Below are 72,089 nucleotides of genomic sequence, written 5' to 3'. Positions count from 1 at the left end.
TCTGGATGAGACGGCTGATGACCTGGATGAGATTCTCATCTCACTGACCATACACCGATCTATGTTGGATATTATCACCAATGTTCCATCAGAGCTTGGGTTTCAGGTTTCAGACATATTGCTGGATGTGGCCACTGCTGAAGCGTACTTGGAGGTATCAGAAGATATGAAAACAGTAAGAGAAGTAGGAAGACAGAAAAAAATTAAATCACCATTACGGTTTATAGATTTCGCACAGGTGTTAGGCAGATGTAGCCTCTCCTCAGGAAGGCATTTCTGGGAGGTAGAGTGGAACCAGATAGGAAGATGTGATTTTGGAATGTCCTATCCCAGTATAAGAAGGAAAGGAGATAGGTGTGGTATTGGACAGAATGATAAATCCTGGGGCATCGCTGCCGAGGAACTAGAATGCTTCTCAGTGATACATAACAATGTCAGTAAAACTTTAGATTTAGAGCCAATGTGTTCAACATTTGGAGTCTTCTTAGACTACGAGGCCGGGCGTCTGTCCTTCTATGAGATGTCTGACCGCATCAGACATGTACACACTTTCACCGCCTCCTTCACTGAACCCCTACATGCACTCTTCGGTGTTTATAATGGAGCTTCTCTCACAATAACAACCTGAGGATGCTGCAATCCTCACTCTTACTATACCAGGATATCCGTGTTAAGCTGGGTTCACACCACATTTAGTTAATACGGGGACCGGATCCTGCTGGGGCTGGAGTGAAAACTGGGCACTCCCGTACCTTAGCCCACATCTCATTTGGATGAGCTGACCAGAGTCAGATAGTGACTTTTGTCGGCTCATTTTTGCCCCGTATCCGGTTTTGTGACTGGACCTAAAACCGTGGTATACGGGATATACAGGGCAAAAATGAGCCGACCAGAGTCAGTATCTGACTCCGGTCTGCTCATTCAAATGAATGAGATGCAGGCTGGGGTACGAGAGCGTCCGGTTTTCACTCCCCCTAGCCGGATCTCGTCCCCGTATTGACAAACTGGTGTGAACGCACCCTTACATGGGTGAGGCCCATCAGGCTGTCGCATAGAGTCCCATGCAGCCCTGTTTGTCACCAGGTTAGATTTTTAGTTATTCTGTTGTCCCAGAAATAATCTGCTGTCAGAGCTGTGAAGCGCAGCTGAGCTCTGCTATAAAGAGTTGGAGGCTGCAAACAGCGAGCTGCGCAGCAATGTCCTATATCAGCAAACAGTAAGATTGTGTAGGATGAGGAGTCATAGTTGTTTGTTTTGGTTGTTTTTTTTTTTGTATTCCATTCTGTGTCAAACTTGGAATAGTGATACAAAAGAATAAAAAAATTCCTTGGCTAATGTTTTTTTTGTCACATTGTGTTCCTTTTCAATATCACAGTTTAAGGTTACTTTGAAAGGAGTCAGACGGCACTATCTTACAGTAAAACTTATTTGTGTAGCACAATAATGTCCATCTTGTAATCGGCTTTAACAACCACAGAATGTGTTTCGGACTACTGGTCCTTAGTCATGATCTGTTAGCATGTCATATGGGAGCCTAAAATTCAAGCTATCCCGTCCCCAGGACACATTCATTTTTGCATTTCCTTTTTTCCTTCCCACCTTTTAGATGGCATAACTCTTATTTTTCCATCTACAGACCTATATGATGGCTTGCTTTTTGCGTGACCAATTGTTCTTTGTAAGACATGTTACATTTTACCAAAAAATGTACGAATCAGATTAGAGTTTGTACCATGTTAGCCTAAGAAATCTAGGAGATAAGTGGAGTAGTGATTATACCTTTATTGGCTAACTGAGAGAATGTAAATTGCAAGCTTTCCAGACCTCTTAGGTCCCTTCATCAGATATGTTAACATGCCTGATGAAGGGACCTAAAAGGTCTGGAAAGTTTTAATCTATATTCTCTCAGTTAGCCAATAAATGTATCATCGCTATTCAACTCATCTTCCATAATATGTACGGTGAAACAAAAAAAATTTGTTTTTACTCAGTGCATTTTACGGTAAAAGTGGTGTATTCTCTTTGTTCTGTGGGTCAATACTAGAGATGAGCGAACTTACAGTAAATTCGATTCGTCACGAACTTCTCGGCTCGGCAGTTGATGACTTTTCCTGCATAAATAAGTTCAGCTTTCAGGTGCTCCCGTGGGCTGGAAAAGGTGGATACAGTCCTAGGAAAGAGTCCGCCCACCGGAGCACCTGAATGCTGAACTTATTTATGCAGGAAAAGTCATCAACTGCCAAGCTGAGAAGTTTGTGACGAATCGAATTTACTGTAAGTTCGCTCATCTCTAGTCAATACAATTAAAATAATACCCACGCTTGCATGCTTTACTATTGTTAGGACAAAATCAGTACACTTAATATTGCTGACTCCTATAACTTTCTTATTTTTCTGTAAACAAGGATGTATGAGGCTTATTTTATTATGTTGTGAACTGTAGTTTACTAGACAAAAGATGAGAAATTGAGAAAAAAGATCCTAGCATCTATCATGTACACAAGCCTTACCAAAGTATGCAGACCCCTACGTATGTTTTGCTTTAACTGAGCTTCCCCACTTTAGACTATTAACCCTCTGGGCTCATAAACATTATATTTGAATAATTCGGACATTTCTGCACGCGGTGCTACCAAATGTGTGTTTTAATTAGTAAAATGGGAAAAGGAGGTGTTTTCAATTTTTATTAGGGGGTGGGCCTATTTATATAAAAAAAAAAAAAAATTTTTTTTTAAATTTACACTATATAAGTCCCCATAGAGGACTTTATCACCTTAAGGACACAGCCCATTTTAACCTTAAGGACCAGGTCAATTTTATTTATGTGTGTTAGTTTTTTCGTCCCCACCTTCTAAAATGCACGACCAATTGTACTTTGTAACGACATCGCTCATTTTACCCTAAAATGTATGGTAATTTTTTGTGTAAAGAAATGTAAACAAAAGTGTTACGCCGAGCGCTCCGGGTCCCTGCTCCTCCCCGGAGCGCTCGTGGCGTTCCTCTCTCTGCAGCGCCCCGGTCAGACCCGCTGACCGGGAGCGCTGTACTGACACTGCCGGTGGGGATGCGATTCGCATAGCGGGACGCGCCTGCTCGCGAATCGCATCCCAAGTCTCTCACCTGTCCCGGTCCCCGGCTGTCTCTTCCTGGCGCGCGCGGCTCTGCTCCTTAGGGCGCGCGCGCCAGCTCTCTAAGATTTAAAGGGCCAGTGCACCAATGATTGGTGCCTGGCCCAATCAGTCTAATTAGCCTCCACTTGCTCCCTGTCTATTTAACCTCACTTCCCGTTCACTTCCTTGCCGGATCTTGTTGCCTTTGTGCCAGAGAAAGCGTTTACAGTGTTTGCCTTACCAGTGTACCTGACCTCTTGCTATTGCTATTGACTACGAACCTTGCTGCCTGCCCCGACCTTCTGCTACGTCTGACCTTGCCTCTGCCTAGTCCTTCTGTCCCACGCCTTCTCAGCAGTCAGCGAGGTTGAGCCGTTGCCGGTGGATACGACCTGGTTGCTACCACCGCAGCAAGACCATCCCGCTTTGCGGCAGGCTCTGGTGAATACCAGTAGCAACCTGGAACCGGTCCACCGACACGGTCCACGCCAATCCCTCGCTGACACAGAGGATCCACATCCAGCCTGCCGAATCCTAACAGTAGATCCGGCCATGGATCCCGCTGAGGTCCCGCTGCCAGTTGTCGCTGACCTTACCACGGTGGTCGCCCAGCAGTCTCAACAAATAGAGCAACTTGGACAACAGTTCGCCCAACAAGGACAGCAGCTGTCGCAGTTGACCGCCATGCTACAGCAACTTCTGCCACAGCTACAGCAGCAACCATCTCCTCCGCCAGCTCCTGCACCTCCTTCGCAGCGAGTGCCCGCTCCTGGCCTCCGCTTGTCCCTGCCGGACAAATTTAATGGGGACTCTAGACTTTGCCGTGGTTTCCTGTTACAATGTTCCCTACATTTGGAGATGTTGTCGGACCAATTTCCTACAGAATGGTCGAAGGTGGCTTTCGTGGTCAGTCTCCTGTCTGGGAAGGCCTTGTCATGGGCCACACCGCTCTGGGACCGCAATGATCCGGTCACTGTACAGTCCTTCTTCATTGAGGTTCGTAGTGTCTTCGAGGAACCAGCCCGAGCTTCTTCTGCCGAAACTGCCTTGCTGAACCTGGTCCAGGGAAATTCTTCTGTAGGCGAATACGCCATCCAATTTCGTACCCTCGCCTCAAAACTATCTTGGAACAACGAGGCCCTCTGCGCGACCTTTAAAAAAGGCCTATCCAGTAACATCAAAGATGTGCTGGCCGCACGAGAAATTCCTGCCAACCTGCATGAACTTATCCATTTGGCCACCCGCATTGACATGCGTTTTTCTGAAAGACACCAGGAGCTCCGCCAGGAAAAAGACCTTGATCTCTGGGCACCTCTCTCACAGTATCCTTTGCAATCTACCCCTGTGCCTCCCGCCGAGGAGGCTATGCAAGTGGATCGGTCTCGCCTGACCCATGAAGAGAGGACTCGCCGCAGAGATAAAAATTTATGTCTGTACTGTGCTAGTACCGAACATTTCTTGGTGGATTGCCCTATTCGTCTTCCATGTCTGGGAAACGCACGCACGCACCCAGCTCACGTGGGAGTGACGTCTCTTGGTCTGAAGTCTGCTTCTCCACGTCTCACTGTGCCCGTACGGATTTCTCCTTCTGCCAACTCCTCCTTCTCAGCTGTGGCCTTCTTGGACTCTGGTTCTGCGGGAAATTTCATTTTGGCCTCTTTTGTTAATAAGTTCAACATCCCTGGGACCCGTCTCGCCAAGCCGCTCTACATTTCCTCGGTCAACAGAGTGAAATTGGACTGCACTGTGCGTGACCGCACAGAACCCATGCTCATGAGCATTGGACTGCATCACGAAAAAATTTTACTTTTTGTTTTGCCCGACTGCACCTCTGAAGTCCTCCTTGGTCTGCCATGGCTCCAACGCCACTCTCCTACCCTTGATTGGACCACCGGGGAGATCAAGAGCTGGGGTGCTTCTTGCCACAAAAGATGCCTCACGTCTGCCCCCAGTCCCGTCTGTCAAACCTCAGTGTCTCCCCCTATACCTGGTCTCCCCAAGGCCTATCAGGACTATGCCGTGCCTCCTCATAGCCCCCGTCCTGGTAACACTCTGCCCTGTGCCAAGCTTCACCCTCTGCCCCCCTTTCCCATTCCTTCTGAACTGCCTGCCGTTGATGAGCATACCCGGGACTTCACTGTCCTCCAGAAGGAGACTCTACATTCGCTCCCAATGTCCTCGTCCCATGTGGAGCGAGATCCGGACAAAAAGAGGGGGAGACCTAAGGGGGGGGTACTGTTACGCCGAGCGCTCCGGGTCCCTGCTCCTCCCCGGAGCGCTCGCGGCGTTCCTCTCTCTGCAGCACCTCGGTCAGACCCGCTGACCGGGAGCGCTGCACTGACACTGCCGGTGGGGATGCGATTCGCATAGCGGGACGCGCCCGCTCGCGAATCACATCCCAAGTCTCTCACCTGTTCCGGTCCCCGGCTGTCTCGTCCTGGCGCGCGCGGCTCCGCTCCTTAGGGCGCGCGCGCGCCAGCTCTCTAAGTTTTAAAGGGCCAGTGCACCAATGATTGGTGCCTGGCCCAATCAGTCTAATTAGCCTCCACCTGCTCCCTGTCTATTTAACCTCACTTCCTTGCCGGATCTTGTTGCCTTTGTGCCAGAGAAAGCGTTTACAGTGTTTGCCTTACCAGTGTACCTGATCTCTTGCTATTGACTACGAACCTTGCTGCCTGCCCTGACCTTCTGCTACGTCTGACCTTGCCTCTGCCTAGTCCTTCTGTCCCACACCTTCTCAGCAGTCAGCGAGGTTGAGCCGTTGCCGGTGGATACGACCTGGTTGCTACCGCCGCAGCAAGACCATCCCGCTTTGCGGCAGGCTCTGGTGAATACCAGTAGCAACCTAGAACCGGTCCACTGACACGGTCCACGCCAATCCCTCGCCAATCCCTCGCTGACACAGAGGATCCACATCCTGCCGAATCCTAACAAAAAGTCCCAATTTAGCAAATTTGGGGGGGGGGTTGTTTTCACGCTGTACCCTTTACGGTAAAAAAAAAAAATTATGTTTTCTTTATTTTGTGGGTCAGAAATTTTGGATTATTATTTTTTTCTTTTTTTTTTTTTGCATTTACGCCGTTTACCGTACAGGATCATTAACATTATATTTTTATAGTTTGGACATTTGAGCATGCGGTGATACAAAAAAAGGGTCTTTTTGACTTTTTTTTTTCAGTATTTAAGTTTTGTAAATAAGAATAACAACCATCGCCAACGTGGCGAGATAAAAGAAACAGAGAGAACAGCACTCCCAAGACGTCTGAGACCCGCAGTAAGGCGATAATACGGAGGTATACCAAAAGGATCACCAATGTACAAAGAGGGCGACCCCGGAACCACAGATAGACAGCCAGATACACAAGCAGTCACATCTTGATATCAACATTCAGAAGGAAGATAGGTCTATAAGAGTCAGGGAGCACTGGGTCCTTCCCGGGTTTAGGAAGCACAACTATGAGTGCTTCCCTCATAGAGTCCGGAAGGGCATCAGCAACGGCTATGGAGTGAAACAATTTACAAAGAATAGGGGCCAGTCGCTCCTCATTCATCCTGTACCAATAACCTACCATCCCATCTAAACCCGGAGTCTTCCCACTAAGAAGATCCTTAATAGCCTGAGCCATCTCCTCTACTGTTAAGGGGGCATTCAGTGCCTCCACCTGAGCCCGACCAAGCAGGGGAGAGACAAGTCGTGCAAGAAGGAGATAATCTCCCCTTGACAAGGCGTAGAGGGGGCAACATATAAGGATGAGTAGAATTCCTTGAAAGCAGCATTTATCCCCTGAGGATCCGTCACTACCACCCCATCAATACCCATGATGCAAGGAATAGAGGCCGTCAGGCGTGAGGCCCTAGCTAAATATGCCAACAGTTTACCATTCTTAACCAGTTTACCAAATTCAAACAGGGCAGCCTCCCTATCCGCTAACTTCAATTGAACCCTATCTTTCTGGACAACTAACAAAGATCTCTGAGCCTTAGCCCATGCCCTTTCATTCTCAGAGGACGGATTCCTAACATACTCAGCCTCCAAGACCCCCACCTTCTGTAACAGTGCACTCTCCATGGCCGACCTAAGCCTCTGCTGACCGGCAACTCCCACTATGAAAGCACCTCTAATCGTAGCTTTGTATGCATCCCACTGCACTAATTGGTCAGGGTAATCAGTATTATGTTCCCAGTATTCAGTGTAAGCTACCCCTAAAGCCTCCCCAACTGCCTCAGCCTGTAGCCAGCCCGGATGCATGCGCCATATTCGGGAAGGGGGGGCGGTAGGGCTAAGGTGCAGAACTATGAATGTACATTTAAACTTTTTTTTTTTTTTTTTTTTTTTAAATCAACTGGTGCCAGAAAGTGAAATAGATTTGTAAATTATTTCTATTAAAAAATCTTAATCCTTCCAGTACTTATTAGCTGCTGAATACTACAGAGGAAATTATTTTTCTTTTTGGAACACAGAGCTCTCTGATGACATCATGACCACAGTGCTCTCTGCTGACATCTCTGTCCATTTTAAGAACTGCCCAGAGTAGGAGACAATCCCCATAGCAAACATATGCTGCTCTGGACAGTTCCTAAAATGGACAGAGATGTCAGCAGAGAGCACTGTGTTCCAAAAAGAAAAGAATTTTCTCTGTAGTATTCAGAAGCTAATAAGTACTGGAAGGATTAGGATTTTTTTATTGAAGTAATTTACAAATCTGTTTAACTTTCTAGCACCACGGAGTACCCCTTTAACTCCCACATCTACTGTAGTGTCCTAGGACCAATGGTTCTGCTACTATGCACAAAAAGTTGTATAAATGTGTATGAGGTACTGGTAGTTTATCGCACAGGTATTTTTGTGCATTGTGCTACATCATTGCATACACTTAAGTTTTTATAGTGTTAGGGCCATTTCACATGTGCGTATTTTTGCTGCAGATTTGCTGCTGCAGAATTTGCTGCCCATTGACTTTAATGGGTAGGAAAATCAGCTACAGTAAATCTGCTTCAGAAAATATGCACGTGTGAACGTACCCTAAAGGGTTAATATTTCAGCATTACTGTATACATGTGAATAATGCCAGCCAACTAATTCTTGCAGAATATGTCCCTAGTCCATCCTCCCTCTTCCAGAAAAAAGGGTGGACTTAAACCTGGCAATTTTAGTCTAGGCCTGGCTCTTGCCAGTACCACATGTGCCTTCTCAGCTTCTGCTAGGTATATGTACACCTAGTCACTGTTAGTCTACACTGTGAGGATAAAGTGCTCATGTTCTTCACCTCCAAGAAGGAGTTATTTGTTTTTGTCGGAGAGAAGAAGGCTGAACAAGGAACTCTCTACAATACACTAATCCCTTTGTTGGCCTCTGGTATTTGTATCATGTTGCAGACCAGAGTTGTGTGAGTAAAAAAAATACCGCCTAAATTACCATAGTAAGCCGACCTGTGAAGTTCCTCATCAATGGTTTCAGTAAGTGTGACTGTGAACATTTACACCTGTAGAAGTCATTACACGTTCACATGCTAAAATCACCTCAGTTTGCTAAATATACTAAGACTGCTAAAATGCAAGACTCAAGCTCCAACAACTGAAGGTTCCAAGCTGTACAAAAGTATCTGGATTGTATTGGATTTGCACAAGGAAGATTCAGTAAAGAGTTAAAGTGGTTTCACAGAATCCTGATGTCCAGAGGTCTCTTTCCTGGACTTTGCACAATGACGGGAACGGCTCAATTGATAAAAGATAGAGGAGTCACAGGGCACATGAAATTAGCTGCCATGTGACAAAAGTTGAAGGACTACTATTCCCCGTTAGTCTGCAGCATAACGTTCATCCCCCCCAGTACCAGAGCCCTGCAAAATGACCTCCATCAGGCTACAAATGTGCATGTGTCCACTCAAACGGTCAGAAATAGACTCCATGAGGGTGGTATGAGGGCCCGATGTCCACAGGTGGGGCTTGTTCTTACAGCCCAACACCGTGCAGGACATTTGGCATTTGCCAGAGAACACAAAGATTGGCAAATTCACCACTGGCGCCCTGTGCTCCTCACAGATGAAAGCAGGTTCCCACTGAGCACATGTGACAGATGAGTCTGGAGACGCCATGAAGAACATTCTGCTGCCTGCAACATCCTCCAGCATGACCGGTTCGGCGGTGGGTCAGTTATGGTCAGGTGTGGCATTTTTTTGGGTGGCGCACAGCTCTTAAGGGCTTGTTAGAGGTAGCCTGACTGCCATTAGGTACCGAGATGAGATCCTCAGACCCCTTGTGAGACCATATGCTGGTGCGGTTGGGTTCCTCCTAATACAAGACAATGCTAGACCTCATGTGGCTGGAGTGTGTCAGCAGTTCCTGCAAGAGGAAGGCATTGATGCTATGGACTGGCCGCCCGTTCCCCTGAATCCGATTGAGCACATCTGGGACGTCTCGCTCCATCAACCACAGACTGTCCAGGAGTTGGCAGATGCTTTAGTCCAGGTCTGGGAGGACATCCCTCAGGAGACCATCCTCCATCTCATCAGGAGCATGCCCAGGCGTTGTAGGGAGGTCATACGGGCACGTGGAGGCCACACACACTACTGAGCCTCATTGGGACTTGTATTAAAGACATTACATAAAGTTGGATCAGCCTGTAGTGGGGTTTTCCACTGTGATTTTGAGTGTGACTCCATATCCAGACCTCCATGGGTTCATACATTTCATTTCCATTGATAATTTTTGTGTGATTTTGTTGTCAGCGCATTCAACTATGTAAAGACGAAAGTATTTCATACGATTAGTTCATTCAGATCTAGGATGTGTTATCTTAGTGTTCCCTTTATTTTTTTGAGCAGTGCATTAATAGCAAACCTGGGAGCTCGCCAGCAGAACCTCACTGGTGTTGGTTGCGCAGTCTTAGAGGAGTTGGTGTCCACCAGGGGCCAGTAATGGCTTCCTACTGGTTCAGATGAGGCTGGATCCCAACCCCATCTATAGTCCTCATAGTCATGGCTACACATTATTACCCTTCATTCCCCCTGTAGGATCTGATAACAGCAGCATCACACCTTTGCCTCATGTATTGATCCTGAAAGCAAGACTGGAGCCAATGATCGAGTTATATTTAAATATTTTACATCTCTGTAATGTGAACCTTCATCTCCTGGTGATGGATATGTTCCGCTTGTCATGTGTCTCTGGTCAGTATTTTGAGTTTATACGACCATCCTGTTGGGTAAATGGATTAATTAACCTCTTAATATTAGTTGATATGTTAAAGCGTACCCGTCCAATCCAACAAAAAACATTTTTTTAAATATATCACTCAGTATCTAATCCTGACCATGTACGTCTAATTTTTATGTGTCTAGCACCTTTATTTATTTTTTCATTACACTTTTGATTTAGCTCACTAGTCTGAATTCCTCTCAAAGGGAGGGGGCGTGGCCTCACTGTGCAGATCTCCGCCCCCTCCCTCAGTATGCTGTCTGTTCACATCTCCCCTAGCATTAGCAAAACTACAACTCCCAGCATGTCCTCATTGACAGTAGCGGGACACAAGATGACAGTGGGAGGATTTTTCCTCCAGCTCTGAGCCCTGCGCTTACAGCTGTCAATCAAGGAAGTGTGTCCATGACATAAGTGATGACGCATGGACACAGCAGGACTAGTATGTGTCCAAGCAGGCAGGGGGGGGGGGGGGGGCAGTTGTTTGACCGGCTTTTTCACAATGAAATACTGAAAATTTTCTAATGAAAGCAATTGCAAAACCTATTGGTTATACATGCTTTACAACATATCAGAAGTTTTTGTATCTGACAGTGCCCATTTAAGACTCGTGTTATGACAAGCTGGGCCGGGTATTCACACACATCATAATTACTATAAACAGTATAGCCATGGTGTGAACCATCAGCAGAAACCGACCTGATTCTGAATGGTCGCTTGAGATTTTATCTCCCTGAATAACAAGATGGCGGCTCTCCAAGATTATAAAAGGGTTAATCTGACTTTACAGAATAAGCTGCCGACCCAGCACTCGCTTCTGACCTCGCTGCCCCATCTCCTATGACCTCATTGCATCCGTTCTCTTCTGACCTTACTTTACCTTCTCACCTTTGACCTCACTGTACCCCTTTTTTTTTTTATACCCTAACAGTCTGTCACCTATGACCTTCCCATTATGGCTTACGCCTTACCTATGACTTCACCATCCCCTATGACCTCACTTGTCATTTTTAGCTAAGACTTCACTTTACCCCCTGTGTCTCGCCTGTGACATCACTACCCCTTCATTGATACCCTAACAATCTCTCACCCATGACCTTCCTATTATGCCCTGCCTATGACCTCACTGTTTATTTTTAGCTAAGACCTCATTGTACACCTAAAACAAAGGAAAGTGCTCCATAGTGTGAAACCATATAAATATATGATGGGTGAACAGTAAGGGATATTGCTCACCCGCAATAGTTGCACTCAGCCAAGTACAACAATGGTGAAGACATGTGGAGACGTCATGGCTCAAATTTCCCAGCACACGGGTTCACACAGGGATACAGTGATGGTGCCCAGAACAATCTATGGAAGGGGCATGCCTGATGAAGTGGTCTTCACCACGAAACGCGTAGCATTGTGGGTAAAATAAACTGTTGCCTCTTACAATTTCGTGGCGCCTGATTTATCCTGTGGTTTACCTTGGAGGAATTTTGCACTCAATGTATACCGTCTCTCGCCTATGACATCACTGCGCCGTTCTCTCCTCGCTGTACTCCCATTTTTAAATGTTCTGTGACATTTGAGAAAGAAATAAAGGATGAGGCTAAATAACTAATGGAGGTTGTGAGACATTGGGAGGAGAATTGATGTCTGGACATATTATTGCCATGTTGGCCCCTTCCATAGATTGTTCTGTGCACCATCGCTGTGTCCCTGTGTGAACCCGTGTGCTGGGAAATTATTACTGATTTATCATGTGGGAGGAACCAGCTGAAATAAAAACTGCCCCTCCATACTGCTTTAATACATTGTGGAGAGACATCTGCAGAGCCTCCAGAGCTACAGTAAGTATGGCTGTCCGAGCATGCTGGGAATTGTAGTTTTGCAACACCTGGAGGCACCCTGGTTACGGAACACTTATAGAGTCATACTGTCCATGTTATATACCACAGCCACTATATTATATTGGAGATGTGGGCTAGTAATGATATTATTGTACATAGGGGCAGTATTATAGTAGTTATATTCTTGTATATAGGGGCAGTATTATAGTAGTCATATTCTTGTATATAGGAGCAGTATTATAGTAGCTATATTCTTGTATATAGGAGCAGTATTATAGTAGTTATATTCTTGTATATAGGAGCGGTATTATAGTAGTCATATTCTTGTATATAGGAGCAGTATTATAGTAGTTATATTCTTGTATATAGGAGCGGTATTATAGTAGTCATATTCTTGTATATAGGAGCAGTATTATAGTAGCTATATTCTTGTATATAGGAGCAGTATTATAGTAGTTATATTCTTGTATATAGGGGCAGTATTATAGTAGTTATATTCTTGTATATAGGAGGCAGTATTATAGTAGTTATATTCTTGTATATAGGAGCAGTATTATAGTAGTTATATTCTAGTATATAGGAGCAGTATTATAGTAGTTATATTCTAGTATATAGGAGCAGTATTATAGAAGGTATATTCATGTATATAGGAACAGTATTATAGTAGGTATATTCTTGTATATAGAGGGCAGTATTATAGTAGTTATATTCTTGTATATAGGAGGCAGTATTATAGTACTTATATTCTTGTATATAGGAGGCAGTATTATGATAGTTATATTCTTATATATATGAGCAGTATTATAGTAGTTATATTCTTGTATATAGGAGGCAGTATTATAGTAGTTATATTCCTGTATATAGGAGTAGTATTATAGTAGTTATATTCTTGTGTATAGGAGCAGTATTATAGTAGTTATATTCTTGTATATAGGAGCAGTACTATAGTAGTTATATTCTTGTATAGAGGAGGCAGTATTATAGTAGTTATATTCTTGTATATAGGAGCAGTATTATAATAGTTATATTCTTGTATATAGGGGCAGTATTATAGTAGTTATATTCTTGTATATAGGAGCAGTATCATAGTAGTTATATTCTTGTATATAGGAGGCAGTATTATAGTAGTTATATTCTTGTATATAGGAGCGGTATTATAGTAGTTATATTCTTTTATATCGGAGCAGTATTATAGTAGTTATATTCTTGTACATAGGAGCAGTATTATAGTAGTTATATTCTTGTACATAGGAGCAGTATTATAGTAGTTATATTTTAGTATATAGGAGGCAGTATTATAGCAGTTATATTATTGTATATAGGAACAGTATTATAGTTGTTATATTCTTGTATATAGAGGGCAGTATTATAGTAGTTATATTCTTGTGTATAGAAGCAGTATTATAGTAGTTATATTCTTGTATACAGAAGGCAGTATTATTTATATTCTTGTATATAGGAGCAGTATTATAGAAGTTATATTCTTGTACATAGGAGGCAGTATTATAGTAGGTATATTCTTGTACATAGGAGCGGTATTATAGTGGTTGTAATCTTTAAAGGGGTATTCCAGCTTTATAAATCTTATCCCCTATCATAAGAATAGGGGATAAGATGTATGATCGCAGGGGTCCCGCCACTGGGGACCCCCGCGATCTCTGTGCAGTCTCTGGCATTCTGTGGCGGGCGCTGCCTCCGAGACAGGGACATCATGGGAACATAGATCTTATCCCTTATCCTTTGGGTATAAAGCTGGAATACCCCTTTAAGTAGTAGTATTATAGTGGAGTAGTATTATAAAATAGTCTTGTACATAGAAGCGGTATATAATTAATTTATTCTTATATGTTTTTTAATATTTTTGCCCCCTATTTTAGGAAAGTTTAACTGATAATAATAGTTCTTTGCCTGAAATTGTAATCATTCTTGGATATGTGATTGTATGTGATTGTATAGGACACTTGCCATACAATGGACCTAAAGGCCTACCTCCAGAGGGTGAATTTGAGGCACTGTGCACCTTCTTCATTCTCATCATTACGAGAAATACACCGCCACCATGTACACTCTGTGCCCATAGAAAGTCTCAGCATGCATAGTGGAGAAAAAATAATCCTGGACTTTTCATGGATATACGAAAAAATTGTTGTAAGGCGACGAGGTGGTTTCTGTTATGAGAACAATGGTCTTTTCTTATGGGTGCTACAACAACTGGGCTACCACCCAAAAGTGCTTGCAGCCAGGGTGCTTGACCCAAAACTTGGCATTTATGGCCCACCATTTGACCATATATTAATGACAGTAGAACTAGAAGGAAGGATATGGCTTTGTGATGTCGGTTTTGGGGAAGGAATCATTGAGCCAATTCCCCTGGAGGATGGATGGGAAGAGGAGCAGGACAACAATGTGTTTCGTTTACGTGTAGAAGGAGATGAGTGGTACTTGGAGAGGAAGGAGGAGGAAGTCTGGAGAATTCTCTTCAAGTTCACCCTAGAGGAGTGGACACTTGATGACTTCCGGGAGATGTGTGAATATCACCAGACATCACCCTGCTCCTTTTTTTTCCAAAAATCCTTTTGTTCCCTACAGCTTCCATGTGCAAGACTGACGTACATTGGGCACCGGCTGATCAGCACCAAGTACACCAAGGGAGGAGGAAGTGTGAAAACCACTCAAGAACTCACAGAGGAGGAGATCCCTGGATTACTTAGAGATAAGTTTGGGATTGTCCTTAGTGGAAAACTCATACTGAAGGATGAAGATATGGTGATGCCAACTCTACCTCAATGATTGGTGACCTGTTGCTAAAAATGGCGGCACTTGACATCATACATTTCATATAGTAATCTTCTTACTGTATTTACCAAGGTGTCTTGTCATGGTCCTATTATTGAGCATGCATCATTTTTTTTCTGTTAAATAATAAAGATTAACTTAATTTGCATTCTTTTTGGCCTTTTTGGTTTGTGTGTGATAGCCTTCAGTAGCTTGAGTACTGCACTGAGTCTACATCAGAAATTCGAGGATATGTCCTGGGTTTTTCGACACACGAAAGCAATATCTTTCAACCAGAAAAATCCATCATTTGCAAATACCCTAGACAGATTTTTTACAAAAAACTTTCATTGTCCTGTTTGCACTTCTGTACAGTTCCCTAAAGTCCTGTAAAGTGTGAGATGCGGCCTTCATTGGTCAGACTTTTCTCTCCATTACATCCCTCCGATGATCAGATTGAGATTTGGGAATTTTGAAGGCGAAGTCATCACCTTGATCTTTTTTTAGTGTTCCTCATTCATGATCATTTTTTACTGTTGAAAGAGGTCACTTCCATTAGGGGGTTCTGCTGGCATCATAGAGGGGCATTTGGTGTAATATCCACTTGATGCCAGGACCCAAGGTTCTCAGCAGAACATTGCCCATTCCATGGCCCAGCCGGCTTGTCTTCTTTCTACAGTGCATCCTGGTGCCAACCCATCCCCAGGTAAGTGACGTACATGCATCCGACCGTCCATATAGAGATACACCTTAGAGGGGATATCCAGCAAAAATTAACTTATCCCCTATTCACAGGATAGGAGATAAGTAGCTGATCGTAGGGGGTCCGAGTGCTGGGACCCCCCATGATCATCATAATTAATATAAAATCTATAGGCCTTATGTGACCCGTCAGCAGAAACCTATATCTTTCTGAATGGAACAGAGATTTCACCTCCCTGAATAAAAATATACACAGAGGAGAGACGTCTGCAGAGCCTCCAGAGCTACAGTAAGTATGGCTGTCCGGGCATGCTGGGAATTGTAGTTTTGCAGCAGCTGGAGAGCCACAAATTGGGGATCACAGATGTAGGTTATCTGAGTATTACACGGACATATAATAGAGTCAGATTCCCTGTACTGTGTAATAGAAATATGTGTGTGGCCCTTTAATTGTAGAAAGCATTGGTGGCCTGTATAGAAGACTTGTCTACACTAAACTGACACGTCATATGGAGTCCACTATATTATATCAGAGATGTGGGCTAGTAATTATATTATAGTGCATAGGAGCAGTATTATAGTAGTTATATTCTTGTATATAGGAGCAGTATTATAGTAGTTATATTCTTGTATATAGGGGCAGTATTATAGTAGTTATATTCTTGTATATAGGAGCAGTATTATAGTAGTTATATTCTTGTATATAGGAGCAGTATTATAGTAGTTATATTCTTGTATATAGGAGCAGTATTATAGTAGTTATATTCTTGTATATAGGAGCAGTATTATAGTAGTTATATTCTTGTATATAGGAGCAGTATTATAGTAGTTATATTCTTGTACATAGGAACAGTATTATAGTAGTTATATTCTTATATATAGGAGGCAGTATTATAGTAGTTATATTCTTGTATATAGGAACAGTATTATAGTAGTTATATTCTTGTATATAGGAGGCAGTATTATAGTAGTTATATTCTTGTATATAGGAGCAGTATTATAGTAGTTATATTCTTGTATATAGGAGGCAGTATTATAGTAGTTATATTCTTGTATATAGGAGGCAGTATTATAGTAGTTATATTCTTGTATATAGGAGCAGTATTATAGTAGTTATATTCTTGTATATAGGAGGCAGTATTATAGTAGTTATATTCTTGTATATAGGAGCAGTATTATAGTAGTTATATTCTTGTATATAGGAGCAGTATTATAGTAGTTATATTCTTGTATATAGGAGGCAGTATTATAGTAGTTATATTCTTGTACATAGGAGCATTATTATAGTAGTTATATTCTTGTATATAGGAGCAGTATTATAGTAGTTATATTCTTGTATATAGGAGCAGTATTATAGTAGTTATATTCTTGTATATAGGGGGCAGTATTATAGAAGTTATATTCTTGTATATAGGAGGCAGTATTATAGTAGTTATATTCTTGTATATAGGGGCAGTGTTATAGTAGTTATGTTCTTGTATATAGGAGCTACATTATAATACATTTAGTGCTGACCTTCTGTTACTGGAGCTTTCTGCATTCCATTGCCATATTTTTTAATGATATTTACTAGAGATGAGCGAACTTACAGTAAATTCGATTCGTCACAAACTTCTCGGCTCGGCAGTTGATGACTTATCCTGCATAATTTGGTTCAGCTTTCAGGTGCTCCCGTGGGCTGGAAAAGGTGGATACAGTCCTAGGAGACTCTTTCCTAGGACTGCATCCACCTTTTCCAGCCCACCGGAGCACCTGAAAGCTGAACTAATTTACGCAGGATAAGTCATCAACTGCCGAGCCGAGAAGTTCGTGACGAATAGAATTTACTGTAAGTTCGCTCATCTCTAGTAAATATCATTAAAAAATATGGCAATGGAATGCAGAAAGCTCCAGTAACAGAATTTCAGCACTAAATGTATTATAACGTAGCTCCTATATACAAGAACATAACTACTATCATCTCTAATATTTACATGTCACTACAGTCATTTTTATGTTATGACTTGACCAATGCATTTATGCAAAGCATGGCTGGATGTTGACTACGCTTGCCTAAGATTTTGTAATTCTTGTACTCTTGAGAAAAAGTTAAATATTTTTTTTTCATTCCCAAAAAAAAAAAAAATGTAATAAAAAAATATTACCTTAATCTACAAATATAGTGTGCTGTGAATTTATACAAGAATCTGGAAATGAAATGTCCCCTTGCCAGGAAGGCACTCTTATAATCTCTAGGTGAGCGGCCCCATGTTGGTGCCCATTGCGGTGCCCTGACTTTGGAGGTAATATTTGTCCTGGAAGAGGAAAAGAAAGTTCTGAGTCAGAATAATTTCCAAAAGTGACAAAAAAAAAAAAACTTGGAAAAGTGGAAGATTTTAAGACCTTCCTAAGAACCTCTAGGTCATGTTTATGGTTAATAGATGAGCACAAACTACACACATCAAACAATGCTTAAATATCAGAATTGTGTAACTTTTATATGTAACTTGTAATTTTGTGTAAAATCCAAATCTTATCTTAAAGGAGTTATCCAGGAAAAAACTTTTTTTTTTTTTATATATATCAACTGGCTCCAGAAAGTTAAACAGATTTGTAAATTACTTCTATTAAAAAATCTTAATCCTTTCAGTACTTATGAGCTTCTGAAGTTGAGTTGTTGTTTTCTGTATAAGTGCTGTCTGATGACACGTGTCTCGGGAACCGCCCAGTTTAGAAGAGGTTTGCTATGGGGATTTTCTTCTAAACTGGGTGGTTCCCGAGACACGTGTCATCAGAGAGCACTTAGACAGAAAAGAACAACTCAACTTCAGAAGTCATAAGTACTGAAAGGATAAAGATTTTTTAATAGAAGTAATATACAAATCTGTTTAACTTTCTGGAGCCAGTTTATATATAAAAAAAAGTTTTTTCCTGGATAACCCCTTTAATATACAATCTGGCTGAACATGCTAATTTCCTCAGGACACTATCGAAAATCATGGCTGGTGGCCCAAACACTAAACGCCGCCCCGATACAATTGGATGCTCTGATAGGGGGCGCTGGAGAGACAAGTGGACTTGTGTTAAGCAATATAGTATGGAAGTAATAAGAAATCGCTGTGCCCCTGTGTAAACTCGTGTGTGTGATTGTAATTTATTGTTTGACTTAACGGACAATAAAGCTCTTTCAATAAACCCTGTGAACTCGTGTGGCGTGGCCAGGAAATTATTGTTGAGTCATCATGTAGGAGGGAAGAGCTGAAACAGCTGTGCCCCCTCCATACTGCTCCAATACACAGAGGAGAAACATCTGCAGAGCCCTCCAGAGCTACAGTAAGTACGGCTGTCCAGGCATGCTGGGAATTGTAGTTTTGAAGCAGCTGGAGAGCCACAGGTTGGGGATCACAGATGTAGATTATCTGAGTATTATAGTGTCATATTCCCTGTAATAGAAATATGTGTATGGCCCTTTAATTCTAGAAACCATTGGCGGTCAGAGATCACAGAGTTCACCCATGACGTCTATAAACCTATAGATCAGTGATCTTCAACCTGCGGACCTCCAGATGTTGCAAAAACTACAACTTCCAGCATGCCCGGACAGCCAACGGCTGTCCGGGCATGCTGGGAGTTGTAGTTTTGCAACATCTGGAGGTCCGCAGGTTGAAGACCACTGCTATAGATGATCTGTCGAAAAAACCATTATTGTGTGGACTTTCCCTTTCGGAGATGTAAGTTGACCCTGTTAACTTCCTACTTTATGCGTCTTGCGGGATCTTTTGCAGAGAGGCCTTTATTTATGTATGGGGCCCACATGTATCCCACCCCCCGCCGTACAGGCCCTGCTGTGTCCTGTTACACAAAAATAATAGAAAGAAGTAGAACTGGAAAACAGGGAGTGTCAGTGACTGCAGAGGGAATGTAACGTACGGAAGACGTGTAAACAGGAACATAAACTCACACATCTTATACAGTCATTCTGCAGTCACTATATTATATCTGAGATCTGGGATGGTAATTATAATATTGTATATAGGAGCAGTATTATAGTAGTTATATTCTTGTATATAGAAGGCAGTATTAAAGTAGTTATATTCTTGTATATAGGAGCAGCATTATAGTAGTTATATTCTTGTATATAGGAGCAGCATTATAGTAGTTATAGTCTTGTATATAGGAGCAGTATTATAGTAGTTCTATTCTTGTATATAGGAGCAGTATTATAGTAGTTATATTCTTGTACATAGGAGGCAGTATTATAGTAGTTATATTCTTGTATATAGGAGCAGTATTATAGTAGTTATATTCTTGTATATAGGGTGCAGTATTATAGTAGTTGTATTCTTGTATATAGGAGCAGTATTATAGTAGTTATATTCTTGTATATAGAAGGCAGTATTATAGTAGTTATATTCTTGTATATAGGAGCAGTATTATAGTAGTTATATTCTTGTATATAGGAGCAGTATTATAGTAGTTATATTCTTGTATATAGGAGCAGTATTATAGTAGTTATATTCTTGTATATAGGAGGCAGTATTATAGTAGTTATATTCTTGTATATAGGAGCAGTATTATAGTAGTTATATTCTTGTATATAGGGTGCAGTATTATAGTAGTTATATGACCAAAAAAGTAGAAAAATGAAGATACCGCACTCACCCACTGTATGTACTTGAAGATGTGGATTTATTCAGATCCTTAGAGATGGATCCATGAGGTGGAGGACATGGAGGGGGATGAACGCCAGGACTAGTTTCGCGCCGGACGGCGCTTCCTCTGACTGGGTTACCCAGTCAGAGGAAGCGCCGTCTGGCGCGAAACTAGTCCTGGCGTTCATCCCCCTCCATGTCCTCCACCTCATGGATCCATCTCTAAGGATCTGAATAAATCCACATCTTCAAGTACATACAGTGGGTGAGTGCGGTATCTTCATTTTTCAACTTTTTTGGTCATATTTATGGACTATCGTATTTATACCTGCACCCCCAGGGATTACTTATACCTGAAGCTCCAAGAGTATACCTCCACGAACCGTTCTTATATGGTTGTTACTTAGGGAGTCCAGTCACTGGTGCCACTCACCTCTCTTCACTCGGATTATAGTAGTTATATTCTTGTATATAGGAGCAGTATTATAGTAGTTATATTCTTGTATATAGGAGCAGTATTATAGTAGTTATATTCTTGTATATAGGAGCGGTATTATAGTAGTTGTATTGTATATAGGGTGCAGTATTATAGTAGTTATATTCTTGTATATAGGAGCAGTATTATAGTAGTTATATTGTATATAGGGTGCAGTATTATAGTAGTTATATTCTTGTATATAGGAGCAGTATTATAGTAGTTATATTCTTGTATATAGGAGCAGTATTATAGTAGTTATATTCTTGTATATAGGAGCAGTATTATAGTAGTTATATTCTTGTATATAGGAGAAGTATTATAGTAGTTATATTCTTGTATATAGGGTGCAGTATTATAGTAGTTATATTCTTGTACATAGGAGGCAGTATTATAGTAGTTATATTCTTGTATAGGAGCAGTATTATAGTAGTTATATTCTTGTATATAGGAGCAGTATTATAGTAGTTATATTCTTGTATATAGGAGCAGTATTATAGTAGTTATATTCTTGTATATAGGAGCAGTATTATAGTAGTTATATTCTTGTATATAGGAGCAGTATTATAGTAGTTATATTCTTGTATATAGGAGCAGTATTATAGTAGTTATATTCTTGTATATAGGAGCAGTATTATAGTAGTTATATTCTTGTATATAGGGTGCAGTATTATAGTAGTTATATTCTTGTATATAGGAGGCAGTATTATAGTAGTTATATTCTTGTATATAGGAGCAGTATTATAATAGTTATATTCTTGTATATAGGAGCAGTATTATAGTAGTTATATTCTTGTATATAGGAGGCAGTATTATAGTAGTTATATTCTTGTATATAGGAGCAGTATTATAGTTGTTATAGTCTTGTATATAGGAGCAGTATTATAGTAGTTATATTCTTGTATATAGGAGGAGTATTATAGTAGTTATATTCTTGTATATAGGAGGCAGTATTATAGTAGTTATATTCTTGTATATAGGAGCAGTATTATAGTAGTTATATTCTTGTATATAGGAGCAGTATTATAGTAGTTATATTCTTGTATATATGAGGCAGTATTATAGTAGTTATATTCTTGTATATAGGAGCAGTATTATAGTAGTTATATTCTTGTATATAGGAGCAGTATTATAGTAGTTATATTCTTGTATATAGGAGCGGTATTATAGTAGTTGTATTGTATATAGGGTGCAGTATTATAGTAGTTATATTCTTGTATATAGGAGCAGTATTATAGTAGTTATATTGTATATAGGGTGCAGTATTATAGTAGTTATATTCTTGTATATAGGAGCAGTATTATAGTAGTTATATTCTTGTATATAGGAGCAGTATTATAGTAGTTATATTCTTGTATATAGGAGCAGTATTATAGTAGTTATATTCTTGTATATAGGAGAAGTATTATAGTAGTTATATTCTTGTATATAGGGTGCAGTATTATAGTAGTTATATTCTTGTACATAGGAGGCAGTATTATAGTAGTTATATTCTTGTATAGGAGCAGTATTATAGTAGTTATATTCTTGTATATAGGAGCAGTATTATAGTAGTTATATTCTTGTATATAGGAGCAGTATTATAGTAGTTATATTATTGTATATAGGAGCAGTATTATAGTAGTTATATTCTTGTATATAGGAGCAGTATTATAGTAGTTATATTCTTGTATATAGGTGCAGTATTATAGTAGTTATATTCTTGTATATAGGAGCAGTATTATAGTAGTTATATTCTTGTATATAGGGTGCAGTATTATAGTAGTTATATTCTTGTACATAGGAGGCAGTATTATAGTAGTTATATTCTTGTATATAGGAGCAGTATTATAGTAGTTATATTCTTGTATATAGGAGGCAGTATTATAGTAGTTATATTCTTATATATAGGAGCAGTATTATAGTTGTTATAGTCTTGTATATAGGAGCAGTATTATAGTAGTTATATTCTTGTATATAGGAGGAGTATTATAGTAGTTATATTCTTGTATATAGGAGGCAGTATTATAGTAGTTATATTCTTGTATATAGGAGCAGTATTATAGTAGTTATATTCTTGTATATAGGAGCAGTATTATAGTAGTTATATTCTTGTATATATGAGGCAGTATTATAGTAGTTATATTCTTGTATATAGGAGCAGTATTATAGTAGTTATATTCTTGTATATAGGAGCAGTATTATAGTAGTTATATTCTTGTATATAGGAGCAGTATTATAGTAGTTATATTCTTGTATATAGGAGCAGTATTATAGTAGTTATATTCTTGTATATATGAGGCAGTATTATAGTAGTTATATTCTTGTATATAGGAGGCAGTATTATAGTAGTTATATTCTTGTATATAGGAGCAGTATTAGTAGTTATATTCTTGTATATAGGAGCAGTATTATAGTAGTTATATTCTTGTATATATGAGGCAGTATTATAGTAGTTATATTCTTGTATATAGAAGGCAGTATTATAGTGGTTATATTCTTGTATATAGGAGCAGTATTATAGTAGTTATATTCTTGTATATAGGAGACAGTATTATAGTAGTTATATTCTTGTATATAGGAGCAGTATTATAGTAATTATATTCTTGTATATAGGAGCAGTATTATAGTAGTTATATTCTTGTATATAGGAGCAGTATTATAGTAGTTATATTCTTGTATATAGGAGCAGTATTATAGTAGTTATATTCTTGTAAATAGGAGCAGTATTATGGTAAGTATATTCTTTTATGTTTTATAAGTTTTATTCATTCTCACTTTTGTATGTAGCAATGTTTTTTGGGCTGTTGATAATAGTTCTTGTGACTGAATTTGTAATAATTCTTGGATATGTAATTGTATAGGATACCTGTCATACAATGGACATAAAGGCCTACCTCCAGAGGGTGAATTTGACGCACTCTAAACCTCCTTCCCTCTCAGCATTGCGGGAATTACACCACCACCATGTACACTCTGTGCCCACGGAAAGTCTCAGCATGCACAGCGGGGAAAAAATTATCCTTGACGTTTTGTGGATATACGACAAAATAGTTGTAAGGCGACGAGGCGGTTTCTGTTATGAGAACAATGGTCTTTTCTTATGGGTGCTACAGCAACTGGGCTACCACCCAAAAATTCTTGCAGCCAGGGTGAAGGACCCAAAAACTGGCATTTATGGCTCACCATTTGACCATATGTTAATGACAGTAGAACTAGAAGGAAGGAGATGGCTTTGTGATGTCGGTTTTGGGGAAGGAATCATTGAGCCATTTCCCCTGGAGGACGGATGGGAAGAGGAGCAGGACAACAATGTGTTTCGGTTACGTGTAGAAGAAGATGAATGGTACTTGGAGAGAAAGGAGGAGGAAGCCTGGAGAAGTCTTTTCAGGTTCACCCTAGAGGAGAGGACATTTGACGACTTCCGGGAGATGTGTGAATATCACCAGACATCACCCTGCTCTTTCTTTGTCAAAACAACCTTTTGTTCCCTACAGCTCCCATGCGCCAGACTGACGTACATTGGGCACCGGCTGATCAGCACCAAGTACACCAAGGGAGGAGGAAGTGTGAAGACCACTCAGGAACTCACGGAGGAGGAGATCCCTGGATTACTTAGAGATAAATTTGGGATTGTCCTAAGTGGGAAACTAATACCGAAGGATTTGTGATCCCAAATCTACCTGAATGATTGGTGACCTGTCGCTAAATATGATGACATGTCATACATAATATTCTTACCATATTTACCAATGTGTTTTGTCATGGTCCTCTCTTTGACCATGCATAATTTTTTCTTTTCTGTTTTATAATAAAGATTAACTTCATTTGCATTATTTCTGGACTTTTTGTTTGTGCACAATAGCCTTTAGTGGTATAACTTGACGTTTTTGTGCAGATTTAACTTGAATTTGCGTCAGAAATTCGAGGGTATGTCCTGGGATTTTCTGGAGACATTCAATTTCCTGTTTTGCAAAATGGAAAGATATAACACCCGCGCTGAATAGATCCTGTCCAAGCTGCCTAGATACAACAGGTGGATCTCGACTAAGACCACCAAAAATGGAGCTGTATACAATATATATAAATGTGTATCAGAGCTCTAATAATATAAACTACAAATAGTAATAGAGGCTCACTTACTAAAATCCTGTTCTTGTCGCCCCTTAAAAATCCTGCAAAGCTGTAAGTCCGCGTCCTTGATAGTATGGAACTTGTCCTGTTGTACTTGCTTTTTGTAGCAGAGAAACACAAAGAAATAGATCAGCTTACCAAAGTCCATATGTGTCAAGCATCAGGCAATAGTTCCGGAGCACGGAAGCAGCGAGCCGCCACTCCCCATAGCACTGAGAAAGGAAATAGAAGAAAGGGTCCGGCTCCTGGGTAGAAGTGTCCAATAAAACTTAACCTTTAATGGCGCATATTAAAACATGGAGGTTCGCCACTGAGTGGCAAGTGACATGTCACTTTAAAAAAAGGGGTGAAAAGCTGACGCGTTTCGAGCAGTTGCTCTTAGTCATGGCCCTTTTTTTTAAAGTGACATGTCACTTGCCACTCAGTGGCGAACCTCCATGTTTTAATATGCGCCATTAAAGGTTAAGTTTTATTGGACACTTCTACCCAGGAGCCGGACCCTTTCTTCTATTTCCTTTCTCACTTGCTTTTTGTGCTTGGAGTAGTTTTCAGAAGTCCGTGGTTCCAGTCAGCCTATTAGCCGGGAGATCTGCCCCGGCCGTTGGCGTCTCACCGGCTTGCTGTACTGCATGTGGATTATGGAGTGCTGTGACCTAGCGCTGTGAGTGACGTCACTACTACAGGGAGAGCGCGAGGCCTCGCGCTCTCCCTGTAGTAGTGACGTCACTCGCAGCACTAGGTCAGAGCACTCAGTAATCCACCAACAGTACAGCAAGCCGGTGAGACGCCACCGGCCCGGCAGCTCTCCCGGCTAATAGACAGGAAATTGTATACAATTTCCTGTTTTGATTTTTTGAAAAACTTTAGTGAAAAGGAAAGAGAAATTCAGACAGGAGACTGGGCTTGTGCAGCTTGTCTACGAACCAGTGGAATAGAAGGAAACAGCTGAGTGAGCACTCATTTATATCCAGATTAGTAACCACAATAGAGGGTGACCGAGTGTGCCGCCTCATCTACCGGCTCATAGATGGTGGGGACACAGGACCTCTGTTCTTCTCATTGGAGGAGGTCAGACAGATGGGTGAATGGGAATAGGATAAAATATCAAACAATGCATTGATAAGACTGAAGCGATGTCGGAAATAAATCCTTTATTCTTATGAGGTTCCAGGTTCCAGGAACTTGTGGTCTACTGGAAGAAATGTGAACCTGCAGCATATGATTGAGGGAGAGAAGCCGAGTCCTGTAATATAAAGGTTTATGCCATTTAGAATAGGGAAAATATTGGGTAAATCTTGAAAGGACGCCCCCTACTGACTGTTCAGATTGTGAGGGTCGGGATCAGAGTTTTCTCTAATCCCTGCTGTTGCCCCAGATGTAAAATACTGTTGCCTTTTCTGTACATTTTGTTATGTGTATTGCACCCAAGCCATAAATGTATTGCAATTGTCACCACAGAAGGTTGAAGATTAATATAGGAGCAACAAGCACCCATATAATTCCACCTGCCTTTAAGGAGTACTGCAGTGTAAGACACTTATCTCCTTTCCGCAGTATAGGGGTAAAAAGTGTCTGTTCCCAGGGGGTACGAACGCTGGGACCCACCACAATCTCCTGTTCGGTGACCTGGCATTGCTGCGGCTGTGCACGGCTAATGCGTCTGTCGTCGACCTCACTGAGACAACAAGTCCCTTCCCCCTACAGCTCTATAGGAGAGACGAGGATGTATGGACACGGCATCTCTGCCTCTCCCATAGAGATACAGGGGGGTGCATGTTGGCCGCAGCACCAGAGCCGGTGCCCCGTACAGGAGATCGCGGGGATTCCAGCTTTCGGACTCCCCAGCGATCAGACACTTGTAAGTGTCTTACACTGCAGATCTCCTTTAATATTGTGTAGGAAACACTTGTATCCCCAAAATAGCTCTGATCTGTCGATGCCTGGACTCTGGAAGACCTCGAAACGTGTCCTGTGGTGTCTGCACCAAGACATCAGCAGCAGATCCTCTAAGTCCTGTAAAGTGTGAGGTGCGGCCTCCATGGATCGGACTTGTCTCTTCATTACATCCAACAGATGAACTGATTGAGATTTCAGAAATTTGGAGGCCAAGTCACCACCTTGATCTCTTTGTAGTGTTCCGTATTCCTGAACATTATCCTGCTGAAAGAAGCCACTGTCATTAGGGGGTCCTGTTGCCATGAGAGGGGGCCACTTGGTGTGTACAGTGGCTTAAATGGTTAGGTAGGTGGCACGTGTTACAATAATATCAACTTGATGCAAGGACCCAAGGTTTCCAGTAGAACATTTCCTATCACACTGCCACTGCCAACCCTTCCCCAGGTAAGTGATGCACATGCACCCGGCCTATAGCATTTACCTATATAATGAAGAGTAGAAATCAATAAAGGCCTTCTGTACAGCTCTTGGATGTTAGCCCTGAAGTGAGCTGTAAGACTGGAATATGGGTACAAGCTTTTTTTCTTTTTTTTAAAATCATTTAAATCATTTTGTAGCTGCGTTCCTATGAACATATAAGTAATTAAAGGGGTATTCCGGGCAAAAACATTTTATTTATTCATAAGATGTCTGATTGCGGGAGGCCAGCAGCTGGGACCCCCCATGATCTCCCTGCGACATGAATGGAGGGGGCGTGGCGTGATGTCCCCAGTCCCGGAAACCCAGAGGTTTCCAAAACTGAAGATTCAGCACCCGCATAGAATGTGGGTGCTGCAGGGAGATCAGACATCTTATCCCCTATGCTTTGGATAGGGGATAAAATGTTTTTGCCCAGAATACCCCTTTAAGCCTGTAAAGGCTGTATTTGTGCTAGGGGCTAGAATTTAATACACTCCTCTTCTGCACTTTGAGGGGGAACTTCTGGGGCAGGGTGTGTGTGTATAATGCCCCCTGCATCTCTGGTGGGGGCGGACGTGTTTTGCAGATGGGCGGCACGACATGCAGCAAAGGTGTCCGTCTGTTTGAATTTCCCGCCAAGTCTTGCTGAGCTTTGGCTGTTGCGCTGACTCGCGGAACCGCGGCTTAGGCTATGGCTAGGTTCTACCGGAGCATAGCTGGAGCTGTGGGCGAGTTTTAATGGGTATGTCAGGGGAGCATTGAGCCGCTGCTGCGTGCAGCAACATAGGAGGGGATCGTCAAGTTTCTGCGGATGTGAGTTGGTAAGTATGGTGTTTGGTTGCCAGCAGCTCCAGTTTCCAGGGTACACGGAGATTAGTTGGTAGATGTTGTAGTTGGCGTGTCTGACAGCTGATCGGACTGTGGGAGAGTTAATCAGGTCACAGGTAGTTGGGGCTGACTTTGATTGCGGGCCGACGCGCTGGTCTGGTTTTCTCTTGCGCAGCGGGGTGTTGCAGTACTGCTCTGGGCTTTTTCCTCAGACAGTACGTGTCTGCGGCCTGCGGCGCCTATTTCCACTGGTGTCAAGGTTTATGGTAGTTTCATTTTAAGTTAGGTATGTGTTCAACAGCACCCTCGGTGCTGCATCATTTCATTGCAGGGAATGGGTTAATGTTGATATTAGCAGTGTGAATCTCCTGCCGGTTCAGTAAGAGACTGGCAGGTTGTCGTGTTTCCCCTGCTGTATTAAAGGGGGCCCTGATTCATCCTTCACAGGGTTAATTTGCAGTTACGGCTACCCTAAATCATTATAGTAGGGCCCAGATACACGGAGCATGAGCGGTATGCACAATGCTTTTCTGACCTATTGGTCGCAATTTAGCATTACACTTGTTTTCATGCGTCTGTCCTGACATTAGTCATTTTTATATACGACCTTATAATACACAGCCCAAAAAAATAAAGAGAACACTAAGATAACACATCCTAGATCTGAATGAACTAATCGTATGAAATCCTTTCCTCTTTACATGGGCTGAATGCGCTGACAACAAAATCCCACAAAAATTATCAATGGAAATCAAATGTATCAACCCATGGAGGTCTGGATATGGAGTCACACTCAAAATCACAGTGGAAAACCCCACTACAGGCTGATCCAACTTTATGTAACGTCCTTAATACAAGTACCAATGAGGCTCAGTAGTGTGTGTGGCCTCCACGTGCCCGTATGACCTCCCTACAATGCCTGGGCATGCTCCTGATGAGGTGGAGGATGGTCTCCTGAGGGATGTCCTCCCAGACCTGGACTAAAGCATCCGCCAACTCCTGGACAGTCTGTGGTGGATGGAGCGAGACGTCCCAGATGTGCTCAATCGGATTCAGGGGAACGGGCGGCCAGTCCATAGCATCAATGCCTTCCTCTTGTAGGAACTGCTGACACACTCCAGCCACATGAGGTCTAGCATTGTCTTGTATTAGGAGGAACCCAGGGCCAACCGCACCAGCATATGGTCTCACAAGGGGTCTGAGGATCTCATCTCGCTACCTAATGGCAGTCAGGCTACCTCTGGCAAGCACATGGAGGGCTGTGCGGCCACCCAAAGAAATGCCACCCCACACCATTACTGACCCACCGCCAAAACGGTCATGCTGGAGGATGCTTCAGACAGCAGAACGTTCTCCACGGCAACTCCAGACTCTGTCACATGTGCTCAGTGTGAACCTGCTTTCATCTGTGAAGAACACAGGACACCAGTGGTGAATTTGCCAATGTTGGTGTTCTCTGGCAAATGCCAGATGACTTGCACGGTTTTGGGCTGTAAGCACAACCCTTACCTGTGGACATCGGGCCCTCATACCACCCTCATGGAGTCTGTCTCTGACCGTTTGAGTGGACACATGCACATTTGTTGCCTGCTGGAGGTCATTTTGCAGGGCTCTGGCAGTGCTCCTCCTTGCACAAAGGTGGAGGTAGTGGTCCTGCTGCTGGGTTGTTACCCTCCTACGGCCTCCTCCACGTCTCCTGATGTACTGGTCTGTCTCCTGGTAGCGCCTCCATGCTCTGGACACTACGCTGACAGACACAGCAAACCTTCTTGCCACAGCTCGCATTGATGTGCCATCCTGGATGAGCTGCACTACCTGAGCCACTTGTGTGGGTTGTAGACTCCGTCTCATGCTACCACTAGAGTGAAAGCACCGCCAGCATTCAAAAGTGACCAAAATATCAGCCAGGAAGCATAGGAACTGAGAAGTGGTCTGTAGTCACCACCTGCAGAACCACTCCTTTATTGGGGGTGTCTTGCTAATTTACTACAATTTCCACTTGTTGTCTGTACCATTTGCACAACGGGGTGCATAGAGGTACTAAATGTAGACGTACCAGTCTGGGGTAGAGAGGGAATATGTTCAGTTATTCACAGAAAAGTCACGAAAATCATTTCCATTGAGATATTTATTATTACATCACACAAATAAATAGATAAACAATTCAAGACATTAAGTTCTGTATATTGTACATCGGTATATTAAGGCAGCCCCAATAGGGTAATGGGTAGATGACCAGACCTGTACTTACCCTAGTCTGAATTTCCTGCCTGAGAATAGTAGGTCCCCTGTCCTTGTGACCTGGGCCTACACCGGAACCTCCTAATTGTCCCTAGACTAGGTCAGGAATACAGAGAGTAGGGCAGGTACAGTAGCTGCATAGAACGTGTTCCCATATGACAGTATAATACAAACTGCAATGGGAAATTGTCCAACATGTGTCTATTATAGTGGCAGACGGACTCCGTGGGTGTATCCCAGGGGTTATATTCAGTATTCGAGACATACACTTAGGTCATTATAGACGAGCATAAACACAGATATGTTTTACATATATAGAGGAGAACATACAACCAACGCGTTTCGATACCTTGTAGCAATACAGGTGGCTCCTCAGGGATACATAAGAATACTTTAGGAAGGGGTTATGTACTGACCCGGGCACAACAGTGTGGGACTTGTAGTCCTTCAGCTTTTGTCACATGGCAGCTAATTTCATGTGCCCTGTGACTCCTCTATCTTTTATCAATTGAGCCGTTCCCGTCATTGTGCAAAGTCCAGGAAAGAGACCTCTGGACATCAGGATTCTGTCAAACCACTTTAACTCTTTACTGAATCTTCCTTGTGCAAATCCAATACAATCCAGATACTTTTGTACAGCTTGGAACCTTCAGTTGTTGGAGCTTGAGTCTTGCATTTTAGCAGTCTTAGTACATTTAGCAAACTGAGGTGATTTTAGCATGTGAACGTGTAATGACTTCTACAGGTGTAAATGTTCACAGTCACTTACCGAAACCATTGAGGAGGAACTTCACAGGTCGGCTTTCTATGGTAATTTAGGCGGTATTTTCTTTACTCACACAACTCTGGTCTGCAACATGATACAGATACCTGAGGCCAACAAAGGGATTAGTGTATTGTAGAGAGTTCCTTGTTCAGCCTTCTTCTCTCTGACAAAAACAAATAACCTCCTTCTTGGAGGTGAAGAACATGAGCACTTTATCCTCACAGTGTAGACTAACAGTGACTAGGTGTACATATACCTAGCAGAAGCTGAGAAGGCACATGTGGTACTGGCAAGAGCCAGGCCTAGACTAAAATTGCCAGGTTTAGGATGGACTAGGGACATATTGACTCCCTGAGGAAGCCTTCACGGCGAAACGGCGTTGGGGTCTGGCGTGCTGCATAGGTGTATGTGTAATCTATGGTCTGATCCATCACTGTGGTAATTGATTTTTCAGCTCACCAGCTGACACGGCTTCTGGTGTGGTGGGCTTTCTTTCCTTTGCCCTACCAACCATTAGTTCAGGCCTTTGTTACGGTCCTGCCTTTCTCCACTGTGTCACTTTATGTTATGTGCAATATTATCTGGATGTGGCCAGAATACCTACTGTTTACATATTGAAGTGGTTAGACTGCTTATATCTATTATATGCTGCATTCTTTGCTGCCTTATAGATTGCACAAGTCACTTTAATACAGTGTTTACTCTTTGCACATCTTTCATTTACCTACCTATGTAGCAGCCATGATTTGTCTGTTTTGTTGCTGTCCCTTGTTTTAATGTTTTTAACCCCTTAAGGACGCAACCCTTTTTCACCTTAAGGACTGAGCCCTTTTTCGCAATTCTGACCACCGTCACTTTACGAATTAATAACGCGAAAACGCTTTTACCGAATATTCTGATTCTGAGATTGTTTTTTCGTGACATATTCTACTTTATTTTGGTGGCAAATTTTCGGCGTTAATTGCATCCTTTTTTGGTGAAAAATCCCAAAATTTCATGAAAATTTAGAAAATTTAGCATTTTTCTAACTTTGAAGCTCTCTAATTGTGAGGAAAATGGATATTCCAAATAAATGTTATTTTTCTTCACAAACACAATATGTCCCCTTTATGTTGGCATCATAAAATGGACATACTTTTGCTTTTTGAAGAAATTAGAGGGCTTCAAAGTAGAGCAGCAATTTTCAAAAATGTCATGAAAATTGCTAAATCTGAAGGGACAGATGTTACAGAACTACAACTCCCAGCATGCCTGGGCAGTCGAGGCATGCTGAGAGTTGTAGTTTGGCAACATCTGGAGGGCTACTGTTTGGGCACCACTGTAACAGTGGTCTCCAAACTGTGACCCTCCAGATGTTGCAAAACTACAACACCCAGCATGCCCAGACGGCCTTTGGCTGTCTGGGCATGCTGGGAGTTGCAGTTTGGCCCCCCTAGTGGTTGCCACAGTAAAGATCGATTTACTTTCAATTTCAATCCTCCCCCCGACGATTCCCTACCTGAGCAAGGATCCAGCAGGCTCCAGCGAAGATCCCAGGTCCCCAGGCATCTTCTCCTGCAGGTACCGGCCTCCATCTTCTTCCCAGAGCCCCTCGACATCCAGGGGCGGGCAGAACGGGGGTTGCCATGGCAACCCCCTGTCCTGCGCTGCCATTGGTCAGAACTCCGTTCTGACTAATGCCAGGGGATAAGAGGAGATTGCAGCTTTGCGACCTCACTCCTATCCTTTAGGCTGATCGGGGCTGTTGCTGACAGCTCCGATCAGCCCTATTTTCCGGGTGATCGGGTCACCAGAGACCCGATCAGCCCGGAATTGGAGAAAATCGCATGTCTGAATTGACATGCGATTTTCTCCGATCGCCGACATGGGGGGGTCTCAGGACCCCCCTGGGCGATGTGCCGGGGTGCCTGCTGAATGATTTCAGCAGGCATCCGGCTCCGGTCCCCAACCGGCTAGTGGTGGGGACCGGATTTCCCACAGGCGTATGGATACGCCCTCGGTCCTTAAGGACTCGGAATGCAGAGGTTAATCATGTCCTGAAGAGGTTAATCATGTATGTCTAATAAAGATTTATTAGAATTTATTGTCCTGGTGTGTTTATGGGAATTTAGGGACCTTTTTTCTTTTAAATCAACTGGTGGCAGAAAGTTAAACATATTTGTAAATTACTTAATCTTAATCCTTCCTGTACTTATTAGCTACTGAATACTACAGAGGAAATTCTTTTCTTTTTGGAATGCTCTCTGATGACATCATGACCACAGTGCTCTCTGCTGACGTTATTATCATAATAATGACTCTTTATTTATTGTTGTCCTTAGTGGGATTTGAACCCAAGTCCCCAGCACTGCAAGGCAGCAGTGCTAACCACTGAGCCACCATGCTGCCCTCAGCATACATCCCCTATACATCCCCTATACATCCCCTATACATCCCCTATACATCTCCTATGCATGGTTCCTAAAATGGACAGAGATGTCAGCAGAGAGCACTGTGCTCGTGATGTAATCAGTGTTCCAAAAAGAAAAGAATTTCCTCTGTAGTATTCAGCAGCTAATAAGTACTGGAAGGATTGAGATTTTTTAATAGAAGTAATTTACAAATATGTTTAACTTTCTGCCACCAGTTGATTTAAAAGAAAAAAGGTTTTCACCGGAGTACCCTTTAACTTCAGAAGCTCATAAGTACTGAAAAGATTAAGATTTTTTAATAGAAGTAATATACAAATCTGTTTAACTTTCTGGAGCCAGTTGATATATAAAAAAAGTTTTTTCCTGGAATACCCCTTTAAAAAGTGTGCCACAATGTATTTGCACTTTGGGCATTTATATTTAAAGGGGTACTCAGCTGCTCAGCGTTTGAAACAAACTGTTCCAAATGCTGGAGACGACGCCGGGAGCTCGTGGTGTCATAGTCCCGCCCCCTCATGATGTCCCGCCCCCTCAATGCAAGTCTATGGGAGGGGGCGTGACGCCCCTCCCATAGACTTGCATTGAGGGGGCGGGGTGTGATGTTGTGAGGGGGCGGGGCTAGGACGTCAGGAGCTCCCTGCATCGGCTCCAGCGTTTGGAACAGTTTGTTCATAGTTCCGCCCCCTCATGATTTCATGCCCCGCCCCCTCAATGCAAGTCTATTTGAGGGGGCCCCCTTCCATAGACTTGCATTGAGGGGGCGGGGTGTGATGTCATGAGGCGGCGGGGCTAGGAAGGCACGAGCTCCCGGCGCCGGCTCCAGTATTCGGGACAGTTTGTTCCAAACGCTGAGCAGCGGAGTACCCCTTTTAACTGGAGTATACAGCCTCATGTAATTCTGCCTATTAACAAGGTTTCACTTCTCCTGTCTCTCTGAAATGTTATGTAGCTTTTTTATTTTTTTTCCCATCTTTTAGTTACCTCCCTCATATTAAAGGGGTACTCCGGCGAAAACCTTTTTTCTTTTAAATCAACTGGTGGCAGAAAGTTAAACATATTTGTAAATAACTTCTATTAAAAAATCTCAATCCTTCCAGTACTTATTAGCTGCTGAATGCTACAGAGCAAATTCCTTTCTTTTTGGAACACTGATGACATCACGAGCACAGTGCTCTCTGCTGACATCCCTGTCCATTTTAGCAACCATGCATAGCAGGTGTATACTAAGGGCAGCATGGTGGCTCAGTGGTTAGCACTGCTGCCTTGCAGTGCTGGGGACTTGGGTTCAAATCCCACTAAGGACAACAATAAATGAAGCATTATTATTATAATAACGTCAGCAGAGAGAACTGTGCTCGTGATGTCATCAGAGAGCATTCCAAAAAGAAAAGAATTTCCTCTGTAGTATTCAGCAGCTAATAAGTACAGGAAGGATTAAGATTTTTTAATAGAAGTAATTTACAAATATGTTTAACTTTCTGCCACCAGTTGATTTAAAAGAAAAAAGGTTTTCACCGGAGTACCCCTTTAAAAGCAGATCTCAGATTATGGTTTATCCACACTGATAAGTTTATTTATTTATCTGATTTGATTCTAGTACAATTAGTCGTTAGTGTATTTAATGATCATGAAGTACAAGCCCACTAGTCACGTCATGGCCACAGGTAAGTAGCGGATGCGGAACATCCCTAGCAGGAGACCACATATGAGTTTCCTCGTAGCATTCTCCAGCCCTCTGGGACATAGTAGGTGTTCACACTGATGTGGTGCTCTGTGGCGGTCATTGTTACTTTGATGCTTGGTCTGTGGGGTGGTGTGACCTGGAGCCGGGGGCTTGGCCGGGCAGCAGTGGCCACCAGGTCGTTCCCCCTGTGGGCATGATGTCGTGGAGGTGGTGGTCGCCGCTGGCGCTACGCCAGTGTTAGGTTAGGGACCCACTCTGAATAGGTTTGAACGGACAGAAATTCTGCCAAAATTTGACGAAATTACAAAAAACTGCAGCAAGCTTTGCAAAATGGAATTTGAGTCGAATAGCAGAATTTCTGCCGTGTGAACATCGCCTAAGAAAGAGGAACTTAAAGGAGTATTCCAGGGATAAAAAACTTTTTTTCTTATATCAACTGGCTTCAGAAAGTTAAAGGGGTTCTCCGGTGCTTACACATCTTATCCCCTATCTAAAGGATAGGGGATAAGATGCCTGATCGCGGGAGTCCCGCCGCTGGGGACCCCCGTGATCTTGCACGCGGCACCCCGCTTGTAATCAGTCCCCGAAGCGTGTTCGCTCAGGGACTGATTACGGGCGACTACAGGGCCGGCGGCGTGTGATGTCACGCCTCTGCCCCCATGTGACGTCACGCTCCGCCCCTCAATGCAAGCCTATGGGAGGGGGCGTGATAGCTAAACAGATTTGTAAATTACTTCTATTAAAAAATCTTAATCCTTTCAATAATTATCAGCTGCTGAAGTTGAGTTGTTCTTTTCTGTCTGACAACAGTGCTCTCTGCTGACATCTCTGCTTCTCTCGGGAACTGCACAGAGTAGAAGAGGTTTGCTATGGGGATTTGCTTCTAAACTGGGCGGTTCCCGAGACACGTGTCATCAGAGAGCACTTAGAAAAGAACAACTCAACTTCAGCAGCTCGTAAGTACTGAAAGGATTAAGATTTTTTTAATAGAAGTAATTTACAAATCTGTTTAACTTTCTGGAGCCTGTTGAGATATATATATATATATCAGTTTTTTTCCTGGATAACCCCTTTAATGGAAAATACCATTGGCACTTCTGTGGTGAGCCACGGTGAATGGCGGGACCACGGGGTGTAGCAGTGCAGGTGGATGGGGCAGGTGGTATTAACCCCAGGGGCAAGGTGTTATTAACCCCTAATGTTCGTGAGGCCAGAGTGGTTTTTGGGTATTGGGAACCACCCAAACGATATCTCCGCTATCCCAATGGCTACGCAGTGAAAAGAAGAGTCCACAACCAGGTTACGGTTTAACGGAGGCTTTACTGAGGTCAGACATCCCAGAGAGGTGACCAGGAACACAGAAGGACCTCACAGCTTGATGGGACCAATTAGACTTGTAATAGACTTTAGAATCTTGACTAAAGGTAGTAGTGACTGCAGACATAGACTTGACTTACCGTATTTATCGGCGTATAACACACATTTTTCAGGCAAATTTTTTTTGCCTAAAGTCTATCTGCATGTTATACGCCGATAAGCCGCTGCAGTTCAATGATTTAAAGCGGGCGCTTTAAATCAATGAACTGCAGCAGCTTTTGCAGGTCCAGAGACCGCCGCCGCTGCCCGATTCTCTGCCCCTGCCTATCCTGGGGTCCAGAGACTGCCGGTGCCGCTGCCCCATTCCCTCCCCCATCCCCGGTTTTTATGACCCTGCAGAAGCCCCCAGGAAAGGCAGGGGGAGAGGGGCCGTCGTTGCCCGCTTCTCTCCCCCTGGCTATCTGCCCCATTCCCTCCCCCATCCCCAGTTTAATAATTTCCTGTTGCCGGTGTCGGGTCCGCGCTGCTTCTGGCTCCGTTGTCGCGTCTCCTGCGTCCTTGCTATGCGCTGAGCTGCGCAATGACGAGTGATGTCGCATTCAAGACGTCACTCGTCACTGCGCCTTGCAGCGCATAGCAACGACGCAGGAGACGCGACAACGGAGCCAGAGGCAGCGCGGACCCGACACCGGCAACAGGAAATTATAAAACCGGGGATGGGGGAGGCAATGGGGCAGATAGCCAGGAGGAGAGAAGCGGGCAACAACGGCCCCTCTCCCCCTGCCTTTCCTGGGGGTTTCTGCGGGGTCAGAAACAGTGTATCGGGGTATACACGCGCACACACGCACCCTGATTTTACCAAGGATATTTGGGTAAAAACCTTTTTTTACCCAAATATCCTTGGTAAAATGAGGGTGCGTGTTATAGGCCGGTGTGTGGTATACCCCCATAAATACGGTACTTAAAAAATGACTGTAGATTTGAGGCCTTCCAGGTAGCTGAACACTAGCACTGAGACGTCTGGTCTCCACTGTTCCTCAGCAAGAGTGATGGTAGAAGAGAAAGATTGTAATGGCCGCCCCCTTATAAGGGGGGGGGGGGGGCTGAGCCAGAAGCCCATAGGTCAAGCTGCGGGTCATGTGTCAAGCTGGTGCCCTCTGGGTAACATAAACATAACATGTGACATCTCACAGGTCCTTTAGACAATTACATTAGTCCTCCAAAGGTCCTTTATACGGTCTATACATTAGTATACTGACTATACATATAGTACAATAAATAACATTAAAGTAACAGCACGGTAGACACTGCAGGAGAGAGAGCCCCCAGGTCTCCGGGACTCAACCTGACAGGGCCTAAGTGTAGTGTAGGACCATGTCCTGTACTGGGACATTACACTTCAGTATCCCAAGTTTGTTTGATGAAAACAGTTGCCATCTTCCACACCTCCCCCACCTTGGGACACGACCAAAGACCATGTAATAGGTCTGTAGTATACGGTTTTATTTGGCAGAGGCTCCTGCAGTGTTACCTAGATCACGCTCATCACACACACAGATGCCTCTTATCTCTTCTCCAGCCCTGTCACATATCACAGAGATGGCAGCAACACAATAGACAGCAGAGAATACGACCGGCTATAAATATAGAAGATCAGCCTCCCAGAGATCACACGCAATGCAGCGACCACGGCGAGAACGGCGCAAGATGGTGACCATGCCGGTGAAGAAGGGGCATATGAAGTGGCACAGATGGGAGGTAAACCGTGGGGCCGGGAATGTGGATGAACCATAATCTGAGATCTGCTCTGGATGTGACCTCAATATAACAGACACATGACACTTTACAGCAGTGTTTTCCAAACAGTGTGTCTCCAGCTGTTTCAAAAACAACTGCCGGTGTGCCCGGACAGCCGAGAGGAGTTGAAGTTATACAACAGCTGGAGACGCCCTGTTTGAAAAACACTGCTTTAGAGTTCGTTCACACGAGCAGATTTTGCTGCGGATTTTCGGGCAGATTTTGCTGCGGATTTTCAGCTGCTTATTTTTTGCTGGTAAAAGTCAATGTTAAAATAAGTAGGAATGAAGGTAGATTTCTGGCTCCCGACAAGGATAGAATCCAAAGTTTATTCCAAACGTATTAAACTCCAAGTGCAGCATTATAAAAGGTAAAAACACACAAACGAAACGCACCTAGGTGCGTTTCGTTTGTGTGTTTTTACCTTTTGTAATGCTGCACTTGGATTTTGATACGTTTGGAATTAATTTTGGATTTTATCCTTGTCAGGAGCCGGAGGTCTACCTTAATTCCTACTGATTGATCCACCCGGGGACTCGGCCCAAGTGTTTGTTCCGAGCTTCCACGAGGAGAGGTTGTGCTGGAGATACGGATGCATGGAGCGAATGGTGAGATCATCCAATGTTTTGTATAATCTAATGTTAAAGGGGTATTCCAGGAAAAAGCTTTATTTATTTATTTTTTTATGTCAACTGGCTCCAGAAAGTTAAACAGATTTGTAAATTACTTCTATTAAAAAAATCTTAATCCTTCCAATAATTATCAGCTGCTGAAGTTGAGTTGTTCTTTTCTGTCTGACAACAGTGCTCTCTGCTGACATCTCTGCTTGTCTCGGGAACTGCACAGAGAAGAAGAGGTTTGCTATGGGGATTTGCTTCTACTCTGGACAGTTCCCGAGACAGGTGTCATCAGAGAGCACTTGGACAGAAAAGAACAACTCAACTTCAGCAGCTCATAAGTACTGAAAGGATTAAGATTTTTTTTTAAATAGAAGTAATTTACAAATCTGTGTAAAGGGGTACTCCGGGGGGAACTTTTTTTTTTTTTTTTAAATCAAGTGGTGCTGGAAAGTTAAACAGATTTATAAATGACTTCTATTAAAAAAATCTTAATCCTTCCAGTACTTATTAGCTGCAGAATACTACAGAGGAAATTCTTTTCTTTTTGGAACACAGAGCTCTCTGCTGACATCACGAGCACAGTGCTCTCTGCTGACACCTCTGTCCATTTTAGGAACTGTCCAGAGCAGCATATGTTTGCTATGGGGTTTTTCTCCTACTCTGGACAGTTCTTAAAAATGGACAAAGATGTCAGCAGAGAGCTCTGTGTTCCAAAAAGAAAATAATTTCCTCTGTAGTATTCAGCAGCTAATAAGTACTGGAAGGATTAAGATTTTTTTTTATAGAAGTAATTTACAAATCTGTTTAACTTTCTGGCACCAGTTGATATATATATATATAGTTTTCCACTTTGACATTTAGGAAATTGTGTGTCGTTCTCTAATTTTGATCTCCCGTGTAGAAATACCGTAAGTAGCAAATGTTTCCAATTGTTTGTGCTGAATTGTGTATTATACTCTGGTCACATCCAGATATGTATCGGGGAATTGTGGGACTTCAGATGATATTAGGGTCACGTTTCTTACCGAAGGGACTAGAATAAACTCTTATTAGTTTTAGAGGGCAGAATTTTAAACGCAGCTCTGGATGTGACTGGAGATAAAAGCTAGCCCCCCACAGAGTTAACCCTGCCTCACTCTCCCGCAGCTCCTGACCCTGTCCAGCTCTCTGCTCTGTCTGCTCTACATCTGGATCTGCTACGAAAATTTCCACTTCCATGTCTCTCACTTCTATGCCCACCTGGGTTACCCTGGGGCGCAGCACATGGTGGGTCAGAGGTACCTGAGAGGTAATAGCTTTATCACATTAATATTGTTACCATTTTAGTCAATGTGATTCATTGGGGGGGGGGGGGGCAGATGGCAGATTTACGAACGCTTATAGCACAGGAAAAATGGTTGCCCATAGCAACCAATCAGATTTCTGCTCTGTGGCCTCTACAAAGATAAAGCTGCAATCTAGTTGGTGTAATACACAATCTCCCAGTTTTGCATCTGTGATGTCCCAGTATGGGTTATGGTCCCGTACAGTACTTAGGCCCTGTCAGGTTAAGTCCCTCTGTGTCCTAGGGGCCCTCCTGCAGTGTCTCCCCATAGTAATATATATATAATGTATAGTGTTATGTGTGTTATGTATAAAGGACCTTTAAGGACCTTTGAGTTAGTCACATGATGATGTGCTCACATGATGTGTTTGTTACCCAGAGAGCACCAGCTAACCAGGTGACCTGCAGCTTGACCTATGGGCTTCTGGCTCAGCCCCCCCTTTATAAGAGGGGCAGCCATTACAATCTCTGTCTTAGATCCTGAGGTCCAGTAAGGACCAGATGTCACAGGGTCAGTGTCCAGCACATCTGGAGGCCTCAACCTAAATTACAGCCACAAGTCAGTAAGTCATCTCTGTCTGCTGTCACCATCGTCAGTCAAGTCAAGTCTATTATAGTCAGCGTGGTTGTCCTAAAGTCTGTGAAGTCACTACAAGTCCCAGGAAGCTGCGATGTCCCCTGTGTTACTGGTCACCTCTCCGGGATCCTGGCCGAGCTGTAAAGACTGTTACCATCTGTCTACCTCAGTAAAGCTACCGTTAACCCTAACCTTGCCTTGGACTATTATTGCCCTGCCTAACCTTGGGATAGCGGTGCTACCGTTTGGGTGGTAACCGGGAAAACCTTTCCCTGGCGTCACGAACATTTATGGTTAATGACACCTTGCCCCTGGACTACAACTTCTTCCCCATATACCTCACCTTCGCACCTTGTGGCCCCCCACAACCCATCCATCTGGGTATTGTCCTGCCTGAAATCTGACCGTACGCTACAACTGCAGCACTTTAGGCTGCACAGCCATAGACTTGTGTCAACGGGGACTGCGGATTGTGTGAACTTTAACCCCACTGTTTTCTTGTCTTGTGTATACAGGAGTCGGCATCCCCCAGGATCCAGCCATGGCTTCCTATTGGTTTAGGTAAGTGTGCGCTAGGACCCTATCTATCTATAAACATCGTTGTCATGGGAGCCTTCTATTCATGGGTTAATAATTTAGGGTGTATTAGGGTGGATAATTCAGTGTTTTCCAACCAGGGTGCCCACAGCTGTTGCAAAACTACAACACCCAGCATGCCCGGACAGCCGAAGGCTGTCCGGGCATGCTGGGAGTTGTAGTTTTGCAATGGCTGGAATAGAAGGCATGTGGGGATTTGTTACAATTCAAGAATTAAAGGGGTACTCCGATGGGAATGTTTTTTTTTTTTTTTTTAAATCAACTGGTGCCAGAAAGTTAAACAGATTTGTAAATTACTTCTATGAAAAAAAATCTTAACCCTTCCAGTACTTATTAGCTGCTGAATACTACAGAGGAAATTATTTTCTTTTTGGAACACAGAGCTCTCTGCTGACATCATAACCACAGTGCTCTCTGCTGACATCTCTGTCCATTTTAAGAACTTTCCAGAGTAGGAGAAAATCCCCATAGAAAACATACACTGCTCTGGACAGTTCCTAAAATGGACAGAGGTGTCAGCAGAGAGCACTGTGTTCCAAAATGAAAATAATTTCCTCTGTAGTATTCAGCAGCTAATAAGTACTGGAAGGATTAAGATTTTTTAATAGAAGTAATTTACAAATCTGTTTAACTTTCTGGCACCAGTTGATAAAAAAAAATAAAAATAAAAAAGAATTTCACCGGAGTACCCCTTTAAAAATTCTTAAACCTTCCAGTACTTATTAGAGGCTGTATACTACAGAGGACATTTTTTTCTTTTGAGATTTCTTTTCTGTCATGACCACAGTGCTCTCTGCTGACCTCTGCTGTCCATTTTGGGAACTGTCCAGAGCAGGAGATGTTTGCTATGGGGATTTTCTCCTGCTCTGGACAGTTCCTGACATGGACAGAGATGTCAGCAGAGAGCACTGTGGTCGTGACAGAAAATAAATCCAAAAAGAATAGAATTTCCTCTGTAGTATACAGCTGCTAATAAGTACAGGAAGGATTAAGATTTTTTTAATAGAAGTACTTTACAAATCTGTTTAACTTTCTGGCATACATTTATGCTCAATGGAGAATACGCAGCGTGTTTCCCACTGCGCAGCAGATTTTGCGCAGTGTGAAATACACTGTATAAGCGCTATGTTGGACCGTAGCCTAAATCAGAGTTGAAACAAACTATGAAAATATGTAAGAAAAAAAAAATGGTTATCATAAAGGGGTACTCCGGTGGAAAACATTTTTTTTTTTTAATCAACTGGTGCCAGAAAGTTACACAGATTTGTAAATTATCCTTCCAGTACTTCTTAGCAGCTGTATGCTACAGAGGAAATTGTTTTCTTTTTGAATTTCTTTTTTTTCTTTGCTCTCTGCTGACACCTGATGCCCTTATCAGGAACTGTCCAGAGCAGGAGAAAAATCCCCATACACCCCACGTACAGAGGTGTCGGCAGAGAGCACTGTGGACAGGACAAAAAGCTAAGAATTTCCTCTGTAGCATACAGCTGCTAAGAAGTACTGGAAGGATAATGATTTTTTAATAGAAGTAATTTACAAATCTGTTTAACTTTCTGGCACCAGTTGATTTAAAAAAAAAAAATTTCCACCGGAGTACCGATTTAAGAACTGTCAACAGCAGCGGACCACCTACTTGGTGATGGTTTCCACACAGTAAAACCAAAGCAAGACAAAAGAAGAAAAATCTTATAAAATGTCAGGATTGTTATGGTAATATTGTAATTGTTATGGTAATATGGTAATTGTTATGGTAATATGGTAATTGTTATGGTAATATTGTAATATGGTAATTGTTATGGTAATATGGTAATTGTTATGGTAATATGGTAATTGTTGTGGTAATATGGTAATATGGTAATTGTTATGGTAATATTGTAATATGGTAATTGTTATGGTAATATGGTAATTATTATTTAATACGGTAATTGTTATGGTAATATGGTAATTGTTATGGCAATATGGTAATTGTTATGGTAATATGGTAATTGTTATGGTAATATGGTAATTGTTATGGTAATGTGGTAATTGTTATGGTAATATTGTAATATGGTCATTGTTATGGTAATATGGTCATTGTTGTGGTGATATGGTAATATGGTAATTGTTATGGTAATATTGTAATATGGTAATTGTTATGGTGATATGGTAATTGTTATGGTAATATTGTAATATGGTAATTGTTATATGGTAATTGTTATGTAATATGGTAATTGTTATGGTAATATGGTAATTGTTATGGTAATATTGTAATATGGTAATTGTTATGGTAATATGGTAATTGTTATGGTAATATGGTAATTGTTATGGTAATATTGTAATATGGTAATTGTTATGGTAATATGGTAATTGTTGTGGTAATTGTTATGGTAATGTGGTAATTGTTATGGTAATTGTTATGGTAATTGTTATGGTAATTGTTATGGTAATGGCGCCAGTAACACCGGGTCCTCTGTCTCCACAGCCGCGCGGCAGTCGGACAAAGCAACAGGACTCAGATCTTCAGCAATTAAAGAAGAGCCTCCTAATTCAGGGGTTGACGGCCATTAACCCTTGTATCCCCCATATCAGTCTATGGCGTATGGAGAGCTGAATGCCGAGTCCTCACCCTATAGATCTGCTTTAGTGTGCCGGAGACCGAAAGGGGGCACTATGGTCACCAGAGATTTTACCTCCCTGAAGAACAAGATGGCGGCTCCGAAGGGTTATAAACAGGGGTCAAGGCCTGGGGAGCTCACCCAAGATTTCCACTCAAGGGCTGGTCCTGCAGAAAAAGTGCAGCAACTCAGTTCCCATGTGTTCCTGCACGACTTGAGCCCTGGTTATAAAGGGGTTGTCCAGGAAAAAAAAACTTTTTTTTTTTCATATATGAACTGGCTCCAGAAAGTTAAACAGATTTGTAAATTTCTTCTATTAAAAAAATCTTAATCCTTTCAGTAGTTGAAGTTGAGTTGTTCTTTTCTGCCTAAGTGCTCTCTGATGACACGTGTCTCGGGAACTGTCCAGAGTAGAAGCAAATCCCCATAGCAAACCTCTTCTACTCTGTGCAGTTCCCGAGACAAGCAGAGGTGTCAGCAGAGAGCACTGTGGTCAGACAGAAAAGAACAACTCAACTTCAGCAGCTGATAATTATTGGAAGGATTAAGATTTTTTTTAATAGAAGTAATTTACAAATCTGTTTAACTTTTTGGAGCCAGTTGATATATATATATATATATATATATATATATATATATATATATATATATATATAGTTTTTTCCTGGAATACCCCTTTAATTTGACCCTGACATTATCAGCAAAGGGTGACTAAAGAAGATCTACAATAAGAGGACCCTGCTTACAGCTTCATGGACCCCTGTGAGTGACATGGTGGAGGGTGGGTGTGGTCTGTGACAGTGCTGCCACCTTCTGGTCAAGGACTTACACAGCACCTGCAATTAAGTATTTCATATGCTATAGCAGTGGTCTCCAACCTGCAGACCTCCAGATGTTGCAAAACTACAACTCCCAGCATGCCGGGACAGACAGACACTTGTCTGCCTCCTCCAGAGAATCCACACTGATCATGAAAGGTAAATCATGGCTTCCCTTTTGCAAAACTTCAACTCCCATCATGCCCGGACAGCCGTTGGCTGTCCGGGCATGCTGGGGGTTGTAGTTTTGCAACATCTGGAGGTCCGCAGGTTGAAGACCACTGTGTTATAGGGACATATTAAATAGAGGCTCATTCAGTGTCTATGGGACAGAGTTTTCCAAAGCTTTTTTTTTGTTATGTTTTTTATTTTTTTGTTATGTTGTTGACTTTTTTGAAACGTATTCATTTCGCGACACAGTAATTTCACTATTGGAAACGCGTGTAAAGATGTTTTACGCCATAATCCCTCCTTTTTCACCCGAATTACACATACTGCATACAATCCCTCAACCACAGTGCGAATACTACAGAAGGGGAAACCATAAAAATACATGTAAGTTGGTATTGTATATTTTGGTGTGACCCCTGCACACTGCAGCCACACGCAGTTTAGAAAGCTCTGCCATAGGGGATATTGGTGACACCGAGCCAAGTCCAGAGATTACACCAAAAACAACAGGTTCTGCACTAAATACTTCTAATGGAATTATTATCTGACAAACTGCTGACCCAGCAGTCACCTCTGACCTCACTGCACCATCCTCTATATACTCACTGCACCATCCTCTATGACCTCACTGCACCATCACCTATGACCTCACTGCACCATCCTCTATATACTCACTGCACCATCCTCTATATACTCACTGCACCATCCTCTATGACCTCACTGCACCATCACCTCTGACCTCACTGCACCATCACCTATGACCTCACTGCACCATCCTCTATATACTCACTGCACCATTACCTCTGAACTCACTGCACCATCCTCTATGACCTCACTGCACCATCACCTCTGACCTCACTGCACCATCCTCTATGACCTCACTGCACCATCCTCTATGACCTCACTGCACCATCCTCTATGACCTCACTGCATCATCACCTATGACCTCACTGCACAATCCTCTATATACTCACTGCATCATCACCTCTGACCTCACTGCACCATCACCTCTGACCTCACTGCACCATCCTCTATGACCTCACTGCACCATCCTCTATGACCTCACTGCACCATCACCTCTGACCTCACTGCACCATCACCTCTGACCTCACTGCACCATCACCTATGAACTCACTGCACCACCCTCTATTACCTCACTGCACCATCCTCTATGACCTCACTGCACCATTCTCTATGACCTCACTGCACCATTCTCTATGACCTCACTGCATCATCCTCTATGACCTCACTGCACCATCACCTCTGACCTCACTGCACCATCCTCTATGACCTCACTGCACCATCCTCTATGACCTCACTGCCCCATCCTCTATGACCTCACTGCACCATCCTCTATGACCTCACTGCACCATCCTCTATGACCTCACTGCACCATCCTCTATGACCTCACTGCACCATCACCTCTGACCTCACTGCACCATCACCTCTGACCTCACTGCACCATCCTCTATGACCTCACTGCACCATCCTCTATGACCTCACTGCACCATCCTCTATGACCTCACTGCACCATCACCTCTGACCTCACTTCACCATCACCTATGACCTCACTGCACCATCCTCTATATACTCACTGCACCATTACCTCTGACTTCACTGCACCATCACCTATGACCTCACTGCACCATTACCTCTGACTTCACTGCACCATCCTCTATGACCTCACTGCACCATCCTCTATGACCTCACTGCACCATCACCTCTGACCTCACTGCACCATCACCTCTGACCTCACTGCACCACCCTCTATGACCTCACTGCACCATCACCTATGACCTCACTGCACCATCACCTATGACCTCACTGCACCATCACCTATGACCTCACTGCACCATCCTCTATGACCTCACTGCACCATCACCTCTGACCTCACTGCACCATCCTCTATGACCTCACTGCACCATCCTCTATGACCTCACTGCACCATCACCTATGACCTCACTGCACAATCCTCTATATACTCACTGCACCATCACCTCTGACCTCACTGCACCATCACCTCTGACCTCACTGCACCATCCTCTATGACCTCACTGCACCATCCTCTATGACCTCACTGCACCATCCTCTATGACCTCACTGCACCATCCTCTATGACCTCACTGCACCATCCGCTATATACTCACTGCACCATCACCTATGACCTCACTGCACCATCCTCTATGACCTCACTGCACCATCCTCTATGACTTCACTGCACCATCCTCTATATACTCACTGCACCATCACCTCTGACCTCACTGCACCATCACCTCTGACCTCACTGCACCATCACCTCTGACCTCACTGCACCATCACCTCTGACCTCACTGCACCATCACCTATGACCTCACTGCACCATCCTCTATGACCTCACTGCACCATCCGCTATATACTCACTGCACCATCACCTATGACCTCACTGCACCATCCTCTATGACCTCACTGCACCATCCTCTATGACTTCACTGCACCATCACCTCTGACCTCACTGCACCATCACCTCTGACCTCACTGCACCATCACCTCTGACCTCACTGCAGCATCACCTCTGACCTCACTGCACCATCACCTATGACCTCACTGCACCATCCTCTATGACCTCACTGCACCATCACCTATGACCTCACTGCACCATCACCAATGACCTCATTGCTTTATTAACTATCACCTCACTGCACCATCACCTCTGACCTCACTGCACCATCACCTCTGACCTCACTGCACCATCACCTCTGACCTCACTGCACCATCACCTATGACCTCACTGCACCATCCTCTATGACCTCACTGCACCATCACCTATGACCTCACTGCACCATTTGGACTCCGCCGGATACTTTGTTTGTAGGACTGCCCGGACACTACTTTTTAAGTAGACATCCTTTCCGCCTGCAGAACAAATGCATTTGTACCCATATGATACCAAACCCCTCTTTGACGATACGTAGAACAAAATACATAAACAAGTATCTATAAGGGGCCTACAAAGTAACACAAATGCATTGACCTACAATAAAACTGATAAGTGCAAGTGAAACCGGTAAAAACAAAGCGCCAAACAGTGTGATAAGACACAATGCAAAACAGTCACACCAGCACAAATACAATGAACAGAAGGAAAATGGTCATTCTTGATCCCTGACTTAACATATGGGGGAAATTCATAAGGTTAAATAAAAATTATATATTCTGTAAAATGATGTTTAAGTTAACGTGAAGAATACAAAGTGTCTCACTCACCTATATATTTATATGTATATATGTCCTAATAAAAGTGCACAATACTATGTGTCAATATCAGTCTATAAGAGTCAAAAAAAATTAAATGTATATTCCACTAATAGTGTAATAATACACAATCATTATAAAGAAAATTTAAATATATTGTTTTGCAAAAAAAAATAAAAGATATATTTAAAACATGATGTGAATCAGTAAAGTTCATAAAACAGTGCAAAGATAATGTATACTTTTGTGTATTGTGGCAGTGTGGCAAGGAAAGGGTGTATTTCCCTTGCTAACTCTGCTGAATGCTCCACCTGTGTCCTGATTAATGAGGTATCAGGAAGGGAAAGTGGGTATAAAAGGAAAAGAAACAGAATAGCTGGGGCTCTCCCTGGGGAACAGCATGTCGCTGTAGGGGGAGACACACGGACCCTGTTATGTCGCTGTAGGGGGAGACACACGGACCCTGTTATGTCACTGTAGGGGGAGACACACGGACCCTGTTATGTCACTGTAGGGGGAGACACACGGACCCTGTTATGTCGCTGTAGGGGGAGACACAAGGACCCTGTTATGTCGCTGTAGGGGGAGACACACGGACCCTGTTATGTCGCTGTAGGGGGAGACACACGGACCCTGTTATGTCGCTGTAGGGGGAGACACACGGACCCTGTTATGCCACTGTAGGGGGAGACACACGGACCCTGTTATGTCGCTGTAGAGGGAGACACACGGACCCTGTTATGTCGCTGTAGGGGGAGACACACAGACCCTGTTATGTCGCTGTAGAGGGAGAAACACGGACCCTGTTATGTCGCTGCAGGGGGAGACACACGGACCCTGTTATGTCACTGTAGGGGGAGACACACGGACCCTGTTATGTCACTGTAGAGGGAGAAACACGGACCCTGTTATGTCACTGTAGGGGGAGACACACGGACCCTGTTATGTCGCTGTAGAGGGAGAAACACGGACCCTGTTATGTCGCTGCAGGGGGAGACACACGGACCCTGTTATGTCGCTGTAGGGGGAGACACACGGACCCTGTTATGTCGCTGTAGGGGGAGACACACGGACCCTGTTATGTCGCTGTAGGGGGAGACACACGGACCCTGTTATGTCGCTGTAGGGGGAGACACACGGACCCTGTTATGTCACTGTAGGGGGAGACACACGGACCCTGTTATGTCGCTGTAGGGGGAGAAACACGGACCCTGTTATGTCGCTGTAGGGGGAGACACACGGACCCTGTTATGTCGCTGTAGGGGGAGACACACGGACCCTGTTATGTCACTGTAGGGGGAGACCCACGGACCCTGTTATGTCACTGTAGGGGGAGACACACGGACCCTGTTATGTCGCTGTAGGGGGAGAAACACGGACCCTGTTATGTCGCTGTAGGGGGAGACACACGGACCCTGTTATGTCGCTGTAGAGGGAGAAACACGGACCCTGTTATGTCGCTGTAGGGGGAGACACACGGACCCTGTTATGTCGCTGTAGGGGGAGACACACGGACCCTGTTATGTCGCTGTAGGGGGAGACACACGGACCCTGTTATGTCGCTGTAGGGGGAGACACACGGACCCTGTTATGTCGCTGTAGAGGGAGAAACACGGACCCTGTTATGTCGCTGTAGGGGGAGACACACAGACCCTGTTGAGGAAACACACAGCGAACTGTGAGCGGTCCAAGAAGTGAAGAGGTGGTGTGAACTGTGAGTAACAGGTTGCAGGGGGGCATGTTTTATGCTGGCTGAGGGTAGCTCACCAGATAGTAGTCAGGGCATGCTTATATGTGTAGTCAGTGACCAGACGGTCTAGGACTTTGGTTTGTTCCTGAGTTATGTTTTGTTTTACCTGCAACCTGTCTAAATAAAGCTGGCAAGGTGCCAGGCGTGCATGAATAACCGTTGTCTGCGGGTTTATTGAGTGGAAACGTGTCCCGTGGCCGTGTCCAGGACGATCCCGGAGCTAATCCCCAAGGAGGAATCCTTACAGTATGTATATTTGTCCCCCTCCATGAGATCATATAACAAGAATATGTGAACTAAAGTGCAAATATATATATACAGTGGGGATCAAAAGTTTGGGCACCCCAGGTAAAAATTTGTATTAATGTGCATAAAGAAGCCAAAATCTCCAAAAGGCATCAAATTACAGATTAGACATTCTTATAATATGTCAACAAAAGTTACTTTTTATTTCCATCATTTACACTTTCAAAATAACAGAAAACAAAAAAATGGCATCTGCAAAAGTTTGGGCACCCTGCAGAATTTATAGCATGCACTGCCCCCTTTGTAAAGCTGAGACCTGCCAGTGTCATGGATTGTTCTCAATCATCATCTGGGAAGATCAGGTGATGTCAATCTCAAAGGTTTTAAATGCCCAGACTCATCTGACCTTGCCCCAACAATCAGCACCATGGGTTCTTCTAAGCAGTTGTCTAGAAATCTGAAACTGAAAATAGTTGACACTCACAAAGCTGGAGAAGGCTATAAGAAGATAGCAAAATGTTTTCAGATGTCAATATCCTCTGTTCGGAATGTAATTAAAGAGGTACTCCGGTGCTTAGACATTTTATCCCCTATGCAAAGGATAGGGCATAAGATGCCTGATCGCGGGAGTCCCGCCACTGGGGACCCCCGTGATCTTGCACGCGGCACCCCGTTTGTAATCAGTCCCCGGAGCGTGTTCGCTCCAGGACTGATTACCGGCGACTACAGGGCGGGCGGCGTGTGACGTCACGCCCCTGCCCCCGTGTGATGTCACGCTCCGCCCCTCAATGCAAGCCTACGGGAGGGGTCCCCAGCGTCGGGACTCCCGCGATCAGGCATCTTATCCCCTATCCTTTGGATAGGGGATAAGATGTCTAAGCACCGGAGTACCTCTTTAAGAAATGGCAGTCATCAGGAACAGTGGAAGTTAAAGCAAGATCTGGAAGACCAAGAAAAATATCAGACAGAACAGCTCGCAGGATTGTGAGAAAAACAATTCAAAACCCACGTTTGACTGCACAATCCCTCCATAAAGATCTGACAGACACTGGAGTTGTGGTACATTATTCCACTATAAAGAGATACTTGTACAAATATGGTCTTCATGGAAGAGTCATCAGAAGAAAACCTCTTCTACGTCCTCACTACAAAAATCAGCGTTTGAACTTTGCAAATGAACATATAGACAAGCTTGATGCATTTTGGAAACAAGTTCTGTGGACTGATGAGGTTAAAATTGAACTTTTTTGGCCGGAATGAGCAAAGGTACGTTTGGAGAAGAAGGGGAACAGAATTTAATGAAAAGAACCTCTGTCCAACTGTTAAGCATGGGGGTGGATCAATCATGCTTTGGGGTTGTATTGCAGCCAGTGGCACAGGGAACATCTCAGCAAATTTTGGATGCTAACTTGATGCCATTTGTGAAAAAGCTGAAGTTAAAGAGAGGATGGCTTCTACAAATGGATAATGATCCTAGACACACCTCGAAATCCACGAAGGATTACATCAAGAGGCATAAACTGAAGGTTTTGCCATGGCCTTCACAATCTCCTGACCTCAACATAATTGAAAATCTATGGATAGACCTTAAAAGAGCAGTGTGTGACAGACAGCCCAGAAATCTCAAAGAACTGGAAGACTTTTGTAAGGAAGAATGGGCAAAGATACCTCAAACAAGAATTGAAAGACTCTTGGCTGGCTACAAAAAGCGTTTACAAGCTGTTATACTTGCCAAACGGGGCAGTACAAGATAATAACTCTGCAGGGTGCCCAAACTTTTGCAGATGCCATTTTTTTGTTTTCTGTTATTTTGAAAGTGTAAATGATGGAAATAAAATGTAACTTTTGGTGACATATTATAAGAATGTCTAATCTGTAATTTGATGCCTTTTGGAGATTTTTCCATCTTTCCTTGGCTTCTTTATGCACATTAATAATTTTTTTTACCTGGGGTGCCCAAACTTTTGATCCTCACTGTACATGTGTTTAAATTCAAAATGTAACATCCCCCCCAAAAATACAATAGTTATATATAATGAATAATTAAGAGTATTTCTTCAATAATCTGAACATTCAGGTATGTGGGAAAAAAATAAAGGCAAAAAAAAGGGGAAAAGAAAAACAAAGAAGGACCAGTAAATATAAAACCAATTCAAATAAAACCGAAGACAATAGACACAGATAACACAAAAGAGAGCAAGTCATATATTCGTTCTAAAACATTTATTTACAAAAAAAAAAAAAAAGATGAAAAACTATCATAAGTCCTCCTGGTTTCCTTCCTTTTTTTTTCTAATTTCCCCTCTTGGGCCCACAGTCCTCCTATCAGTTCCTCTTACCGTCGGTAGTTGCCGTCACAATTATGATGTTCCTTGACGTATCGAGGTAAAGTCTTCAACTTGGAAGGATCTTTTTCATTTCTTGCTGCCTCAATACCCAGAACATTCTCATAAATTCTTCTCCACTTTTCCCTAGAAGTAAAACCAGCATAACACACCCCTCCAGGCAGGGGCGGATCCAGAGTGGAGTCTCGGGGGGGGGGGGGGGGGGGGGCACTATTAGAGTATTTTGTGTTGGCAGACAGAAAACAAGATGTTGCTTACGGAACTTACAATATTATTAAATGTATCATACAGTCCTAACCTTGTTTAAGACTCTTAGGCCATGTTCACATGTCAGAATAATAATCAAATATACCAATTGCCACAGAATGGGAAAGTGCTAAAGAAGTTTTTACCATTTAAAACTACAGCTCCCAGTATGACCTAAGTAGTGGTAAGGGGATGCTGGGAGTTGTTGTTTCACCCATCATTACTGCAGAACTTCTTCAGTGACTACAGCTCTGATGGGACACACACAGGAGGATACAGAATGACATCAGTGACTACAGGTGACGTCTTCTCTATAGTGAGGAGAATACACAATGATATCAGTGACTACAGGTGACGTCTTCTCTATAGTGAGGAGAATGTACAATGATATCAGTGACTACAGGTGACGTCTTCTCTATAGTGAGGAGAATACACAATATCAGTGAATACAGGTAACGTCTTCTCTATAGTGAGGAGGATACACAATGATATCAGTGACTACAGGTTACGTCTTCTCTATAGTGAGGAGAATACACAATGATATCAGTGATTACAGCTCTGATGGGACACACACAGGAGGATACAGAATGACATCAGTGACTACAGGTGACGTCTTCTCTATAGTCTTTCCTTATCTAATTCAGATGTACATACCACGGGACTTGTTTCAGCTAAATGTTCTCCCTGCAGAACTTGATGCCCAGACGTCTCCTCACTATGTCAGCGGATTCTGATCCTCTATATGAAAACAATAATTATTATAATACTGCCAGACATTGTATTCTTCGAATATAATACTGGCACATACCTTCTGAATATAATTCTGACACACTGTACCTCCTGAATATACAACACACTGTACCCTCTGAATATAATACCGCCACACACCGTACCCTCTGAATATAATACTATCACACATCTTACCCTCTGAATATAATACCGCCACACACCGTACCCTCTGAATATAATACTATCACACACCGTACCCTCTGAATATAATACTACCACACACTGCGCCATCTAAATATAATACTACCACACACTGTGCCCTCTGAATATAACACTACCACACACTGTGCCCTCTAAATTTAATACTAGCAAACACTGCACTCTCTGAATATAATACTACCACACACTGCACTCTCTGAATATAATACTACCACACTGTGCCCTCTAAATTTAATACTACCACACACTGCACTCTCTGAATAGAATACTACCACACACTGCACTCTCTGAATAGAATACTACCACACACTGTACCCTCTGTATATAATACTACCAAACACTGCACTCTCTGAATATAATGCTACCACACACTGCACTCTCTGAATATAATACTACCACACACTGTGCCCTCTAAATTTAATACTACCACACACTGCACTCTCTGAATAGAATACTACCACACACTGTACCCTCTTTATATAATACTACCACACACTGCACTCTCTGAATATAATACTACCACACACTGTACCCTCTAAATTTAATACTACCACACACTGCACTCTCTGAATATAACTTGCTGTGCAGTGCACCCTCTGAATAAAATACCCAAATGAATTGTGGCCCATAAAAAACGTACCACCCCAGAAATTCCTCATAATCTACAATATACTTCTGAAATGCAGAACACTCTGTGCCTTCACATATAGTAATAATGCCCCATCTTGTGCCCCTACATGTAATAATTATGACCCGTCCTGTTCCCCCCACATAATAATGCCCTGTGCCCCTAACATATATTGCCCCCTGTGCTGTGCCCTTCACATATAATTCCCCGTTCTTTGCCCCTCACATATAATGCCCCCATCATGCGTCCCTCACATATAATGCCCCCTGTGCTGTGCCCCTCACATATAATGTCCCCTGTGCTGTTCCCCTCACATATAAGGCCCCCTGTGCTGTGCCCCTCACATATAATGCCCCCCATGATGTGCCCCTCACATATAATGCTCCTGTCATATGCCCCACACATATAATGCCCCCTGTGCTGTGCCCTTCACATATAATGCCCCCGTTCTTTGCCCCTCACATATAATGCCCCCATCATGCGCCCCTCACATATAATGCCCCCTGTCCTGTCCAGTCAGGGGGAATCATATGTGAGGGGCACAGGACAGGGGGCATTATATGTTTGGGGCACATGACAGGAGCATTATATGTGAGGGGCACAGGACAGGGGGCATTATATGTGAGGGGCGCATGATGGCGCATTATATATGAGGGGCGCATGATGGGGGCATTATTTGTGAGGAGCACAGGGGGCATTATATGTGTGGGGCACAGCACAGGGGGCATTATATGTGATGGGCACAGAACAAGGGGCATTATATGTGTGGGGCACAGCACGGGCATTATATGTGAGGGGAACAGCACAGGGGACATTATGTGTGGGGCACAGCACAGGGGGCATTATATGTGTGGGGCACAGCACAGGGAGAATTATGTGTGGGGCACAGCACAGGGGGCATTATATCATATAATGCCCCCTGTGCTGTGCCCCACACATATAATACCACCTGTGCTGTGCCCCACACATATAATACCCCCTGTGTTGTGCCCCCCACACATATAATTTATATTTGTGGGCACAGCACAGGAGGCATTATATGTGTGGGGCACAGCACAGGGGGCATTATATGTGTGGGGCACAGCACAGGGGGAATTATGTGTGGGACACAGCACAGGGGGCATTATATCATATAATACCCCCTGTGCTGTGCCCCACACATATAATACCCCCTGTGCTGTGCCCCACACATATAATACCCCCTGTGCTGTGCCCCCCACACATATAATTTATATGTGTGGGCACAGCACAGGGGGCATTATATGTGTGGGGCACAGCACAGGGGGCATTATATGCGTGGGGCACATCACAGGGGGCATTATATGTGTGGGGCACAGCACAGGGGGCATTATATCATATAATGCCCCCGGTGCTGTGCCCCACACATAAAATACCCCCTGTGCTGTGCCCCACACATATAATGCCCCCTGTGCTGTGCCCCACACATATAATTTATATGTGTGGGCACAGCACAGGGGGCATTATATGTGAGGGGCACAGAACAGGGGGCCCCCCTGTCATGTGCTCTTAACATATAGTGCCCCCAGTGCTTTGCCCTGCAGCACCTCACATTAAGAATTCCCCTTTCTCTTCCCCCCCCCCCCCCCCCCCCCCAAAGTTTTTAAATCCCCCTCCCCCTCCGATACAGTGCCCTTAACAGTGGCACATATTCGGTCCCCCAAATCCCCTGGGCCCTGAGCATACTCTTCTTACTTACAGTATGCCGGCCGCGGGGACGGGATTTCCGGGCGCCGGCGCGATGATGTGACGTCATCGCGCCGGCCTGCAGAGGATCGCGTCCCCGCAGCTCACACGCTGTGTACTCACAGCGTGTGACAGCCAGGGTTAGTGAATGGTGGAGTGGAAGCTTACAGCTTCGGCTCCACCATTCTAGGGGGCAGCAATCTCGTGGGGGGCAATTGCCCCGTTGCCCCCCCCCCCCTGGATCCGCCACTGCCTCCAGGAGTGCAGCAGGTGTATGTGATCTTACATTTCCTAAAACCCAATCCAAAATTAGCACCAATATAGTGAGGGGGTACATAAATGATAGACCTAGTATAGAGGTCCTGTGGTTCTAAACCATAGACATATAACCTATCCAGAGAAAGGAACCACTGCAAAAGGTCGACCAAAATGTAAAATCTATTATATTTGGCATCTTGTTGGCAATTTTGTGTGCTGTGTATTTGTTGCACCCTTTTTGCTTTGTTTCTGTATCTTTTGTCTTTCTTTGAAGTCACCGCTGGCGGTAGAGATCATCAGCAGTGGATGGCGGGGGCTGGTGACTACTTGCACGTTGGGCATCCTGACGGCCGGCATACTGCCTCAGCCAAGTTAAGTTCCCAACTTCAAGTTATTTAAATATTGTTGATAAAGTTAATGGTTAACTGCTATGCAGTTGGTTTATATTGTTATTACTACCTTATTAAAGCTGTGACCGAACACTCAGTCCATTCAAAAGGTCATTCTTGTCAGTTGTCATAATTCTAGATTGGGGGTAGAGTGGGAGGTCGGGGCGGTCTTCATTATTTGTGGTGGGGGTTAGTATGTTACAGGCAGTCAGGGTAAATAGGGTTCCCTGTATGATATCCACAGGGAATAAGGTTTATGCTGGGTGTAGTAGTCCTTAGTTTTTGTCACATGGCAGGATGGTGTAGATCACCCTGTGTTCCCTTTTGAAACCCACTGACCTTTGGTCAAGGTAGTTGTTCCTGTACTATAAAATGCAGGAATGAGACCTTTGGACACTAGGATTCTGTAGAACAACTCCACTGAACATCTAGTCCTATCCCAATATAGAACAGTTGCTTGGAATGTTACAGCTTTTTAGCCAGGTGAATGACTATTTAGTCACTGTCCCTTTAAACGTTGCTCTTATAGCAGCTTTACTGAATTTACAAATCTCCGAGATGCTTTCTAGCACTTGTACGTGTAATGACTAATCCAGATGGGAATGTTCACAGTTGAATATGTTCTCAGTCCAAAGTAACTGAAACTACTGATATGAATCTTTAGATTGGCTTACTGTGGACTTTTCTTTTGACTTTTCTTAATTCACTCAAATGTGGTTGTGTCACACCGTATCTGGTTGGATGTGGTAGGGAAAACCTTCATGATGTGGTAACCAAGTGACACATTTGAGAAAGAAATGAAGCATGAGGTTAAATAAGTACTGATTATTGTGACACAAATGCAATATTTTGGGAGCAGAATTCTGGTGTGGACATATTATGGCCATGCAATTAAGAGAGAAGGGTCTTGCAACTCACCGTTGTTGCCTAGATTAGCGTTGTGGGGCCACCATGAATAGCCGGGATGGTGCGGGAAGCACAGAGGCTACAAACCGGTAGGTTTCATGCAGGTGCACTTCTCCCGGCCTCTAGACCGGTAGGTTTCATGCAGGTGCACTTCTTCCGGCCTCTAGACCGGTAGGTTTCATGCAGGTGCACTTCTTCCGGCCTCTAGACCGGTAGGTTTCATGCAGGTGCACTCCTTCCGGCCTCTAAACTGGTAGGTTTTGTGCAGGTGCACTTCTTCCGGCCTATAAAGCAGTAGGTTTCGTGCAGGTGCACTTCTTCCAGCCTCTAGACTGGTAGGTTTTGTGCAGGTGCACTTCTTCCGGCCTCTAGACCGGTAGGTTTCGTGCAGGTGCACTTCTTCCGGCCTCTAGACCCGTAGGCTTCGTGCAGGTGCACTTCTTCCGGTCTCTAAACTGGTAGGTTTTGTGCAGGTGCACTTCTTCCGGCCTCTAGACCGGTAGGCTTTGTGCAGGTGCACTTCTTCCGGCCTCTAGACAGGTAGGCTTCGTGCAGGTGCACTTCTTCCGGCCTCTAGACAGGTAGGCTTCGTGCAGGTGCACTTCTTCCGGCCTCTAAACTGGTAGGTTTCATGCAGCTGCACTTCTTCCGGCCTCTAGACCCGTACCTTTGTGCAGGTGCACTTCTTCCGGCCTCTAGACCGGTAGGCTTCGTGCAGCTGCACTTCTTCCGGCCTCTAGACCCGTAGGCTTCATGCAGGTGCACTTCTTCTGGCCTCTAAACCGGTAGGTTTCGGCCAGGTGCACTTCTTCCGGCCTCTAAACCGGTAGGTTTTGTGCAGGTGCACTTCTTCCTGCCTCTAGACCGGTAGGCTTCGTGCAGGTCCACTTCTTCCGGCCTCTAGACCAGTAGGGTTCGGGCAGGTGCCCTTCTTCCTGCCTCTAAACAGGAAGGTTTCATGCAGGTGCACTTCTTCCGGCCTCTAAAGCGGTAGGTTTCGTGCAGGTGCACTTCTTCCGGCCTCTAGACTGTAGGCTTCGTGCAGGTGCACTTCTTCCGGCCTCTGGACCGGTAGGCTTCATGTAGGTGCACTTCTTCTGTTCTTTAAACTGGTAGGCTTTGTGCAGGTGCACTTCTTCTGGCCTCTAAACCAGTAGGTTTCGTGCAGGTGCACTTCTTCCGGCCTCTAAACCGGTAGGTTTCGGCCAGGTGCACTTCTTCCGGCCTCTAAACCGGTAGGTTTTGTGCAGGTGCACTTCTTCCTGCCTCTAGACCGGTAAGCTTCGTGCAGGTCCACTTCTTCCGGCCTCTAGACCAGTAGGGTTCGGGCAGGTGCCCTTCTTCCTGCCTCTAAACAGGAAGGTTTCATGCAGGTGCACTTCTTCCGGCCTCTAAAGCGGTAGGTTTCGTGCAGGTGCACTTCTTCCGGCCTCTAGACTGTAGGCTTCATGCAGGTGCACTTCTTCTGGCCTCTAGACAGGTAGGCTTCGTGCAGGTGCACTTCTTCCGGCCTCTAGACAGGTAGGCTTCGTGCAGGTGCACTTCTTCTGGCCTCTAGACCGGTAGGCTTCGTGCAGGTGCACTTCTTCCGGCCTCTGGACCGGTAGGCTTCATGTAGGTGCACTTCTTCTGTTCTTTAAACTGGTAGGCTTTGTGCAGGTGCACTTCTTCTGTTCTTTAAACTGGTAGGCTTTGTGCAGGTGCACTTCTTCCGGCCTCTAGACCGGTAGGCTTCGTGCAGGTGCACTTCTTCCGGCCTCTGGACCGGTAGGCTTCATGTAGGTGCACTTCTTCTGTTCTTTAAACTGGTAGGCTTTGTGCAGGTGCACTTCTTCTGGCCTCTAAACCAGTAGGTTTCGGCCAGGTGCACTTCTTCCAGCCTCTAAACCTCTAAGAGGCCGGAAGAAGTGCACCTGCACGAAACCTACCGATTTGTAGCCTCTCAGCTTCCCGCACCATCCCGACTATCCATGGCAGCCCCATGACACTGATCTAGGACACAGTGGTGAGTTGCAGGACCCCTCTCTTTTAATTGCTATTTGATGTCTATATTTTCCTCGCACCACCGCTTCATTTAGCTATACTTTTGAACCAATGTCTACCATGGGATTATACACGTGTGTGCGATATTAATTGCATAGAAGGTGTAGAAGTCAGGTGCCTCCAATTGAAGCCTTTTTCTTACGTTATCTGCATCTTATGACCATGTTGGCCCCTTCCATAGATTGTTCTGGGCACCATCGTTGTGTCCCCGTGTGAACCCGTGTGCTGGGAAATGATTACTGATTTATCATGGAGGAGGAACCAGCTGAAATAAAACGGTGCCCCCTCCCTTTCTGCTGGGACCTCTGCCTAGTCACATCACTACTCCAGACTCTCAAATCCACACGTCTTGAAGGAACCTTAGAAGGTGGGTGACCTGAGAACCAAGGGGGGGTCTTTACTTAAGTATAGCTAAGGGTCCACGTGTAACCCACCCCCAGCCACAAGGTTCTGCTGTGTCATATTTTACCCGACTGATAGAAAACAGAAGATCAGTAAGTGTCGGTAACTTTAGGACTAATACAGCGGATGAAATAAGTATTGAACAAGTCACCATTTTTCTCACTAAATACGGTATTTTTGAGACAACTCTTCTGTCAGAAATCTTGTAAGTAGCATCTGGTCGAGGCAAATTTATAGTGTCTTCGAAATTTGCCTGTAAGTGGCGCCATTGTTATGTTTTACAACAATTAGGATGAGAAGGTCTGGAGACGGCTCTTTGCTTTTATAGTACAAAAAGGATATTGTGAGGTGAACTCTATCTGTATAGTGACCGAGAACTCTCGTCTGGGTGTAATCTCCACTTCACCCAAACAAAATGTTGTCAAATTATGGTAGTTATATTCTTGTATATAGGAGCAGTATTATAGTAGTTATATTCTTGTATATAGGAGCAGTATTATAGTAGTTATATTCTTGTATATAGGAGCAGTATTATAGTAGATATATTCTTGTATATAGGAGCAGTATTATAGTAGATATATTCTTGTATATAGGAGCAGTATTATAGAAGTTATATTCTTGTATATAGGAGCAGTATTATAGTAGTTATATTCTTGTATATAGGAGGCAGTATTATAGTAGTTATATTCTTGTATATAGGGACAGTATTATAGTAGTTATATTCTTGTATGTAGGAGCAGTATTATAGTAGTTATATTCTTGTATATAGGAGCAGTATTATAGTAGTTATATTCTTGTACATAGCAGCAGTATTATAGTAGTTATATTCTTGTGTATAGGAGCAGTATTATAGTAGTTATATTCTTGTATATAGGAGCAGTATTATAGTAGTTATATTCTTGTATATAGGAGCAGTATTATAGTATATTCTTGTATATAGGAGCAGTATTATAGTATATTCTTGTATATAGGAGGCAGTATAATAGTAGTTATATTCTTGTATATAGGAGCAGTATTATACTAGTTATATTCTTGTATATAGGAGCAGTATTATAGTAGTTATATTCTTGTATATGGGAGGCAGTATTATAGTAGTTATATTCTTGTATATAGAGGCAGTATTATAGTAATTATATTCTTGTATATAGGAGGCAGTATTATAGTAGTTATATTCTTGTATATAGGAGCAGTATTATAGTAGTTATATTCTTGTACATAGCAGCAGTATTATAGTAGTTATATTCTTGTATATAGGAGCAGTATTATAGTAGTTATATTCTTGTATATAGGAGCAGTATTATAGTAGTTATATTCTTGTATATAGGAGCAGTATTATAGTAGTTATATTCTTGTATATAGGAGCAGTATTATAGTAGTTATATTCTTGTATATAGGAGCAGTATTATAGTATATTCTTGTATATAGGAGGCAGTATAATAGTAGTTATATTCTTGTATATAGGAGCAGTATTATACTAGTTATATTCTTGTATATAGGAGCAGTATTATAGTAGTTATATTCTTGTATATAGGAGGCAGTATTATAGTAGTTATATTCTTGTATATAGGAGGCAGTATTATAGCAATTATATTCTTGTATATAGGAGCAGTATTATAGTAGTTATATTCTTGTATATAGGAGCAGTATTATAGTAGTTATATTCTTGTATATAGGGAGCAGTATTATAGCAATTATATTCTTGTATATAGGAGCAGTATTATAGTAGTTATATTCTTGTATATAGGAGCAGTATTATAGTAGTTATATTCTTGTATATAGGAGCAGTATTACAGTAGTTATATTCTTGTATATAGGGGGCAGTATTATAGTAGTTATATTCTTGTACATATGGGGAAGTATTATGGTAGTTATATTATTGTACATTGGGGGCAGTATTATTATAATAATTCTTGGATATGTAATTGTATAGGATACCTGTCATACAATGGACATAAAGGCCTACCTCCAGAGGGTGAATTTGACGCACTGTAAACCTCCTTCCCTCTCAGCATTACGGGAATTACACCGCCACCATGTACACTCTGTGCCCATAGAAAGTCTCAGCATACACAGTGGGGAGAAAATTATTCTAGACATATCATGGATATACGACAAAATAGTTGTAAGGCGACGAGGTGGTTTCTGTTATGAGAACAATGGTCTTTTCTTATGGGTGCTACAACAACTGGGCTACCACCCAAAAGTGCTTGCAGCCAGGGTGAGAAACCAAACAATCAAAATGTATGGCCCACCACTGGAACACATAATATTGACAGTAGAACTAGAAGGAAGGAGATGGCTTTGTGATGTTGGTTATGGTGAAGGAATCATTGAGCCAATTCCCCTGGAGGATGGATGGGAAGAGGAGCAGGACAGCGGTGTGTATCGATTACGTGTAGAAGGAGATGAGTGGTTTATGGAGAGGAAGGAGGAGGAAGCCTGGAGAAGTCTTTTCAGGTTCACCCTAGAGGAGAGGACATTTGACGACTTCCGGGAGATGTGTGAATATCACCAGACATCACCCTGCTCTTTCTTTGTCCAAAAATCCTGCTGTTCCCTACAGCTCCCATGTGCCAGACTGACGTACATTGGGCACCGGCTGATCAGCACCAAGTACACCAAGGGAGGAGGAAGTGTGAAGACCACTCAGGAACTCACGGAGGAGGAGATCCCTGGATTACTTAGAGATAAGTTTGGGATTGTCCTAAGTGGGAAACTAATACCGAAGGATGAAGATCTTGTAATTCCAAATCTACCTCAATGATTGGTGACCTGTTGCTAAAAATGTTGTCAGTTTACATGTCATACATCTCATACATAATCTTCTTCTTACTGTATTTACTAACATGTTTTGTCATGTGTGACCAACTTTACGAGCCATTGATACTTTATGGAGTCAAATACCATCTGACCAATTCCAGTACATTGAACTAACATTATTTTTTTTTAGGGATCAGGGCACATGTTTCCAGCCATCCGACATAGTTGCCATCTGGCATACAGGTGCCAGATATAAAAAAATGTTGCAAGCAGCACTTTTTGATCTGGAAAAACCTTGTCAGAGGGTAGTTCAGCTAGATGGTCCATTAGGCAGGTGCTGGGCCCTATTAGGCCTATGGGACAACGGATCCAACTTTTTGCATTCAGCTTTCTCATCTAGAACAGTTCCGGACGGCCGGACATATGTGAACCCAGCCTGATCACAATTCTCTTCTAGGACTTCTGAGCCACGTTAGATGAGAACTCAATACATACATAGGTGAGGGGGGTAAGCCGCTGCCAAACTGTTCTGGTGGTGGCTTATTACTCCCAAATCAACAGGGTCATACAGCTAAAATTAAACATACCTGAGCCCGACCCTTCCCTCCCCAAGCACAATCTCTTGGTGAGAGTTGGGAGGCCAACATCAACTTTGGACAGGCCACCTCCTCCAATCTACATAATATAACATAAAGTGCTGATACTGGAACTTTTTGCAGTCCACTGCAATTTTTTGTATGATGTTTACATGTCTCTACAGTCCATTTTATTTGATCACATGACCAGTGCATTTATGTATAGCATTGCTGCTTGCTTATACTTCTTGTCTAGACATTGAAATTTTCTTATTCTTGAAAAGTTGTATATTTTGCATAAAAAAATACAAAATTACAAAATGTAATTAAAAAGCTTTACCTTCATCTACAAATTAGGTGTGCCGTGAATTTATAAAGGAATCTGGAAATCAAATGTCACCAAGCCAGGAAGACAATATTAGAATCTGTAGGTGAGCGGCCCCAAGTTGGTACCCATCGCGGTGCCCTCGACTATGGATATAATATTTGTCCTGGAAGAGAAAGAAGTCAGAATGGTTTCCAAAAGTGACAACAAAAACTTAGCTTATGCCTCTGAAAACGAGGACGATTGTAAGACCTTGCTAAGAACCTCGAGATTGGGTTCATGGTTAATAGATGGGCACAAACTACACCCGTCAAATAATACTGAAATATGAGAATTGTGTATTGTAAATTGTAATATTGTATAACATCCAAAGAATCCTTTAAGGGGTACTCCACTGCTCAGTGTTTGGAACAAACTGCCCCGAACGCTGGAGCCGGGAGCTTGTGACGTCATAGCCCCGCCCCATCATGCCATCATGTCCCGCCCCCTCAATGCAAGTCTATGGGAGGGGGCGTGATGCCATGCCCCCTCCCATAGACTTGCATTGAGGGGGCAGGGCATGACGTCATGAGCTCCCGGTGCTGGCTCCAGCGTTCGGAACAGTTTGTTCCAAACACTGAGCAGCGGAGTAACCCTTTAATATACAATCTGGCCGAACTTGTTAATTCCCTCAGGACACTATCAAAAATCGTGGATGGTGGCCCAAACACTGAACCCCTCCCAGATACAATTGGATGCTCTGGTAGGGACTTTGGTAAAACAATATAATATGGAAGAAATAAGACATTACTGTGTCTGTGTGTGAACTCGTGTGAGGGAGCCCAGAAATTATTACTGAGGTGTCATGTGGGAGGGAAGAGCTGAAGGAGAGGAGAGATGTCTGCAGGAGAGACTACAGAGCTACAGGAAGGACAGCCAGTATGGCATTGTGAGAATTGTCGTTTTGCAGCAGCTAGAGAGACACCGATTGGAAAACTTCGAAGGTGGGTGACCTGGGATACGAGGGGGGACTTTACTTATGTATAGCTAGACGTCCATGTGTATCCCCCTAGTCATACAGTGTCATATTATACCTGAGTGATAGACTACGGAAGAGCTGGAATGCAGAAAATGTCCGTGACTCCAGGACAAATATAACACAAGGAAGACAATATATACTGTATATAGGAGCAGTATTATAGTAGTTATATTCTTGTATATAGGAGCAGTATTATAGTAGATATATTCTTGTATATAGGAGCAGTATTATAGTAGTTATATTCTTGTATATAGGAGCAGTATTATAGTAGTTATATACCTGTATATAGGAGGCAGTATTATAGTAGTTATATTATTGTATATAGGAGCAGTATTATAGTAGTTATATTCTTGTATATAGGAGGCAGTATTATAGTAGTTATATTCTTGTATATAGGAGCAGTATTATAGTAGTTATATTCTTGTTTATAGGAGCAGTATTATAATAGTTATATTCTTGTATATAGGAGCAGTATTATAGTAGTTATATTCTTGTATATAGGAGCAGTATTATAGTAGTTATATTCTTGTATATAGGAGCAGTATTATAGTAGTTATATTCTTGTATATAGGAGCAGTATTATAGTAGTTATATTCTTGTATATAAGAGCAGTATTATAGTAGTTATATTCTTGTATATAGGAGGCAGTATTATAGTAGTTATATTCTTGTACATAGGAGCAGTATTATAGTAGTTATATTCTTGTATATAGGAGCAGTATTATAGTAGTTATATTGTTGTATATAGGAGCAGTATTATAGTAGTTATATTCTTGTATATATAGGAGCAATATTATAGTAATTATATTCTTGTATATAGGAGCAGTATTATAGTAGTTATATTCTTGTATATAGGAGCAGTATTATAGTAGTTATATTCTTGTATATAGGAGCAGTATTATAGTAGTTATATTCTTGTATATAGGAGCAGTATTATAGTAGTTATATTCTTGTATTTAGGAGCAGTATTATAGTAGTTATATTCTTGTATATAGGAGCAGTATTATAATAGTAATATTCTTGTATATAGGAGCAATATTATAGAAGTTATATTCTTGTATATAGGAGAAGTATTATAGTAGTTATATTCTTGTATATAGGAGCAGTATTATAGTAGTTATATTCTTGTATATAGGAGCAGTATTATAGTAGTTATATTCTTGTATATAGGAGCAGTATTATAGTAGTTATATTCTTGTATATAGGAGCAGTATTATAGTAGTTATATTCTTGTACATAGGAGGCAGTATTCTAGTAGTTATATTCTTGTACATAGGAGGCAGTATTATAATAGTTATTATAACTTTGAACGTAATATTTGTCCTGGAGGAGAAAGAAGTCAGAATGATTTCCAAAAGTGACAATAAAAGCTCATGTGTCTGAAAATGAGGAAGATTGTAAGATCGTGCTAAGAACCTCGAGATTGGGTTCATGGTTAATAGATGGGCACGAACTACACATATCAAACCATAAAATATGAGAATTGTGTATTGTAAATTGTAATATATATATATATATATATATATATATATATATATATATATTGATGACCCATCCCCATTGGCCAGGGTCGTGGTTTTTGTTTAAAGTCCCAAAAAAGTCAATGGGAAATATATGTTACTGCATAACTTCCAAACGGCTGGAGATATTTTGATAATACTCGGTCACATGTTACTTATATGTCCACTTAAAATATAGGATAGTTAATTTAACCCTTAACTACCCCCATTTGTGAGGGTCGGGGTTTTTGTTTAAAGTCCCATGCAAATCAATGGCAAATGTATGTTCCCACATAACTTCTGTACGGCTGGAGATATTTCAATAATACCTGGTACACATATTACAGGTCGGGATATGAGGATGGGGTATGAGGTCAGGATAGGAGGTCGGGATAGGAGGTCGAGATAGGAGGACGGGATAGGGGAACAGGATAGGAGGTCGGGATAGGAGGTCGAGATACGAGGACGGGATACCAGGACGGGATAGGAGGTCGGGATAGGAGGACGGGGTAGGAGGTCGGGATAGGAGGTCGAGATAGGAGGTCGAGATAGGAGGTCGACATAGGAGGATGGGATATGAGGACGGGATAGGTATTCTGATAGGAGGTCGGGATAGGAGTTCGACATAGGAGGATGGGATATGAGGACGGGATAGGTATTCTGATAGGAGGTCGGGATAGGAGGTCGAGATCGGAGATCGGGATAGGAGGTCGGGAAAGGAGGTCGGGATAGGAGGTCGGGATATGAGGACGGGATATGAGGATGGGATAGGAGGTCGGGATAGGAGTTCGGGATAGGAGGTCGGTATTGAAGGTCGGGATTGAAGGTTGGGATAGGAAGTCGAGATAGGAGGGCGGGATAGGAGGATTGGATAGGATGACGGGATAGGAGGTCGGGATAGGAGGTCGAGATAGGAGGTCTATATAGGAGGATGGGATGGGAGGACGGGATTGGAGGACGGGATAGGAGGTCGATATAGGAGGTCGAGATAGGGGGACGGGATAGGAGGTCGGGATAGGAAGTCAAAAGCTTCCTCTGTTGATTTTCCCCCACAACAAGGATTAAGAAGGAAAAACAGGGCAACGCCGGGTACTCAGCTAGTTTTGCATAAAATCCAAAGAATCCTTAATATACAATCTGGCTGAACATTCCCTCAGGACACTATTGAGCATCACCGCTGGTGGCCCAAACACTGAACACTTCCCCTAGACATTTCGGTGGGGGGCGTTGGAGGAACATATGGACTTTGGTTAAACAATGTAATATGGGAATAAGAAGACATCTGTGTGTGAACACGTGAGCTGGGAAATTATTGCTGAGTCATCATGTGGGAGGGAAGAGCTGATGGAGACGTCTGCAGAGCTACAGTAAGTATGGCTGTCCGGGCATGCTGGGAATTGTAGTTTTTCAGCAGCTGTAGAGCCACAGGTTGGGGATCACAGATGTAGATGATTAAAGTATTATACAGACATATCATAGAGTCAGATTTCCAGTAATAGAAATCCCTGTGTATATCCCTTTTATTCAGTGGTGGTCCAAGAACTAAGAACTCCACACATAAACAAGTCCGAAGAACATTATTGTGTGGACTTCCCCTTTAAGAGTTATTTATTAACACTCTCAGTGCTGTGACCTCTGCCTGGGAAGTTTTGCGGATATTACATCACTACTCCTCAAGTTTACACGACTTACAGGGACTATGGAAGGTGGGTGACCTGGGACACAAGGGGGGCGTTTATGTACAGCGAGGAGCCCCTGTGTATCCCCCTCTCCCCCGTCATACGGGCTCTGCTGACCCATATTACACAATGGAATGCCGGAAGTGTCAGTGACTACAGGACGAATACAACACAAGGAAGACAATGTATTCTGTATAGTGATTAATCGTTTGTTACATCACATGGAAACAAACCTAAATGCACACAACATATATGGTCATACTGTATTAGTACTAGTAGTTATATTCTTGTATATAGGAGCAGTATTATAGTAGTTATATTCTTGTATATAGGGGGCAGTATTATAGTAGTTATATTCTTGTATATAGGAGCAGTATTATAGTAGTTATATTCTTGTATATAGGAGGCAGTATTATAGTAGTTATATTCTTGTATATAGGAGCAGTATTATAGTAGTTATATTCTTGTATATAGGGGGCAGTATTATAGTAGTTATATTCTTGTATATAGGAGCAGTATTATAGTAGTTATATTCTTGTATATAGGGGGCAGTATTATAGTAGTTATATTCTTGTATATAGGGGGCAGTATTATAGTAGTTATATTCTTGTATATAGGAGCAGTATTATAGTAGTTATATTCTTGTATATAGGAGCAGTATTATAGTAGTTATATTCTTGTATATAGAAGGTAGTATTATAGTAGTTATATTCTTGTATATAGGAGCAGTATTATAGTAGTTATATTCTTGTATATAGGAGCAGTATTATAGTAGTTATATTCTTGTATATAGGAGCAGTATTATAGTAGTTATATTCTTGTATATAGGGGCAGTATTATAATAGTTATATTCTTGTATATAGGAGCAGTATTATAGTAGTTATATTCTTGTATATAGGGGCAGTATTATAATAGTTATATTCTTGTATATAGGAGCAGTATTATAGTAGTTATATTCTTGTATATAGGAGCAGCATTATAGTAGTTATATTCTTGTATATAGGAGCAGTATTATAGTAGTTATATTCTTGTATATAGGGGCAATATTATAGTAGTTACATTCTTGTATATAGGGGCAATATTATAGTAGTTATATTCTTGTATATAGGAGCAGTATTATAGTAGTTACATTCTTGTATATAGGGGCAATATTATAGTAGTTATATTCTTGTATATAGGAGCAGTATTATAGTAGTTATATTCTTGTATATAGGGGCAATATTATAGTAGTTATATTCTTGTATATAGGAGCAGTATTATAGTAGTCATATACTTGTATATAGGAGAAATATTATAGTAGTTATATACTTGTATATAGGAGAAATATTATAGTAGTTATATTCTTGTATATAGGGGGCAGTATTATAGTAGTTATATTCTTGTATATAGGAGCAGTATTATAGTAGTTATATTCTTGTATATAGGAGCAGTATTATAGTAGTTATATTCTTGTATATAGGAGCAGTATTATAGTAGTTATATTCTTGTATATAGGGGCAATATTATAGTAGTTATATTCTTGTATATAGGGGCAGTATTGTAGTAGTTATATTCTTGTACATAGGGGCAGTATTATTTTAATAATTCTTGGATATGTAATTGTATAGGATACCTGTCATACAATGGACATAAAGGCCTACCTCCAGAGAGTGAATTTGACGTACTGTAAACCTCCTTCCCTCTCAGCATTGCGGGAATTACACCGCCACCATGTACACTCTGTGCCCACGGAAAGTCTCAGCATACACAGTGGGGAAAAAATTATCCTGGACTTTTCATGGATATACGACAAAATTGTTGTAAGACGACGAGGTGGTTTCTGTTATGAGAACAATGGTCTTTTCTTATGGGTGCTACAGCAACTGGGCTACCACCCAAAAGTGCTTGCAGCCAGGGTAAAGAACCGAATAATCAAAATTTATGGCCCACCATTTGACCACATAATATTGACAGTAGAACTAGAAGGAAGAAGATGGCTTTGTGATGTTGGTTTTGGGGAAGGAATCATTGAGCCAATTCCCCTGGAGGATGGATGGGAAGAGGAGCAGGACAGCGGTGTGTATCGATTACGTGTAGAAGGAGATGAGTGGTTTATGGAGAGGAAGGAGGAGGAAGCCTGGAGAAGTCTCTTCAGGTTCACCCTAGAGGAGAGGACATTTGATGACTTCCGGGAGATGTGTGAATATCACCAGACATCACCAAGCTCAATATTTTTCCAAAAATCCTTCTGTTCCCTACAGCTCCCATGTGCAAGACTGACGTACATTGGGCGCCAGCTGATTCATACTGAGTACACCAAGGGAGGTGGAAGTGTGAAGACCACTCAGGAACTCACGGAGGAGGAGATCCCTGGATTACTTAGAGATAAATTTGGTTTTGTCCTAAGTGGAAAACTAAAACCGAAGGATGAAGATATTTTGATCCCCAAAAAATGCTAAAAAATGTGGCAGTTCCCATAGCATCTCATACACGATCAAGAAGGTTCTCACCAAATCCATAATGCTAGGTCAAAAGAACGTGGTATGCAGCATTTTTTGTTCTGGCAAACCACGATTGAGGGCAACTCTGCCAGATGGTCCATAGTTCCAGTACTGTGCCCCATTTCAGCCTCAGGGTGAAGAAGGGGGGGGGGGGGTAGTGCTTTGGGGGCAATGGATGCAAAAGATTCAGCTTGTTTTTTCTGCCGTTCCTATCATGGACAGCTCCAGCCTTATCGATCATGATTCTCTTCTAGATTTTCCCAACCAAGTCAGAAGTTGCCACTTAAGGTGGCCATACATTATCAATATGAGTGAGCCAGATGAGGGTTATGCCGCTGCAAGATAGCTCTGGTGGTGACTTATCAATCCCAAATCAACAGGGTCATACAGCTAAAATCAAACAGGCCCGACCCTTCCCTCCCCAAGCATAATCTGCCGGGGGAGATTTGGGAGGCCACCATATACTTTGAACAGTCCACCCCATTACGTTATACAAAATTATATATCGTTAGTGCTGCCCTGCTTGAACTGGAACTTTTTGCATTTCTTCTGCAATTTTGTGGTAGAATAATTACCTCTACACAATCCGTTTTATGTCTTTTTAGTTTATCACGTGACCCTTATTATTACTACGGTACTCTTGACAGAATTATTCTCTATAAACTGACATTCCAGGTTATCATCTTTTTCACTACCCTTATGACTTTGATAGCCCATACTAACCCTTTTTTTCTATTTACAGACGGAGCTTGAGGACGGTCGATCGTTCACCAAAACATTGCATTTACGCATTTTATGGCGGTTTTACCATACTTCTTGTCTAGTTGTGCAATGGATTGATACAAGAAGCTGAAAAATGTCCGCAGGCCAGAAAGACAATATTAGAATCTGGAGGTGAGGCCTCATGTTCGTGCCCATTGCGGTGCCCTGGCTTTTGAATATTATATTATCTCTGGGAGAGCTGCTTGGTTAACCGCTGGGGCCCCCGACAATCTCGAGAACAGGAACCTAATTCTCTCATCGCAATGGTGCCACACATGCATGACCCTGCTTCATTCATTCATTACCTACAGGAGCAGTAGGGCAGCCTAACCCTGTACAGGCTGTCAGGCAGCTCCCATAGAGAATGTATCAACCTTCTCGAGCAATCGGAGCACTTACAGCAGAACTACCTTTTCAGCCTTAATGAATCAACTGCTGTCCCATATTAATTCGAATTAACCCAGAGATGACTGTGGCCCTCCAGATGTTGCAAAACTTCAACTCTGGCATGCTTGGAATTGAAGTTTTACAACATCTGTAGGGCCACAGTTTTTGACCATCTACACTAAGCAGGGCACATCCCTTATCGCAGTTCCATTCATTCTCCATGGACTTTGACTATTGCTCTGTACTATATTTGGAAGTTCCATCAAGAGTAAATGAGCAACGGCTGAGTATGCATGCTCTGTATATCAGTGCTTCCCAACCAAGGTGACTTCAGCTGTTGCAGAACTACAACTCCCAGCATGCCCGGACAGCCAAAGGCTATCCAGGCATGCTGGGAATTAAAGTTTTGCAACAGCTGGAGTCACCCTCGTTAGGAAGCACTGCTGTATATTCTGGTACAAGGGGCTTCTGTTCACATAATCAGTGGGGGTCCCAGCATAGGTATCATTTTTATTTTGATGGGACTTTTTGATCATTTATTCATTTTGTTTCTGGTATATAAAATGCTCAA

At 42.8% G+C, this 72,089-nt stretch overlaps 5 protein-coding genes across 10 annotated transcripts in view; all 5 read left to right on the top strand.

Annotated features, from left to right (window-relative positions):
• The window catches only part of LOC130284398 (E3 ubiquitin/ISG15 ligase TRIM25-like), a 23,072-nt gene extending 21,717 nt beyond the window's left edge, over positions 1-1,355 (top strand). For both annotated transcript variants that reach the window (XM_056534708.1, XM_056534707.1), the window contains exon 4: positions 1-1,355. This exon is cut by the window's left edge and continues 1,212 nt beyond it. In XM_056534708.1, coding sequence (XP_056390683.1) covers positions 1-628 — 628 coding nt within the window. In that variant the 3' untranslated portion in view covers positions 629-1,355.
• Positions 1,356-13,868: 12,513 nt separating this feature from the next.
• Positions 13,869-15,032, top strand: LOC130284874 (arylamine N-acetyltransferase, pineal gland isozyme NAT-10-like). The gene has a single exon (XM_056535762.1). The coding sequence runs from the start codon at positions 14,114-14,116 to the stop codon at positions 14,930-14,932; it is 819 nt and encodes a 272-aa protein (XP_056391737.1). The 5' UTR covers positions 13,869-14,113; the 3' UTR covers positions 14,933-15,032.
• A 2,802-nt stretch (positions 15,033-17,834) lies between these two features.
• On the top strand, positions 17,835-24,531 carry LOC130284391 (arylamine N-acetyltransferase, pineal gland isozyme NAT-3-like). 4 transcript variants are annotated; one of them, XM_056534697.1, is made up of 3 exons: positions 18,837-19,118; positions 19,253-19,329; positions 23,569-24,531. In XM_056534697.1, the coding sequence occupies exon 3, from the start codon at positions 23,584-23,586 to the stop codon at positions 24,373-24,375; it is 792 nt and encodes a 263-aa protein (XP_056390672.1). In that variant the 5' UTR covers positions 18,837-19,118; positions 19,253-19,329; positions 23,569-23,583; the 3' UTR covers positions 24,376-24,531. The 4 variants fall into 4 exon arrangements, with proteins under 4 accessions (XP_056390675.1, XP_056390674.1, XP_056390672.1 ...); XM_056534700.1 differs by lacking the exons at positions 18,837-19,118; positions 19,253-19,329 and adding an exon at positions 17,835-17,854; XM_056534699.1 differs by lacking the exon at positions 19,253-19,329 and having other exon boundaries at positions 18,835-18,931.
• Positions 24,532-61,967: 37,436 nt separating this feature from the next.
• On the top strand, positions 61,968-63,702 carry LOC130284869 (arylamine N-acetyltransferase, pineal gland isozyme NAT-3-like). The gene has a single exon (XM_056535751.1). The coding sequence runs from the start codon at positions 61,980-61,982 to the stop codon at positions 62,796-62,798; it is 819 nt and encodes a 272-aa protein (XP_056391726.1). The 5' UTR covers positions 61,968-61,979; the 3' UTR covers positions 62,799-63,702.
• A 3,778-nt stretch (positions 63,703-67,480) lies between these two features.
• On the top strand, positions 67,481-71,871 carry LOC130284354 (arylamine N-acetyltransferase 2-like). 2 transcript variants are annotated; one of them, XM_056534627.1, is made up of 2 exons: positions 67,481-67,577; positions 69,497-71,871. In XM_056534627.1, the coding sequence occupies exons 1-2, from the start codon at positions 67,536-67,538 to the stop codon at positions 70,325-70,327; spliced, it is 873 nt and encodes a 290-aa protein (XP_056390602.1). In that variant the 5' UTR covers positions 67,481-67,535; the 3' UTR covers positions 70,328-71,871. The 2 variants fall into 2 exon arrangements, with proteins under 2 accessions (XP_056390602.1, XP_056390604.1); XM_056534629.1 differs by lacking the exon at positions 67,481-67,577 and adding an exon at positions 67,765-67,916.
• Positions 71,872-72,089: the final 218 nt, after the last annotated feature.

This window comes from Hyla sarda, chromosome 8 (genome assembly GCF_029499605.1).
Source record: "Hyla sarda isolate aHylSar1 chromosome 8, aHylSar1.hap1, whole genome shotgun sequence".
In the NCBI taxonomy this organism is placed as follows: Eukaryota; Metazoa; Chordata; class Amphibia; order Anura; family Hylidae; genus Hyla; species Hyla sarda.
This window is presented reverse-complemented; position numbering and strand designations above follow the sequence as displayed.

Bases quoted from the DNA above. Each gene is read 5' to 3' on its own strand.
- LOC130284874 (XM_056535762.1), top strand. From the start codon at position 14,114: ATGGACCTAAAGGCCTACCTCCAGAGGGTGAATTTGAGGCACTGTGCA.
- LOC130284869 (XM_056535751.1), top strand. From the start codon at position 61,980: ATGGACATAAAGGCCTACCTCCAGAGGGTGAATTTGACGCACTGTAAA.
- LOC130284354 (XM_056534627.1), top strand. From the start codon at position 67,536: ATGTGGGAGGGAAGAGCTGATGGAGACGTCTGCAGAGCTACA. The intron at 67,578-69,496 runs GTAAGTATGGCT...GTAATTGTATAG, and splicing joins GAGACGTCTGCAGAGCTACA to GATACCTGTCATACAATGGA.